The following is a 69665-nucleotide window of genomic DNA, read 5'->3' on the forward strand; positions in this document are numbered from 1 at the left end:
ACTGTTACCTTGTTAAGTTGCCGATAATTTAAGCAGAATCTCATCGATCCGTCATATTACCTTGTTTCAATTCCAGAATTCCTTTCTCTTCGGTCAATAAACCTCTCGATCGATGTACTTTTTACGAAATTCCTCCCTGAAAGAAATCCCAAGTGACCTCTCCTTTGGTACAACGATACAAGTGTCTTCCACCAGTAGTAGGTTGAGTCTCTAAGAAGTGATACTACACATTCCATACATTCCTCGGTGTACAAGATAACTCATCAAAGACTCGATAGTATTTTCTAACCAAAATTCGCTCTTTCGCATCATTATCTTTTGTTGCTCAAACTCTTCGCCCTTTGTTTCTGATTCTATCAACTGGTGGCTTTTCTCTTATCACTGCACTGTGATTGGGGAGCTTGAGCTACATGGGTAGCCCGAGAATCATGAGGGGTGGAGGTCTAAGCTGCCGGATTCGCACGAACGAACTCGGCAAACAAATCATTCAAAGCTTGGAAGAGAGCTTCTCGAGTCACTCCTCCCGATTAACTATTCATCGCCTATTCTCGATGGCGCTACCCTTCTACGGAGCAGGCGCATTACTTTCTACATCATCATCACCAGCTCACTCGGGATCCATTACAATAAAACAAAATATTTAAAAATCGCCAGAGTCGTCACACTATCAAAATACAAGTATGGCATGTATAGCTAGACTTTTCTCACACTAGCTGTTCCGAGAACCGACTAAACCTGCTCGATACCAATAAATGTAACGCCCCACGCCCAAACCGTCACCGAGTCAAGCTTGAGGTGTTACTAAACTTATCTTACCTTTTAAACAACTCTAAATCACTTATTTTAATTTTCGGAATAAACTATTTTTCTGCATCATGGTTACTTAAAAATTCATTTCTCGAGTTTCAAAACTCGAAATTAAGATCCGTAAATTTTTCATGAAACTAGACTCATATATATATCTACTAATTTTTTTCTAGAATTTTTGACTTAGCCAATTAGTACAGTTTATTAGTTAAATTTTTCCCTGTTTCAAAACTCGACTGCACTGACCTCTTCTTACTACGAACCATTTTTCTTCCTGTACAAAATTCATATGACTAAGTCGTTTGTTTCTCTCAAAACTAGATTCAACAAGCATTCTAACCATATAAATTATACCTTCTAATTAGTTTTGTAAAATTTATGGTGAATTTCCAAAGTTGAAACAGGGGATCCAGAAATCGCTCTGACCCTGTTTCACTAAAACTCAGATATATCATAAAATATAATACTTTTACCTGTTTTGCTTATTCCATAAGAAAATATACATAATAAGCTTTAATTTCTTATATTATTCATCTTCAAACTATGTTTTTACAATTTTAGTGATTTTCAAAGTTACATCATTTCTGTTACTTGAATCTGTTTTTAGGTTACTTTCACATTTTCATAATTTTCATGTGATAATCATCATTCAATCATACATATTAATAAACATGTATATCATCAGCTATTTTCTTAGCTAATCACTAGCAAGTATTTACACATCATTCATTATTCATATTATACCAAAAGTAGCTAAGTTTCTATACATGCCATACCCAAAACAAAACGACTAGTTATACCGAAGTTATTTCTTTGATAGTGTGATCGGCCTCCGACATTTCCTTCGATCCCGAGTGACTAGATAAGTACTATAAGAAGAAGAAAATAAAAGATTAAGCACTAGGCTTAGTAAGCTTACAAGCAAATAAATCACAACATTCAACATAATGGATAATTATGCATAATATCATCTAACATCATAAATTTCTTTACTTCTCAATTTCTATCTTATTCTTTATTCCCTTACCTTCTTTCTTACCCGACCTTTCCTTTTCATAAGTATAATCTACTTTTCCTTTGCTGTTAATTCACTGTAATTTAACTCGTATCCTGACCCGTTGAACCACTCGGAATACTAAGGATACTAGGCCGTTCTGTCTATCAATATCTCGCCAATGCCATGTCTTTGACATGGACTTACATGAATTATTCTGCTCCAATGCCATATATAATATGGACTTACATGGCTCAATCCTGTCTCCAAAGCCATATTTCTAATATGGACTTACATGGCTCATTTCATTACGTCTGTCAACCCTAATATCCTAACATTCCTAGGGTTCAACCGGGCTTTCTAACACTTTTCCTCATCACTTCACCTTAAATTCGACTTTAAATATTTTCATAACATAAATATATAAATGCTGAAATTGACAATAATAATGTAAAATAAAAGAATATTGCATTTATTTACTGTAAACTTACCTTGATACAAAATGTGACTAAACCTTACACTTTAGTCCTTTACTTTTTCTTTTCCTCGTTCTTCTTTGGATTCTTGATCTATAATATAAAATATTTCTACCCATTAGCATTTATTTGATTTCTATTTCACTTCACAATTTATGCTGTTCAAAATTTGAAATTGCACTTTTACCCCAAAATTTACAGCTTTTACAATTTAGTCCCTACTCAATTCACCCATCAATTGAACTAATTTTTCTAAATTAACACTTTTATTTTATCATTATAAACTATTTCACAGCCTTTGATATTCTGAATTTCAACACTAACATCTAATTCACAATTTTGCTCACAATTAGGTCCTAAATACCATTTTCTATCAAAATGACTTAATAAAACAATCTTAATATGAAATTAGAACTTCAATTTCATAATAATTCATCATAAACTACCCTTACTCAGCCAGGGTAACTTCCAATTTCACCCACCAAATCAAAAACTAATGAATTAGATGATTGGACCTAATTGTAAAAGTCACAAAAACATAAAATTACTAAGAAATAGTAAAAATTGAACTTACATGGTGCAAAATATGAAAAACCAGAATAGGAGACCTATTACGGTGTTTCGGCTGAGAAAGATGAAGAAATGTCTAGATTTTCAATCACATCATTTTTTAACTATTAACTTTTATGCTAATTCCAATTTTGTCCCTTGTTCACATTGTTTTCTTGCTTATTTCATACCCAAACCGTCCAGCCATTAACCTTTGGGTCTAATTGCTCTTTAAATCCATCTTTTAAATACTTAAGCTATTTACTCACAATTTAATAAATTTTGAGTTATTTTCGATTTAGTCCTTTTAATTAATTAGCTATCCAAACATCAAAATTTTCTAACGAAACTTTAATACTAACTCAATGACACTTCATAAATATTTATAAAAATATTTATAGCTCGATTTTCAAATTCGAGGTCTCGATACCTCGCTTTTTGACCCGTCTGACCTAATAAATTATTTTAATTCACTAATTTCACCATTTCACAAATTCTTCTAAATTCTTACTTGACTCATAAATATTAAGTTACTATCTTGTTCAATCTTATTTGTCCGATTTAGTGATCTGAAATCACCATTTTTGACACCACTGAAAATTAGGCCGTTACATTCTACCTCGGATTTGTGGTTTCGCAACCACTGTTCCATTTAGGCCCTATTTCGGGATGTTACAATTAAACCTCCAAAGAAGTATGTCGAGGCTGATCTAGTTGCTTATGCTTTAAATGTGGCTGAAGATATAGATGCGAATCAAGAGCCATCTAATTATTTTGAGGAGGTTAGTTGTGAAGACTCAGAAAAGTGGATGTTTGCAATGCAAGAACAGATGGAATCACTCCACAAAAACAGAACATGGGACCTTGTGAAACTTCCTAAAAGTAAAAAGCCTGTTCGTTGTAAATGTGTGTTTAAAAAGAAAGAATGGACTGTAGGAGTTGAAGAACCCAGATATAAAGCAAGGCTTGTTGCAAAGGGTTACAGTCAAATTCCAAGAATGGACTTCACATGTAACGTCCCCTAACCCTTTACCGTCGCCGGAACAGGGTTACGAGACATTACCAGTCAGTACAGTCCAATTTCAGTCATTAATTAAAATAAATATTCACACTCATCCTAGTTTTAAGATGTCGTCCCTTTAATGGGCCCTCGCGGTCCAATATGGACAGTAAATTCAATTTGGAACTAATTTAGAATCAATACAAATTTTTTTATAAATTTCAAAATTCATACTATATACCGTTGCCAACCATAATTTACTTGTTTCATCTATACTTTTACAACCTAAATGACTCTCATTAAACATCCTAGGTACATGCCATTATCAATACTCAACATACTTTACCTCATTAAATTCGGGATCGGCCTGAAATGCTGATTTAACAGTCTAGCCTTAACTTAACCTACGCACAGAAACAAACCGTACGCTGAGTATACACTCAGTGGTATTTCTATAATTTGAACACTTAAACAATTATAAAACATATTAATTTATATATATTGAACTATTCAAACTTAATGAGAATTCAAACATTCACTTTCCAACCAATGTTTTGGTCTACTTTAAATTTCAAATCATTTATTATTTTTCAATAGCAATTAATCAATCAGTAATGTTCATTAACACTCGAATAATTATTTATTCAAGAATGATCGATTATTTGGTAACAATCAATTATTCAATAATAACCATTATTCAAGATCGATCAATTGATCGGTTATCCAAGAATGATCAATTATTCAAGAAAATCGATATTCAAGAACTATTAAGTTATTCAAGAGATCATTCATTCAGTGACAATCAATTATTCAGTAATGATCAATTATTCAGTAATATTCAGTTATTCAGTAATAGTCTAATATCCAGTAACAGTCAATTATCCGGTAATAGTCAATTATTCAGTAATAATAAGTTATTTTCTACCTTTATTTACCCCTATTAACATGACTCGGACTCAGACGGATACACGGATCCAACCAACACACCGCAGACGACACATAGTGCCTCATTGGCGAAGCCGAACGATAAAGATATAAAGAGCAGTATAGTACACGAGTACCTCATCGAACATATCCGGAATAGTAACAATAACAATAACGATATTCAACACACAAAGTGCTGAATCGATAATATGAATAAGAATAATATTCACACACACAATCTTAGAATCAGAAACGATAATAATAATAATATTCGACACACACAAGGCGAATCGATAACTGAATAAGATAACAATACTCGACACACAAAGTGCGAATTGATAACGAGAGCGAGAATAATATTCGACACACAAAGTGCCGAATCGATAATGATAGCGATGGCGTTAAAAGAACTAGCACATAAGTGCCTAAAATACGGCACATAAAGTGACTGATCGGTAAAGTCGATAAATCTCGTACTCTTCCAATCCTATGGCATACCAATTATATCCGACTAGCCCGGCAAGTTAATAGGAAATTTAATTCTTATTCCAATTTTACTTAATATTCATATTTACCCTATTAACAAGACTCGACTTTGGCGGATATACTGATTCAACCAAACACACCAAGATGGCACTCGGTGCTGAACACTTCAAATCCTATGGCATGCCAATTATATCCGACTCAGTCCGACTAGTTAATAGGGTATTCAAATCATTTTTCTATTTCAAATTCGCTTTCAATTCAATCACAATTCCTCATATTTCAATATCCAACCAATACACATTTCAATTAATCATAATTCCATTCGATTCAATTAAATTCAATTCAATTCAATTCAACTCAATTCAAATTCACTTTTCCACTTTCTGATCAGTATACAATTCAATACTAATATATTTCAGATATTCACATATAATTATACTTCGGTTCAATTCCAACCACTTTTCAATCAATACACAACTCACATATTTACACATATTCATAATTTATTTTATTTCAAATAATTTAATCAATGCACCTACCATACATAATAAATAATAAATTCAATAATTAAATATTAAGTTCGGGTTATAGAAATACAAACCGTAACTTTCGAGCTAACTCCCGTTGACTTTGTCTTGTCCTTTCTTAGCCGAGATTTTCGGTACCACATTGACTACGAAATTAATACAATTCATAATCATTAATACATTACTAATTTATATCTTGAGTTACAGAATTCTAAATTAAGATCCGTTAATTTTTCCTGAAACTAGACTCACAAATCTTCTTACCATAAAATTTTCAGAATTTTTGGTTTAGCCATTAAGTACAGTTTATTCTTTAAATTCACCCCTATTCTGCTGTCTGACAGTTTTGACCCTTCTTCACTAAAAATTAATTATCTCACAGTACAAAACTCGGATAATATTCCCATTGATTTCTCCTAAAAATAGACTCATTAGGGATTCTAAACATATAACTTTAACCCTCTAATTATTTTTCTCCGATTTTTGGTGATTTTCCAAATTTAGAACAGGGGAACCCGAATTCATTCTGAAAATTCATTATATCTCATAATTTACAATTCAATTGCTTAAACCGTTTCTTTTATAAGAAACTAGACTCAATAAGATTTAATTACATATTTTATTCATCCTCTAATTCAATTTATACAATTTTTGGTGATTTTTCAAACTTAGACTACTGCTGCTGTCCAAAATAATCTTAGTGCAAAATGTTGATTTAGTCCTTAAAGCATAAAACTTATGAATCACTTTACAATTCAATCCTTATTTCATTTCTAACTTGAATTTCTATCAATTTAGCCCTTAATTCATCATTTTACTCAACATGAACAATATTTAGAAATCTAATAACTTTCAAAATATTAACTTAATTTCATCAAAACTTTGTTCTAAAACTTTTAAAAAATCAAAATTAAGTAAAAAAGGCTAAATTGACATACCTATTAAAGTTTAAAGCTTCAAAACCTTGATTTTCCCTTTTCTCCCTTTCTTTCTTTCTTTCCTTTCTTTCTCCCCTGTTCTTCTCTGTTTCGTTTGCTTTGTTTTTCTTTTTCATTTCTTTTATTTCATTTATTTCTTTATTTCATTTCTTTATTTTATTATTAAACTATTATAATATTTATTATTTATACATGTGTATATTTATTAATACACATGTATTAATTTATCACCTTACACTTGTCATAACTTTTATTTATTTAATTAATTAATATAAAATAATATTAATATAATATACTTTAATTATTATTATTTTACTTATATAATAAGTAAATACACATGTATAATACATGTGTACCATTTATATTTGTACACATTTAACTTATTTTAACCATACATTTGTCACCCTTTTTGGCTTATTTCCTATTTAGTCTCTTCACTTTTCTTTATTCTATAATTAAACTTTCACACTTAATTCAATTTAATCATTTCCACTAATTACTCTTAATTAAGCTAAATCTACTTAATTAAAGTCTAATTAATCACTCAATTGACTTCGTAAATATTTTTAATAAATATTTACGAATCTATTTTTTAGAAATGGAGACCCGAAAATTTACTTTCCCGATAACCGTAAAATTTGGGTCATTACATCACAGATGTGTTCTCTCCAGTTGTTAAGCATAGTTCGATTCAAGCTTTGCTTGGTATTGTGGCCATGCATTATTTGGAGCTTGAGCAGTTAGATGTAAAAACTGCATTTTTGCATGGAGAACTTGAGGAGGATATTTACATGTAACAACTAGAGGGTTTTATAGTCTCAGAAAAAGAGGGCTATGTTTGCTTGCTGAGAAAGTCTCTTTACGATTTGAAACAGTCACCAAGACAGTGGTACAAGAGGTTTGATTCCTTTATGACTTCTCATGATTTCAAAAGAAGTAGTTTAGACAGTTGTGTTTACTTTAAGAAAAACAATGATGGTTTTTTTGTGTATCTACTTCTTTATGTTGATGACATGTTGATAGCAGTAAAAGATAAAGGAGAGATAAGAAAGGTCAAAGCCCAACTAAGCGAAGAATTTGAGATGAAAGATTTAGGACCAGCAAAGAAGATACTTGGTATGGAGATTCTCAGAGATAGAAAAGCAAGTAAATTGTACCTAAGTCAGAAGGGGTACATTGAGAAAGTTCTTTGCAGGTTCAATATGCAGAGTGCTAAGCCTGTTAGTACTCCTTTAGCAGCCCATTTCAGACTTTCATCGGCTTTGTCTCCACAATCAAATGATGAGATTGAGTACATGTCACATGTTCCATACTCTAGTGTAGTGGGATCTCTCATGTATGCTATGATTTGTTCACGTCCAGATTTATCATATGCAGTCAGTGTAGTTAGCAAATACATGGCAAATCCCGGTAAAGAACATTGGAAAACAGTTCAGTGGATTTTAAGATACTTACGAGACACTAATGATGTTTGCTTACTGTTTGGAAGAACTAAAGAAGGAGTCATAGGGTATGTTGATGCTGATTTTGCTGGAGACCTTGATAAAAGAAAATCTTTCACAGGTTACGTCTTTACAATCGAAGGTTGTGCAATTAGTTGGAAAGCCACTTTGCAAACTACAGTCGCTTTGTCTACCACTGAAGCTGAGTACATGGCGATTACTGAGGCTTGTAAAGAAGCTATTTGGTTGAAGAGATTATTTAGTGAACTCAATAAAGACCTTCAAATCAGTACATTATTTTGTGACAGTTAGAGTGCCATCTTCCTTACAAAAGATCAAATGTTTCATGAGAGAACAAAACATATTGATGTTCGGTATCATTCTGTTCGTGATATTATTGCTCGTGGTGATATTGTTGTGAGCAAAATTAGTACTCATGAAAATCCTACAGATATGATGACTAAGTCACTTCCTATAACCAAGTTTGAGCATTGCTTAGACTTGGTTGGTGTTCATTGTTGAAGTTAAACCTTAAGGGGTTTTATGGAATAGGTGGAGAACTTGTTTACTGAAAGTTCGCGATGAAGAACTTGTTAATTGAGAATTTGTATCAAGGTGGAGATTGTTAGAATTAAGTGATCCAAATTCTTATTTAAATAAAATACGATGGAAAATAAATAAAAGTAAAATCCATATAAAACTAGACTTCTTTTATTTTATTTTAGAATAAGATTTTTTAAACCTTATTAAACTCCATCTATTTTATATTGATTAGGATAAGGTGTTTCAATCCTACTAGAATATGGCTTTACAAGCCTATAAATAGATATAGTCTATTCCTCTTGTATTGATTCAAATTTTTCGACATAGTGAATTTTCTTCTCCTCTGCCCGTGGTTTTTTCCCGAAAGGGTTTCCACGTAAAAATTGTGTGTTCTTTATTTTATTTTATTTTATTTTTTTACAAAGCCAATTGTCAAACTGTCATAATGTTCTATTGATGCTGAGGCTAAAGCCTTTGTTGTGTTAGTGGAGCTTGTCATTCATCATCTATGATAAGCATTTGCTATTTTTTTCTTTGAATTATATGATTCCATTCATTTAATGAATTAATAAATTTATCTTTTAAAAAAACTAAATATTATTATTGTCCTTAGTTATTCACTTTCTAAATTAATAATGATTATATTATTTAGATACTTTTGAAAATATCAATAGTGGTTAAATGTTGATTGGATTGAATTTGTTTAAAATTTAATTCATAAAATTAAAAAGCTTTACCTATTATCTAAATTAATTTTATAAAGATGTAGACGAATGTGAATTTAAAATATCCTATTTCATATTTTAAAAAATAAAATATGATTTCAAATTGAATTATAATCTTATATAGTTTTAATAAAATAATATATATTTTAAAATTAAAACAATTTTAAAATGTCATAATAGAACTTGTTGGCAAATATTATTTTATTTCTTAAAATAACACAGCACTAATATTTATTAGTCAAAAGCATTAGGAATAATTTAATAATTTATTAGTCAAAAGCATTATGCTGACGTGGCGAGTGGTAAGATTTGCAGTGGAGCTGGTCCTTCCTCTCCCCTCCGGTGACGGAGATCTTCACTCAGTGTGAGAGACACTAATCTCACGAGCTGTGACAATCAGTTAGCTAAACACCGAATCAAATATCATCAATGAGGGTAGGTACCCAATGCGAGTATAGCGTGTGCCAGGCATGGATGACTGGAGCGTGAGATAGATTTTATTTTTCCTGGGGACCAAGCTCATTTAGAGGGAGCGGTAGGCCACGTGTCATTAAGGAGAAGATGCGGCGAGTTGTTCCAAATCTCTGTAGACACCGGAATCTCTAATTTTGTTACCATCCTTATTCTCTACATTTATAATTATTATTAATTATTTCACAATTTAATTATTATTAGTATTAATAATTTTAGTTTTTTTTTAAATTAAAAAAAGGAAAATAAACTTCTTCTAATAAAGTAGTTTTAATCAGGATACTCCTATAAAACAGCGATTCTTGCCATTTTGACTCTTCCTTGCAACTGAAACTCTCCTGTTTATCTCTGGTCTTTCGCTCTTTACTCTCCAACAAGCTTTTAATTTGCTTTGAAAATATCGTTTCTTTTACATATTCCTCTCTATTTTTAAAAAACCCATCTTTGATGATACAGTTTTGGAGATGAATCCAGCGAGTCCCTTCCCAGTGAAATACACAGAACACAGAACTGTTACTAACAAGCTAGTGAAGCCATCCAGCAAGTGGTTTCCAATGGAGTCCAAAGCCAAAGCCCCTAAAGTTGTCAGGGTTTGTATCACCGATGGAGACGCCACCGATTCTTCAAGCGACGAATGTGATCGGGTGAGATACCAGAGAGTGAAAAGGCATGTGAACGAAATCAGGATCCAAGATTGTTCCACTGCCAATTTCTCCAAGCCACCCAACAAGCAAAACAGGCAAGTAAGTAATAAAAGCAACCATGTGAATATCCGATCAAAGAAGCAGCAACAACAACAGCAACAATGTTTGTCCAACGGTGTGAAGTATCGCGGGGTTCGACAAAGGCCGTGGGGGAGATGGGCGGCTGAGATCAGAGACCCCACAAGTCGAACCAGGGTCTGGCTTGGGACTTATGACACGGCGGAAGAAGCGGCCTTGGTGTACGACCGAGCCGCGATTCGAATCAAAGGCCCGGATGCTCTCACAAATTTTTCGAAACCTCCTGTGAGGCCTCCGCCGGAGATTGAACTCGAAATGATTTCCGGGTATGATTCGGGTCAAGAATCTCAGTCTCTCTGTTCACCTACATCTGTTCTCACGTTCCAGTCCAATGAAGAAGCTGAACTTCAAACCGAATCCAACGATGACTCTTTAGACGACATGGAAAGAGGGTGGAGACCTGTTGAAGAACTGACAGGCGAACCAAGTAAGTTATCAGATGAGTATTTATTAACGGATCCGGGAGCTTTATGTGATTACTTCAATTCTGATAACCCTGTCCCTGAGCCAATATTTTTCGATGAAATGAGGTTACCAGAAGACAGCAATTTGGAACTTGATATCTCTGTAAAATTAGACGTTGATTTTGGGTCTTCCACATGGGATGTAGATAACTACTATTAATATCAGTTTAATATCACTTCCCTGGAGTTGCTGCTTGTTCCCACTTCCCATTTGCTGGTAAATACTTTACCCTTCGTAATTTACTTCAATGTCATGGTAAATTTCCGAGTGGAATTTTGGTCACATATTTTCCAGTTTTCTTTCAGTACTTTTTTACTAGAGTGTGTTAACAAATGCCAAGTTAATATGTAAATTCTTGCTTCTTTTCCGTGTATGGCTTTTCCTTTCTTTTGAATTGAATTGGTTCGGTGTGCGTTTCATTTGGCGTGGTCATTGTGTGTGCTTGAAAGTGTGCTTAGCGGTTATGGCTTTTGTTCAAAAGAGAGAGAGAGAGAGAGAGAAAAAAAAAAGGATTATGATCTGAATTTTTTTACTTTAGATCCTTTTCTTGTCTGAGTATTTGATGGGAGTCGGTGGGATATTTTTTTTTTTTTGGTCATTTTAATCTTTGATGTGGGCATTGTAAAAGGCTGCCAAGTTAAGGGTAAAGTAGCCCCTTCCCATGTTCGACGGTTCGCCACCTTAGCCACTTGTTAGCCATAAATTCTTTTCTGGGTTTTAATTAGAAACATAGAGCCATTCTTTTTAAGCAAGGACTTTCAACCTCATGTCACATGTTCCCTTGTTTGGTTTTCCTTGGGTCAATGTTTTAAAAGCCTAGCAATCAAATAAGGAAAAAATATAATGAAGATGTTGGGAATGTTACAACTTGATACTCTAAAACAGTGCTTGTACTTCAAGTTCTCGTGCTCTCTACTTAACTGTCACGGTTAAAATTATTATGCTACTATAAATGATCTTTTATGAAATTATTGAAGAGTGCAAGCGACACGTTTTGTTCCATATTAAGAGGGATTTTGACTGTTATTGTACCATTTTACTCCCTTGTACAAATCACCTCAATCGGTGACTTCGACATATCTTGAGAAGCGTTATAGGAAAAATCTTAAGCTAATTTTTTCAGGCGGCGTGCTTGAATCTTCGGCAGCCTGAAGGTATCTTTTTTCCAAAACACCCAGTCAAAAGCCTTACTAAGAAAGGTGGTTCGTGATTTATAATATCACAGGCTTTTGGGATATAGCAGCATAAGACGTTCTTGAATCTTGATCTGCAGTTCTTTTCCTTCTGGTTTAAATTAAATGCATTGTGACAGGACAAACCACTTTTTCTAAAACTAGGCAATTTTCTGCGGGGAAATAACAAAAGCATTTGAAAATTGGTCAAACTCCTGAGGCACTCACGCAACTTTCCATTATATGTAATACCAAATTAAGACATATTTTGGCATTTGTAGGCTTCATATTTGTCAGGTATGCTGAATTAGGAGAACTATTCCAATCCAACTCCGTTTATTGTGATGCACATGTTTTGATTATGATCATGACTGGAAAAGGGATTGTGAACTGAAAACCCAAAAACCGCACTGCAAAATGAGGAGGAAACTTATGACATGACACTTTTAATATAAGACACACAGTAAAAGCAAAACATAATTATGAATTCCCACATCACTTCCACATGCAAAGGTTGTTGGGTTTTATCCAGTGATTCGTCACTATTTTGGAATTGTTTCAAAAATCAAAATATAGCCAATACCTTCTATTGCCGCGGAATTAGAGCACATTAGCGGTTAACGTTTAAGCATTCTTTATTATGTAAAGTTGAAGTACTAATTATCATGTTTTGGATTGCAAAGCCAAACGAGACAAGGAAGCCGAATCCATATATTAAATTGCAAATAAAAAGGAAGCAGAAACAAAAACAAAAAACCCCAAAAGAAAAAGGGTTTGGTCATTGGTCTTATAGGCTACAACAAGTTGTAGCTTTTTGTCGGCTTCAGCTGACCTACCTCTGATATTGTCTGTCTATGTTTCATGCGACGACCCGTAGCATAGCACAAGCAGTCGTCAGAATTCAATACGGCAATAACTAACAATAAAGAGATCAGTGAGAATACTGTACTATGGTGGAGCCAATGCAGGTAACATATAGCTGCATGCAATGATTCAAAGCCAAGGCAAAGCTATAGTTTGGATCCAACTTCTTGGTCATCCCTGTTAAATATGCTCTGACTTATCCTCAATCTTTAATATATAAATATGTATAATTGGTCTTTTATTTACAACTTAAATTGGGTTCGGTGCAGTAAATTCAGACTTGCTGTTTAAATACATGGTCTTCATGCAACGTACGACGACGCAGTTTTGAGAGGCACTGTCTTTGCATTCAAAAGAAAACAAACAGCTCTCGAAAAAATAAAAAAAAGGAAAAAGGTGGGATGGGAACGTAAAATGCAAAAAATAATATTAAAGTGACAAAAATAAAAGAAAAGAAGAAATTGTAGTATATCGAAATTAAAACTTGGAGGAAGAGAGAGACTGAACTGACTGCCTTTTTTGACTCGGCTGATCACGTGAAAGGCACGTGGTGTCAGCCATTTCAGTCTGAAGCTTACTGGGCTTAAGCCCACCTGAACATTTACTGTAATTTAAGGGTACAGTGTTGTTTAGAAAAACAGAATGGCCCACAAAATCTCTGTTGCATCACATGAGGAGGAAGGAAAAAAAGAATGCAGTGAGATCAACGGAAATCTAGTCTGATATTATACCCCGTAAAAAGTGGAGGTCGGGTTAAATCTCATCCACTCATCACGTTGAAAGTTGAATCCAAACAAGTAGGACCCATTTCATCTACTGTTTTCATTTTTTCAATATCAAATTAGGGCCTTTTAAGCGGAAAGGAACTATCATTGGGTCCTGGAATTATTTTCCCATAAGATTAATTATTAGGAAATTTGATTGGGAAAATTTAAGGTTAAGGGAACTCGAGTGTATTGATAAGCTCTTGATCTTGAGCCCATGTTATGGTTGTGCATTGTGGCCAATGGACCCACATTGCATTCAATTTTCCCCGTCTTCCAAGTACTACTCTTACCTCATTATTTTCCTCTTTAAATGATAGTTGCTTTCCGCTAATTTTGATGGCTGACCAATGAAATCACATATTTTGGTCCAATGTTAAAAAAAGTAAATGAGAAGAAAGAGTCAAGTGTAAATTGGATATGCGATTTCAAAATCTAAGCTGTAACAGGTTTTTAGATTTGTGGATTGTGGATGATGTGCTTTAGGGCCAGTTGAATAGTGAAACTGATGATTATCATATAAAGGCGGCTCCTCCACAGTGATTGCATGTCCTTTTACGTCTACAAAGAGCCAAATTACTTGATGATTTATTTTTGTTAATTTTTAAGCTTGAAAAATCAATTGATTTGCAACAAGTTTTTGGATGGGATTCAAACATTTCCTGGTTGATATGTCTTTATAGAGTTCAAAGATGTATCTCTTGGTTTTGAAATACATTTTAAATCACTTGATTTCGAGTTTAAGAGCTCAAGTTATGATCTTTTTAACGAAGACTGAACGAGTAGAATTTCTGGACGGGATTGTTATAAAAATTACGTTTCAAGATTTTAATTCGAGTTTAAATCATATTGGGTTTGATGTTTAGGTTTAATTTTTACTATATATTAGCCAATTATTGTATTTGTTAGGTTTTATTATTTTATTATTTATTTATTTATTTCAAATTTTAGATTTTTTAAATATTTTAAATTATTTAGGAATTTTATGTTTCTCAGTTAAAAAGAAAGTTTAGTTTAAGATTACTTATTATTTAGATTAATTAGAGTTTGTATACTTGAGAGTTTTATTTGGATAAGCGATACACAATAGGTTAATTTCTTTAAAAACATTTATTTTTATAACCTTTAGAAATAATTTTCTTCTCATTTTTCTTCAAGGAGTTATGAGAAGTCATTCTTCATCTTCCATATCTATCGCGATATTTGATCCATCTTCCACATTTAGTTTTTTTCCTGTTTATTTATTGATTATTTTGAATATTTACTATTTGTTCTTACCGTTCTTATTTTTGTTTTTGTTGTTTTTAAAATTTATTAGATGTTTGTTTTTAAGTCAAATCTAAATCTTTGTTTGTTTTTAGATTAAATCCAAATCTTTCTTTTTTAAATTAAAAAATTTGAATACGATATTGGTGCTCAATATCTTATCTTGTCCAAATCAACAATAGAGTTTCATGGTTTTCCTATTTTGTGGGAGACGAGACGACCCAGTGAAAATGGTTTCCTTCTAACCATGTCTGAGGATTAGTAGTAGCCCATTAGACCCTGGCCCATGATCATCATGTCTCTACTTCGAGAACCACCAAAGGGGCTGGCCCTGACTTTTTGAACACCACAAATTAAGCTGCTACAACTGATGTGTATGACGGGACCTTGTGATGGATGGTTAACAATTAACATCTTGTATAATGAGTGATAATGGCATGCTATTTCGTGCAATGGAATGCTATTATTGCTCATATACATGGTCCATTGGGGGATTCTGGATCCATGAGAGGGTTGATTGATGAGATTGAGCAGCATAATGATGCTAATATATGAAATGAAAAGAAGGGCATATATACATGATTGCATGTGACTGCGATGAGAGTGGGGGACTGTGGCGGTACAAACAGCTAAGCTTCTTACTGGTTCCAAACAAAACTTTCCCTTTAAACAATAAACGATGCCCAATAGAAAAAGCAAAATAAAATAATTAGCAATCAAAAATGATTTTGTCCAAACACCTGATGGCAAAAACCATTATAAAGTAGAGCCTCACTAAAGCCCTACCCTTCCATTCTTTAATATTCCATATTGTTCCTCAAGCTTTCCACCACAGCCAAGGGATAAAAAACGCTGGAGCCTAAAAATGTTAAAATAATTGATAGTAACTTGTTAAAAAAAAGATAAAGCCATGCATGGAGTTTAAAAGTAGTAATACAGTAGTATTTTGATGTGTGGGCTATGTTTTCCATCGATGGAGTGGAATGAAAACGAACTGCAAACTCTCATGGAACGATAAAATCAAAAACAGTATCAGCTTCTGCATGAATTGTTGAGAACAATATGGTCGTCATAGCGGCATTTGAGGAGAGGGAGCCACCAGAAGAGTAATTGATGAGAGTTTGCTTTAGCATTTGTAGGTAAATTAATGTCGCCACTTCTATTAGCTATTATTCAGTCCTGGAAAATCCTGGGAAACTGCAAGTTTTCCACAAATACAGTATCAGATATGCCATTTACCATAGGTTGAAATGCTGAATCGTCATTGTAGTAGTCACCTAATCCTTTAATCTCTTATATATATATTATTATAATATGGTTCTCAATCTTTGGTTGGTTTCTGTAATCCAAAGATGATAAATAAATCAGATTACATGTTTCAAAGGCTCTCATTTTTGGCCTATGTTCTTAGTGGACTGAACTAATATTTATGCTAAGAATAACAAATGACTCCCAAGTTATTTATTCATTGTTTTCTTTTTAATGGATGATTAGAAATAGAAGATTATAGGTATTATTGGTTTTGGCCTTAATTTGGTCTGCTTATGTCGTTTAATCCATGCAGACCAAACTGAGGGTTGTACTAAGCATGGCATTGAAATGAATGAGGAAGAAACTGTGAAGAAAATTGAAGGAGTTTCCAGGTTTCTCGTTTGATGCACTAGAATTTTTTATTCAACCACTTGAAATGGCATAATGCTGTTGGAAAATTATGCAGTAAAATTATTTATGATTTTATCATGCCAAGCAACCTGCTTAGTAATTCACCAAGAAATTCAGTTACGTATTCAAAAGAAGCAGAAAAAGCAAACTCACAGATGCATTTGCATGCCATTTTTCGCTGGTGATGACTCTTATTAATTTTTTATCATACATACGTACATACATATTCAACTCATGCATCATGGAAGTACTTGTTTGATGGGACTACAAATCAAACTCGGCTGTATTTATACTGCAAACAGAAGTAGCTCAACCTCATTTCTCGATACATGCATAGAATCATAATCAATATTCAGCTAATTTATGTGACCATGAACTTTTCATTGTTTCAATATCATACTTTTTTTCAACTTTGGTTATATATTATGATTTTTTAATGTATGCTGTCCATTATATACATACGTGTTTTATTTACGCTAAATAAAATCATCAATTGTAAGGAGATAACTCAAGTTCGAAAATTAAAAACAAAATTATTAAAAAGAATATTAAACTTTGAAAAAAATTAATCCCTATAAAATAAAAGTAAACATGAAGAATAACTCTATCAAAATAAAATAAAATCATACAGTATACAGTAATCCAGACTTCTATGGGGCTTAATTTGATGATTAGCCCAATCTTAGAAATCTTTCGATAAAGAAAAATCTGACAGTTTAATAGGGCTAAAGTAGCAGCTCTATATTGGGCCAACGAGAGTTTTGGGTTTCCTGAAATTGGAAGAAAAAGGAAAAAGGAAAGTGGAAGGACCGATTGGCCTTTGCCTATGTCACGCTGAGTCGCTTGGCGCCCTTAATTCCACGCCGCGAATCACATTCCTTCGCCTCCTCTACAGTTTTCCCTTCCGCATGCAAAAATCTGCCTCTTTCTGTTATTTTAATAATACTAATAAAAGAAGGAAAGCCCTGGAAGAAACTTTTGTAGCTAAATAATCTAAAATCTTCCAATAATTTGTTCAACTTGAACTTCTCGGTTCTCACTCTCCATTTGACGTTTCTCTTTATTTCTTTCGATGAAAATTTGATTTGCTGCAAGAACGAGAGAGAGATGGTAAGCTCGAGGCAGGGGTTTCCTTCATGGATAAGTGCTGCCTCCGCCACCAGAGTTGATTTTGAAGGAAACGCTGATAACATGTTGAAAACTGCCCACGACGATTCTACAACCCAAAAGCCTAAAGCTGTAGCCGACGTCAATTTGAGCTTCGAAGAGAGGGCTTTCTCTGCCGCAGGTGCCGCTTTTATTTCCGCCATCATCGTTAATCCTCTCGATGTCGCCAAGGTATCTAATTTTCCTTTCTTCTAAATAATTAGCCTTTTTTTTGTTTTTTCAACGTAAAAAAGAAACCCAATTCCTAGAATTAATCAAAATTCTCTCAGAAAATGTGTTCAAAATCGTAAAATGATTTGTTTTTCAATCCAGACACGGTTGCAAGCACAGGCTGCTGGAGTTCCTTACAAGACCTGCTTTGAAACAAATACGGTACTTATCAATTTCATTAGTTTCCTTGTTTTCAGCATCTCAATTTACTCCCTTGGTGAATATTTTGGTGTTTTCCTCCGTTGCTCTTCCTTTTTAGATGTTCCCAGATATGAGAAGCTCTCAATCATGTTCGCGTTTGGTTGTTGGCTCTGAACCACTATGTCCCCCTGAGTGTCATAGGTACACTGGAACACTTGATGTTTTCTACGAAGTCATTCGTCAGGTTGGTTGTTTTCTGCACTTGCTAATTACTATATTAGGCCTGTTCTTCTAGTGTTTGATGCTGTAATGGCACTTCTGTTTAATAAATAAGTTATTTTCTTTCTTTTCTTTTTTTGTTAAATAAATGGGATGTTGTATTTCTTCGGTATACACAGGTAAAAGAATCTCTGTTAAACACAGCTGATAGCTAACTTAGTGGTAGATGTTTTACACTTTTGTGAAAGCAATTTTTAATACATCTAAGCATAATCATCCAAACATTCATTATATATGCATTAGAATCTCTTTATATATACACATTTGTATTATCACCTTCATATTTCGATGCACAGATTATTGCTTATTTTTGGAGGTTCACGGGAGTGAATTTTTGCAGGAAGGTTTTGCCAGACTGTGGAGAGGAACAAATGCAAGTTTAGCATTGGCTGTGCCTACTGTAAGTCTTTCATTTTAATGACTTCCCTCCAGGCCTCCATTGCATGTTTTTATCCCTTGCATTAGTGCGAGGAAGCATTGTTATGTGCTTATATTTTTTTGGTTCCTCGTGGACTCTGTTCTTTTCTTGTCATTCAGGTTGGCATTTACATGCCCTGCTATGACATTTTCCGCGATTCAATGGAGGAATTCACGACTAATAATGCTCCAACCTTGACCCCATATGTCCCATTGGTAGCAGGTGTATTTGCACGTTCTTTAGCCTGCATATCTTGTTATCCTATTGAACTGGCCAGGACCCGCATGCAGGTATAAAATCATCTGTGCTTCATCTAATGTAACCAAGAATTACTATAATAATCCTCAATTTGCTATTCTGCAGAAATGAATGAAGTTCAACTTTATGAATATTTAATTTATTACCAGGCATTTAAAGAAACTAAAAGCGGTATCAAGCCTGCAGGCGTATGGAAGACATTAGTTGGAGTAATCAACCCAGTGACAAGCACAAATTGCATTCAAAACTGTAAGTTAACTATTGGAGTGAGTTACTCTCTGCCTGAAAAAGTATTAACTTTGGCATTGAATGAGAAATTTTATTGCAAATGAGAAAGTTTGATTAAACAAAGCAAGATGGTCATTATTGCTGACATATTCTTCATAACAGTACAAAACTACCGCATCCTATGGACTGGCCTTAGTTCACAACTTGCTCGTGATGTTCCTTTCTCTGCAATCTGTTGGGCAACACTTGAGCCGGTGAGATAAGGCTAAGTGTCCCCCCCTCCGCCCCCCCAAAAAAATGTTTAATGCTACCTTATGCATTCAACATAATTCTTGTTTCTTTCGACCTTTTCAGATCAGGAGAAAACTGCTTGTGTCAGTGGGTGATGAAGCTGGCGCAGGTAGCATCCTTGGGGCAAACTTTGCTGCTGGTTTTGTGGCAGGAAGCATTGCAGCAGCTGTTACCTGTCCCCTAGATGTTGCAAAGACCCGATGGCAGATAGAGGTCTTTAGTTTCTTCATATGAATTTCATTTCGGTTTAGATAGGATGAAAGCAGGCACCTACGCACACAGTCACACACACAAACACAGTAAAGTGATCTAACTGATTACCTAAGGATTACATTCGGAGCATCACTTGCTCTACACATATGTGACCATAAGAGAGCAACTATTTCTGAGGAAAAGATTTAACTAGTTTTTTATTCAGATATATGCTATTGATTGGTGCATTTCGTTCTGAAACTTTCTTTCATGATTTTCAGAAAGATCCTGTCAAGTCATTAAAGATGACTACAAGACAAACTCTACGTGAAATTTGGAGGTACGCAATATTCCTTTTCCTTGAGATAATATTGCATCTTTGTTCTAGTTGCAGTCAAGTGCGTAGTAGCAGATCTTCTAGTAAATGACTAAATGAATGCATCTCTTATGTCCTAACTAGAACAACATAGTTTTAAACACTCCAATGGGGTAACACAAAAGACAAGGAGCAGCAATAGAAGGTGAATGCTGACTTTTATTTTATAGAAGTGTGTGTGCTTGAGGCCAATTTTAGGAAATACAATTGCTCTATCTTGTAGTCAAGCTGCCTAATATATTAGGTTAGCTCATTCAAGGTTATATGCATATTCACTTTAATTAACTTATTGTACCAAGCTGTTATTTGGAGCAGGGATGGAGGGATGAAGGGGCTGCTTGCTGGACTTGGTCCTCGTGTTGGTCGCACTGGTCCGTCCGTGGGGATTGTTGTTTCATTTTATGAAGTTGTCAAGTTCGCTTTACATTACAGACATGAAGATCATGAGTGAAAGACTTGGATTTGTGCCACAACTATGGTTGATTTAATGATTCAAGTATAGTCACCCGACTCAATGATGTAAATAAAAGAATTAACACACTTCTGGTCCCCCATAAAAAATTCCATCATGTCGCTTCAAACCACTTTGGCAAAGCTTTTCAGTGGATACCCATGCTCATGACTCAAATGATTCCAGGATCTGGAAATTCCAGGCTGTATCTTTCCTATTCTTTTTTTCTTTTTTCACATAATGCAAGCATAATGTTGCAAGTTGAAACAGAATTATGGAAACCTTTTTTTTTTTTTTTCTGTTAAGAATATATTTGGAATAAAGTTTGTTTTTGATGGTTTAATTGTTTCAAGTACTTGAATAGATAGAAAGCGCAAAATGTGCTCAAAACCTGCCCTATTGTTTGAGATTGGAGAGAAACATTAGTCTTCATTTGCAGTTGTTGTTACTTTTTAGTTATCCTCCTTTAGAAAGAAGCAAGCTAAAAGATTAGCAGGGACAAAAGGAGGATTCCAAATGTTATTGAAAGCAAAAGAATCAAGTAGTAGAGGCAACACAGTAGGCTATCATTTCAGGAATCACATTAATCAATCAATCTCTCAAAACCAATGCAAACCATTAACCACTACATCCATCACCCAAAAAGAAAGGGAAAAAGAAAGGAACTTGATAGATTTATCCATATAGTACTCTGTTACCAAAATGAATAATATGATTTAAAAGGTGTAGGAGGATGCGTCTAGAGGGTGGATAAGGTATGTAAGCACCAGTGCCACAAGCATCAGAACGTAAGCAATCCCTTGGTCAATTGAAGTTCCTGCCCAAAATCAAATGGATATAAGTAATTAATTATTTAATGCATTTGATTTTGTGGGAAAAAGCCTACTGTATTGATTTTAACTGTGAGAAAAACAATGCCTTTAAGGAAAAATGAGAACCGTTTCAGAGTGAAAAGAAAAAAAAAAGAAAAAAGAGAGTAGATTTTGGCAATGCCTGAATAGTGTTATAAGGAAGGCAGTATTGAAAAGAGCTAAAGGTCCAAAAACAGCATGTTAAAGAAATGGATTAGTTACCATCACTTGTAGGAGAAGGAGCAGGTGCAGCAGACTGAGCTTCAACTTTGGGTGAGACAATAGCAAAAATAAGAGCAAAGATGGTCACAACTCTCATAAGACCCCTGAAAGAAATGACTGCCATGTTTTCAAAACTAATAAATTCCTACAGAAACCCTTTCTAAAATTATCAGCAGGGAGCAATATGGGAGAGAGCGCTGAAAAAAAACACAAAGTTGAAAACGTCAAGGACTAATGCAGAAGAGAGAAAACTTGGGTTTAAATAAAGAGGTTGAGATTGTATTATAGGGAGTTAAAAATGAGTTTGTATTTTAATTTTGTAATTTGTAAGCAGTAAAAATGGGGGGAAATGAGACTTGGGGGAATGTAGGTGTGGGTCAAGCCTTTTTTTCTGTATTGTTGTTGAGACAGACTGTTCATGGGTTGTTGCTTAGTTGTTGTTTTCTCTTTTCATACCAAACTCTTGTTTTCCTAACGTTATTCTCGATATTGGATTAAACCGTTATTAGTTCCTTTACTAAGTTGACAATTAAGTGTTGCTGCTATCATTTCAATTAATAATATTCTTTTATCCAAAATTAATTTGAATTTAAATTCAAACAAGAATATACTTTCCCCATATTAAATTAGATTGTCAAATGCAAATTCGGTGGTTATTTAGTAGATATATTTCATATGAATTTAACATCAACTTCTTATTTTCAGTTTAGATTTACAACTTAGGATGAGAGATACCTGCGCTTCACCCACAACTATAATTTGTTTTGGATTTGGATACTATGTGTAATTGCACCCATGTAATACATTTGAGTAATTATGGTAATTAATTAATCTCTTGAGTGTAATTCAAATATGTATAGCTAGTCATGATTATATTCGAATTTTTATTTTTATTTTATTTTTAGATGTACTTGCATTCTGCCTTAAGAAAAATTCTTTGTAATTACAAATATATAATTACTATATTAATAATTACACTTTCTTACTATAATTACCCATATCCAAGCGCACCCTTTAAAAATATATCAATTAATTTCGTATAAGGAAAAGTTCAAGTACGATGGCCGAACCTTAATCAGTAATTTTTGTGTTCGTTTAATTTTAACTTCCAATAGATTTTAAACTTAATATAATTCAACCCTAAACGAGGTTAGATGTCAATCGCCATTTGCAGATACAACTTGCAGCCTCTCTCATTCGGTCTTTGTTTTCTTGTTCTGGGCCACTGTCGCCCGACCATCATTATCAACTTTGGTCAAATAGACTGCAGACTGAGTGATTGTTGACTCAAATTCTTCGAATTGGCCCACGACTGCATTTGAGTTACCATTCAATTAACAGCCCTTTCAACATTTTTCTATCAAAGGTTTCTATATTATCAGTTAATTCCAGGAACTGAATGAGATAAGCGATGCCGATAATCTAAATTAACACAGTCTAGAGTTTCACATCAGCTCCCATCCAGCCCAAGCATCCAAATAATATAATTTAATGATTGATGCATGGTTTTTTTAACTTTGAAATGAAAAAGAAATTCAAATACTCTTTTAAGTCTTAACGAATATAAAAAACACGGAGCTGGATGTAGAACACAAAAACTAACCACCCTATGGCCTCGGATACCCTCCAGCTGCCAACGTTATTTGGCAGTAGCCATCGCTACATAAGTTCTGCATGATATTATTATTTTACACATGTATAGTTGTATTTATCCTACTGGTTATTGCTTTGAGAAATTCAAATAAACAATTAAAAATTGCAGCATGGGTGAGAAAAAACCTCATTCAAATTATATACGGTACGGGATGGGACCAGACCATGATATAAGCATATATTCACACAAATGATATGACAGCACATGCTACGTCGATCCCGTGCACGATGATAACTTTTGTTTTGAATTAGAATGATATTCCCACTCAAACCATTTTAAATGGTTACCAATTCCAATCCTTTTAGCTCCACTCCAAAAACAGATCTGTTAGGATAAAACTTTAACTGCCACACAACACCTAACAAATACTACGCAAAAATATACATCCAACTCAAACCAGGCGCAGGTCTTTCTCAAGTAGTATCAGAAAAATCCTAAAATCAAACTCAAAACAATTGCCCAATTACAAGCCATGATGCTATTCTCCTAAAATCAACTTTTCTTCTGTTAAATACACAAAACCAGACACACAAGGATATTAAAAAGAAAAACTAAAATTGCATTCCACTCCCCACAATGGTCCTAATATTTATGCGGTATCCTGTAAGAAACAAATTCCAATTCAAGCCAAGTGACCTTCATAATTTTAGTAAAAAAATTAACAAAATTGCACGGGACAGTGCACACACATAAGAGTAGTAACAGACGCATGAAGAAACTAATGCATATAAGGACATTAATGGCCTTACTAAAAGACAATGTATATGTCAGTTGCCAAGGGAAAATACCAAATTAATAAGAAAAAAAAAAGTGATATTTTCTTCAATTTTCATTTCAGAACCACATCAAAACCTAAGGCAACTTTAGTGTCTCAATAACTCCACCACACATATACCGTAGAGTTGAATAACTTAATAGTAGTAGTACTTTTGCAAAAAATGAAACAACGTACAGTTACTTACCTGAGAAGAACTCGCAATTGAGCCTTATTCTCTTCACACAGCCAATTTCGGATCCAGTGTTCCTGAGGCATTTCCTTCTCCAGTTAAATTGTCAGGATCCTGCATATAACATTATTATCAATGAAAGCCAAGAGGTTCTCAAAATTGGAGAAGTTAGGGCCAGCTAGGCATATACCTCCATTCCCCATTTGATATAATCTGGTGACTCACAAGCCTTGTATTCGTCAACCAAACTTTCAATTATGTCCCTTGATTCATCAAACTCAGAAAGGTCATTGTCCTGTTAATGTTGAAAAAGATTAGGATAAAAATACCAATGTGATGTACACTTTTTAGGTACCCAATCGAAAAATATTATATGATTTGGAAGCAAATGACATGTAGCAGAATTAACAAACAAATCACACTAATGATTTCAGTCATGGATTCGAATCTCTTAACCGATCTAAAGAAGTAACATGCCCTTTGGACAGGTTTACAAATATGTGTGGTTGCATATAAATACATGTTACAACTTCCATCTATTCGCATAAAATTCATGCACGCAGATCTTTGCAATTCATATGAACACACACAAAAAGCATAGTGACATCAATCGTAAATTAGAAAGTGGGCAGAAAGCTGGCAACTCACAGCAAACATTGGGAACTTCCGATAATTGTCAAGAAATGCTTGCTTCTTTCTCAACTTCTCATACTGGCTCAAACATTTGCTGAAGAGGTGTCGGATACTGGTATGACTTGCTAGCATAAGACCACTCACCTGAAGAATGCAATATGCCCTTGTTTATTTTTTCTCCAGCAAAAGGGTCACTTTTAAGGAGAGCAAAATCATGCTCAAAGTTGTTACCCTTGTTTATTCAGACCAAATATTGTGAATTGTTCTATAATGCAGGCAAAATAAGAGATCTAAAGTCCAAAAGACAAGAACTAGAGTTGTACCCTATGGGCAGTCTGGACATATGGGGACTTTCTAGAAAGAGCAACCTACAAAAACGCAAAAAGAACAAAAAGAGATGATGTAAGTCCAGGTATCATAAGAAAAAATAATTACCCAAAGTGACGACAACTGCTTCAACTATCAAGAGACCTGAATACTTGCAGGACCCCATTCAATAAAATTTACTAGCTTTCTTTCACGAATCCTTTGTAAACTTTCATGCACCTGATAAAACAGGGGAAATTATTCAGCAAACATTAAAAACTCAAACCAGTAAAAATAGACAATACAAAAACGATGCCATGAAATTATTTAAGTTGATTTTCAAACACACATAACCATTAACAACTAACAAGCAATCGATTTAAAGTTACTCTTCCATTCAATAAATACTAACAAAGTGTACATTAGTAATATAGTTGATCTCACCTAGTTGGATTAGGCTTTGTTAAACTTTCAAATGATTTCAAATTGCAACACGCCAAATACTTTCTTCTCTTTCAAGGGAGAAAATATATAGTTACTAGCCACAAGAAATCAAGGTTGGATTTCTCTGAAATGTACCCCTTTCTCATGGTTTAAACTAGAAGATTTTAAGTTGACGTGTGCCTAGGAGCATCATTGCAACCATCTTATCAATATCAATGCTCTAAATTTTCAAGAGGAGAGAAGCACTGGCTATGACCACAAAACTCAACTATCTTCTGTGAAGAAAATTAACACAATAAATCTAAAGAAAAGAGATGTTTCTGAAAAGAGAAAGGAAAAAATAGAGGTAGAGAAAAAAAAGGACATGAGAATCTATCAAATGTCCAATATCATTTTAAAGAAAAGATAAAGCAAACCGTTGTAAACTTTTGGCAGAACAGTCAACAGAAGGAAGAATAAGATGTTCAATAACCTAGACAATATATATATTTGCCTGCATTCACATGAAAAATCTTAGACCAATTACCACCCTTAAGATAGAAATAACTAAAACTGCTAAAGAATGCACATGTTATTCTACCGGCCAAAGTCAACAGAAAGGTAATCAACGACTTGCCCAAGAATAAAGAATGATGCATATAATTTTCCTATCCATAATATAAATGTGAGACTTTGGAGATACATTTCCTGTAAAAGCTATAGCATTTCCAAAAAAAAAAAAAAAGTTTACCATACCTGAGTAGGATCTACTTCCCCTTGAATGATATTCAGTATGGAGATATACTTTGCTTGGCTAGCTTCTTTTGTGCGCGCATAAGAGGAAACCATAATATTTTTTGTCTGCCAGGAAGCATAGGGTTAGAAAAATGCAACCCATCTTGAAATAAGTACAACCTACATATCTCACCTGGAGAAGTCTTCTCATAACATCAAGGACAGTAGTTTTGCGAATCACATTGGCCTGCCAGGAAGAGAAACACAGGCATCACACTACACCAAAAAGATCTTTACATGAATAACAAGACTAAAAACAATAATTTAGGACTGATGAGACATACTGAGATGATCAATTTAATAAAAATAAAATATATGGAATTTTAAACCTTCAGATCCATTTTTCACCCCAACCTCTTTTTTACCCCCAATCATGGAATGAGTAAGTGAATCGATTATAGACAAATTGTATAAAGGCTCTACTTAACTCTAAAAATCACACAAGGAGCAATTGATCGGGAACCACAATCAACTACAAAGTCATAAATATAAAAAACGAGTATTTGAAGTACCTGGCGCTCCACTGTAAGTGGTGTGTAACCTGTCATAAGAAAATGACATCTTGGGGTTGGAATTAAAGAGGCAAGAAGACCAACCAAATCGTTGTTCATATACCCTGGATACCGCAATGTAGTTGTGCTTGCAGACATCACAGTGGAAACCAAAGAATTTGTTTGAGCAAATGTAGGATTACTTAGATGTAAACGTTCTACAGCAATTCTATTGAGTGCAGTATTGTCAAGAACAACAACACAATCAGCATTTAACGTTAGTCGTTTGAGTGTCAAAAGTGAGTTGTACGGCTGGACCACCACATCACTTGTCTCCATCTGGTTAGGAAATACACTATAAGTCTGAACCAGCTTCTTGCTGTAGCGGTCATTCAGAGCCTCCAACAGATAGGAACCCATACCTTCATTGTAGAAGAAAGCAATCAAGTTGTAACCAAAACAAAGTCTTCAAGAAAATTCAGTATCTTAGTGGAAGACACTACTACTGCTGGGGTCCGAATTTTTGCAGCCAAAAGAAACAAACACATGTGGACATATAAACCAAAAGAGAAAAATAAGCCTAAAATAAATAATTACAAATATTACATAGGCCACAACAGAGAGTTAAAAACACAAATAAGAAGACAAGAGAAGAAACCTGAGCCTGTCCCTCCAGCAATCGAATGACAGAGAACAAAACCCTCAAGACTATCACTTCCATCAGCTTCTCTGTCAATCATGTCCATTATATCCTCTTCAACACCCTTTCCCTGTTTGAAAATCACGTATTATTCATGATCAAGGAGCTGGATTTTGATAAAAGATTATTAATACATAACAAGTACAAGTCATGAAACTCATGTCAGATTTTTTCATAAAAAAGTTGCAATATGCTCAATGATTTCTATAGACAAGGAAAAATGATTCTAAGATTAAAAAAGAAAAACTGATAACCTCAACATTTCATGAAAGCATATATCTATTGATTCTATTCTGCCATCAATAAAAAATTACTGTTACTTGAAATTCTGATCATCTTTTTCCTAATCAACAAGATGATCTGAACATGTTAACTTAAAATACTGTGCAGAAGGCCATAATTGTTTCTGACTGTTACTTGAAACATACTATAATGATGGAGAAGGGAGATAAAAGTGAGAAGAAACAAAAGTTGAAACATTACTCGAATAGGATCCGCCAAAACTTACTACCTGATGATATCCACTGGCCCAGTTGTTTCCAGCACCTCCACCATGATCAGAAACAAAGATGTTTTCGTGATTGTATAGATTTTTGTATTCACTATTTTGAATTCCATTAATTACTCTAGGTTCCAAATCTATGAGTAAAGCACGTGGTATATAGTGCTGATCGTCAGCTTGGTAGAAAAATACATCTTTCCTGTCACCTCCCTGCATCATCCGTGCCGAGAAAATCAAGACATAGAGATACCGATGTTTAAATCGCAAGAACTAACTCACTCCTTATTCTTTAATATCTCCCATAAAATCATCTCAATATCAACAAATTACGGGCTATGCTATGCCTAATGGGGACCTAATCTGACAGCTTAATTATCAAGTATTTTTTTTAAATCATCAAAGACATTTAATTATTAGTAAAACTGCAAATAAATAGAAAAAAAATGAATTCCCATAATTAACTGGAAAGTGAAGCTTTAAAGTACAAAAACTAATAATACGAAGAGAAAACCTCAAAAGAAAAAGAGAACCTGAGTAGCGAAATCTTCAAGAATGCCTTCTTTACTGATGCCGTGTTCGAGGCAGAGCTGTTTCCAAAACTCCATTCCGATCTGGTTCCCGCATTGTCCCACCTGCAGTGTTATGATTTCTCTCGGCATTTCTTCTTTCTTTTCTCCTTTCGCTTGAAACTAGGGTTTAGACTTGCCAGACTCTTTTTGAAGGGGGAAAAGAAACAGAAATGATGAGAAGAGCTTTTCGGCTTTTTTATATGCCAGTGACACTGACCGGTACTAACAGTGTATAATTTATATTATGCGCCGGCTTGCTTTTGCCTGATAATAAATGCTAACGTGCGCTTTAGCTTAACCCGACCTTTCCATCCTAATCCTCCATCCCTCCCTCTCTCACGGGTTTGTTTATGAAATTGGGCTTCATTTAACGCGTTCCCATCCAAGGTCTACCCAGGTTACTCTTACTCTGTACTTTTTGCTTGATTATTTGGGCTCAACACGCTCCCAAGACTAACCACTAACTAGTTCTTAGACGGACCTGAACAAATTCAGAACTGGAAGCCGATGTCAGAAAATATTCATTTCTGTATAAACAGGGAAACTATAGTCTATAGAATGTATTACTACAGTATTAACTAACTAAAATAGATAGCTCCAGTTACCATATTCTTAATCATTTAGCGTTGTCCTATTTATTGTTTGCATTTCATATAAATTTATTTCCTTTGATTATTTTTTATCGTTCTTCAAAATGTTTGTTTCAGGTCATTCCTTGATCACGTAAACAAAACCAGATCAAATTGGAACTATCGAAAGCATACCAAGAAAATAACAGTCTTGTAGCTTCAATAATTTATAATATTGAGGGATCAAGAGAAATACAAATCTAGCGAGCCCAGAGAAAAGCTCCCATGGCGAACTTTCTCTTGTGCTCAACATCTCCGGAAATGGGTAAGCTTTCATTCTAGCATGACCTCGTAGTCAGTTTTGTTGCACCTTGCTAGTGCAGTGACATCTAGAAGTGGCTGCACCAGTTCCTAGCTTGCTGACCATTTGGCCCACTGCACTGGCTGCTGGTTTGACACCCATTTCTGAAACACCTGAACCGTGTGGTTATTTGGTTGTGGCCTACTGGCCTTTTTATAGATGAACTAATGTAGGGGTATGTATTGGAGCAAGCATTGTCGAGGTGGTGATGCAATATTCCAAATTAGACGTAACTTAGAAAGCAAAACTTCTCAAAATCGAGATGGTTTCCTACCTTTTACCCATTTATAATTTCATACTAATAAATGGTAGTAACCATAATAATTTGATTTGCCATAGCAGGCCAGCATTTTGCCAGACCTGCCGGCTTCTAAATTAGGGTCAGCCATATCCTTGGTTTTGGCTTCTTCGGGGCATCAAAACCTTCAGGCATTGGCAACAATGCGGCATAATTGGATCTACGTATTTAGACTTTTCATTTAATTTCATCTAAACAAAAGTAATGACTGACTTAGAACATCAATAGCAGGCATTTGTCCCACCAATCCAACAGAATAACCTTTAAGCAATTCATTGTAGCTGTCTGTGGTCACTGCATTGTTAACAAAGCTGCAGCTAAAATCTTGCAAAGGAAAAACATCAGCCACTTATGATGGTTTGATTTGTACCATAGTTATCGATATCTATAATAGCAAAACAATATAAGCCAGACTCAGTCAAGAAACAGTTGCTTTGAGTACTGCTCGCTTTCATTAATCCATTGCAATAATGCATAGTTCTCTTTCCAACTATCTGTTAACGTCTCATCAAGAAACAGAAGACAACTCCATAAAACAAAGGGAATTAACCTTCATTTGTATGAATATGTAGGAAACAAGGTTTTTTCTCATAACTCAAATGAGAAAATGACCATTCCAAGTAATCAAACATGACCACGTTACCTTGTTTTCATGTCCTATGTTCAGCTGTAAAAAATAAAAATTCTAACTAAATACCTAATTGATGAATTTCAATTGGTAGGCGGTGAAACTTTTAATAAATTTAATTTCCTTTAATAGGAGAATTGCAAAAGAATTACATACTTCAGAAAAGATGTTGATTCATGACTCTGCTTTATGGTCATCTGAAACAATGACAAGGCTCTCTGGATCTGATCTAACTGTTGGAGACAGGCCTACAAACATACTTGGAGGAGCAAAATACATATGTAGAGACATCATGCAAATAATGATTCCCAAGAAAAGCTGCAAAAATGCCAAGAAAAGCAAAATAAGCAATCCAATGTTCAACAATTGCTAAAGAAAACTGGCGGCGTTACTGTCAGAGGAGCCCCAAAAAGTTTCTGTATTTTTCAAGAACTATATTCACATAAAATGACCAAAACAGACAGGATAACTCATAGATCACCTGACAAGTGGATAAAAAATTCCGGACCATATGTTTGTATATGTGCCTCTTTGTGTGAGAATTTCTTGTTAACCATGAAACTGAAACTAAAAGCCCAACGAAATATAAATTTAACACCATCATCCAGGTTTGGAACACAACTACGATAACACACTTAGAGACTTAGTGTGTGCTTGGTTAAGTGAAAATTCTGAAGGACGAAAAGAGAGAGTGGAAAAGTGGAAAGAAAATAAATTTTAAGTGCATTTGATAAGAAAGAAAAAGTGAAAAGAAAAAAAATAGGAAGGATAAACAATTCCTCATCATGCATAAAAACAAGTCATTCTGAATTGGAATGCTAAGATGGGAGAAATGAGAGAGATATAAGTTAAATGTGCATATTTACAAGACTATGTATCTTCTAAAATTTTTATTTTCCTTCGTCTTATGTTTTAACTCTACAAAGCGGAAATTACTTTTCTTTTCATTTTTCATACCCAGTTAAACCAATGGAAAGAAAAATATATTTTTTATACTTCTCTTTTTCTCCTCCTTTATCCATCTTTCCGATTTTCTTTTCAACATACCAAGCAAAACCTTAAGAGACTGAACTTGGGAATGGATATCTAGTTCAGACCACAGTTGATAACATATTCAGGACTATCAGTGTGTGCGAGAGCTTTTTTCATTAACCATGAAACTCAACCCTGAAAAGAAAATGAATTGAATAGCTATATCCAGGTAGACTTGCCATGGGCTGTGCAGAATTGGAGCAGATATTTTTTACTTCCCTTACCCAGGCCCAGCCCAAAAGTCCATATTACTATTGTTAAATAGTAGAGTATTAAACACGGCTTTTATATATTAATATTATTTATACATTAATAACTAAATTTAAATAAAATATGTTTCTAATTATTAACTAGTAATTTGGGCTGGGACAGCTTGAATTGAAAAAAACCTATCCAAGTATAGCCTGACATTTAAGTTGGATATCTCGTTTAGACCACAGCAATGAAGCCTACCTGAAGTGTTGGCTTGAAACCGAAGAGGAACACAGCAAGAACCATTGTCAATAGCATGGCCATCGATGTGGAATATACCTGAATGAATAAGCATAAACAACTAGTTGTTAAAGAACTTGAAAAAAAAAAAGAACAGACGAATTCTACCCAAAATTTTAGATTGTCACAAAGAAGTTAAGAAGTTTAGTAGCATGAAACAAATCAAGGGGAAATCTCCAGGTTCGAACATGAAAACATGAAAACATGAAAAAAATCTATGACAATATAACATTCACCGGCCTACGGATAGAAACCACACACAGAATCAAGAATAGCTACAAAGAAGATACCTTGACTATATTGTCAGCATATTTCATTAACCATGAAACCAAAAGCCCAGTAGAGCCTAGATTTAACACAACCATCCAAGTGGTGATGCTGTACCCATTAAACAGCCGTTGCCACCAAGGTCCTTTCTCAAATCCAGCTCTAAAATCATCAACTACAAGCCGTGCCATGTTGAAAATTGCACCAAACCTGGAAGAACATAAATGAGAATAAATCAACCAACAATCATGTTAATTACTTTGAATGGCTTGAACTTGACAATATAGTAATACACATTGGTTGGTTACATATAAGATTAGAGAAACAAAATATACTTTAAATGCATAGTAATATTCCTCAAATAATGAGGCAATGAACACTTTACAATAAAAAAAGATAAAGAAAGGAACCTACGTGTACAACTGTACATTCTGCCAGAATAAGCTATCATTGTTTTGCTTCATCAAGAACTCCGTATACACGCCAGCCAATGCGGAAAGACAAGCAGATAAAATTCCTAACATGTATCCTTGAATTGGTGCTGAGAAGAGGGAATCACATGAAGCCTCTCCACAACCTTTGACCTTAATAAAGAGAAGACAGAAGGATGATTTGAATTGTGAAACCTATACTTATACTTCACTAAATTATAAATAGAAAAGAGATGCAGCAAAAGTAAAACAAATTCTAAAATTTTATAGCAGATAGCCTACTTCAAGAGCATAAGTGATAGGTCCTAATGAGATACAACAGCTTTCTATGCGGAGATGTTACACTCTTAACTAAGCTGTTGCTCCTTGCCACTCCTCCTAATCCTCACTCTCCTTTTATCTGTCCTATCTTAAATTTTCAGAATGTAATTAAATTATTAAAGCGTTTATTCCAATTATTACTTGCAGAGAAAATTATCAAGTAGTTCTTCCAACTGATTTTTTATTGGATCTCTCTAAACTTGTTTCATAAAAAGTAAAATCATTGCTTGATTTCTCATTTCTCACGTGAGAATCAAGTTTGACCAGCCAAAAATATATTAAATTTTTCCGACAGTCAAAACATATTGATCTGGCCTCAAAGTGCATGTAACTTCAAGCATTCATAAACTTTTCTTGTACCACAAGTCAATGTAACATAAATAACAGCAGAGAACATAAATAGTTCAGTTAGACATCTCAAATACCTGGCTCGTGGTTGTTCCAACCGCCAATAGAATGATCGCCATCCACTGCAGATTAGATAGCTTCTTCTTAAGAAATAACCTAAATCATGCAACAAACTCATCTATTCATTCGTGAGAACAATATCGAAATAGTACACTTTTGAGGACATAAAAAGATAGTTCATATACAGAATACTGAGAGAATCACCTGAATAGAATTCCAGTAGTGACAATCTTCAAATTGCCCATAATCTGATACGTCGAAATATCGACATACATAAGAGTAGCAAACTGGACATTATTATGTATTAAGTAAATGACAGACGGAATGGGGAACAATCGAACAGTTTTCCAATCCGTTGTAATTTTTGGAGGAGGCAGTTTCTTACACTCTCTCCATAGAAAAACACTCGATACAATAAGCTGTAAACAAAATCAAATTACTCAAAAATAAACAATCCGTTTTCAGATATAAAATTAAGAAAGTACAATGGAAATTTGAAAAAGTACCTTAAAAACCTCTGCAAAGAAAGGAACGGTGGCGTAATCATATTTATATTTGCCATTGCTTTGCGATAGAGTTGTTAATATCCCCTGCCAAACATTAAAATGAATTTAGATCTAATAGTTATATTAAGTTATTAGCGTTAAGGATTTGAGGGAGGAGAGGAAGGAAATTCATGGGAGTGGGAAAAGCGGAATGAAGAAGGAGAATTAGAGTTTGAAGTAAAAGAGAAGAAAACAGTGACCTGAGAACTGGTGAGGACGGTGAGGAGAGCTGCTATGTACCACTTCATTTTTCATTTCTTACAATCCGCGTACTGAAGTAGAAGCATTGTCATCTACTGCAAGAGAGCAACTAGTACTGCGACAGTGAAAGAGCTACCACCATTGGAAGCACCGATCAGTTGATACAACATACACGTCGTCGTATTTACGCCGCCCCGTTTTCGCGTAGTTTCCTTTTTGTGAGTTAAACACTTGATTGAGGCTGAGCTCATATGTCATTTCTTGTGGGGCCATGGCCCCTTTTTTAATGGAAAAAAATTAATATAAATCAAATAAAATTTATTTAATAATCACATTATTTAAAATTTTGAATTCTTCGGTTAATCTTTGTACGACGCTTAAAATGTGTGTTTAGATTTTGTTATATTTAAATTTATCAAATTTAAATATAAGTATAAAATATAACTTACATGTTACATAGTGAATAGGGATTAATAAATAATATTTAAGCTATAAAAATAATTAAACTCTTTACTCCCAATTAAAGGTGTTTATAGGATGGACTGAGTTTGGGCCTATCATAGTCTAAAAGATGGTCAAGCTCAACTAATTTAATAAAGATAAAATCGGGTTTAGCCTCGCCTATTCATATTTAATTTTTAAAATTAGTTTTTATTTAAAATTAATTTTTAAATATAATACACTAAATGTATTAAAATTACTAAAATAAAAGTTTTCTAACACATTAAAAATATTTATATTAAAAATACTACCATAAATATAATAAAATTTTATTATATTAAAAACACAAATAAGTATAATAAATATTTTATTGTATTAAATACCATTTTAAAAATTTATATTTTGGTTGGATTATTTAGTTGAGTAGGTTTTCTTTTTAGGTTTTAGATAAATAATTTAATTATTATTGGGTTAATGATTTAATATAAATATATAATTTTTATTTAACATATATAATTAATATAATTTTTATTATAATATAATATATTCGAACCAAATTAAGTTTGGGCTAAAAAATCTTGCCCAATGCCCCACCCTTTGTAAGTCTTTAAGTCGAGTTTGGGAAAACTTTTAAACCTATTTTTTGGTAAAATCTAAAATTTTACTTTGGACGGACTCATGATAAGTCTAATTACAAAAGCTCAAAGACTTACAAAGAGTCAAAACTCAACTACAAGATAAGCATGTATTTAAAATACTATTAAACATGTATTTGATTCTTGAAGTTGTTGTTTTTAATTATTTTATTTAAAGATGATATAAAAGTATGAAAAATAAAAGTGTGATAGTAATATTAATTATAATTTAAAAGAATGTATACTTTCGTAATTTTATAATTGGGTTAGTGTATCGAGTAAGGATGACATCAATTCAATAAAATGTTTAAATATAAGTATTATATTAAAATTTCAAACCACATAAGTAGGATTTAAAAATCGATATATACTCTTTTCTTTTTCTTTTTCTTTTTTTTTTTATTACAAGAGGAGTGCAAAATCCTAATAGCAATACAATTAGCACAACTCAAACACAATTCATACCTGGGACAGTGAATACTCTAATCATCAAGCCAATTCATAAGACAAATTAAATATAAAAAATAAAACATGCCTATTTATAGGAATAATTTTTTCAATTATAATTTATCAAATACTAATCCAAAATAATCATTTCATAAAACAACAATATATAATATAAACTTACATTTTAAATTAAAATGATTTACTAAATATAAATATTAAAATATTTTTAATAATTACCAAACTCGATTTAATGTGGAATGAATTCTTTTATGTTACAATATACACCAACACATAGTTTATTCGCATCTCGAAATTCTAAGGTTTTAATTTGAACTTTACAATTAAGCCAATGATTGATGATTAGTGTGTAATTAGATAATAAACATTAAATTTAGATGTATTAAAAAAGAAGAAGGAATAATTCAATCAAATATAATAATTGAAGCTAACCGAGATTAAGTAACAAGGTAAAAAGATTGACATATAATGTCAGGATCCGAGTGTAATCAATTTATTTTACCCCTAGGATTAAGCCTTCACAGCCCTGGAAATACGTAGTCAATCTACGGGAGCGGAAATTGGAGAAGTATGAAAAATACAGGAAAATAATGCATTAGAAATGGCCGAACAATGCGATCTAAAAGCCATGAACATCGAAACTCGCGGGAACACCATGCCATTGCCACCCAATCTGACAAGTGTCTGGTCACGTCAGTGCCTCGTCAAAAACAAACTTTGCCTTCAATCACACACACCAATCACCGCCATTACACACACAATTTCCCCGCCCAACACATTACTCCTTGTAATACTAAATTCCATTCACTTCTTTGACATCCCTTTTCATTATCATGTACACGGTTTCGATTCTTGAGTTCTGATTTTTCCTGTTTTTTGCTGAAATTCGATTCATAAATGGCGGAAACTATCGATTCTTAGTTTTGCTGCTATATTCCCGATTTTTGAAGAAAGCTTTGAATTCTTTTATATTGGGATCGGGGAGGAATTAAAAAAGCTTCTGTAAGTTCCTATCACCTTCATTGATCTCAGAGGAAGCAAGTTTGGCCTGTTTTTCTATGGTAAGCAATGTCATGTTTTTGTAATATTCACTTGTTTTTCATTTGATTCCTCTCCTTTTTAATTCGTATATACGATGAGCATTATTATTTACAAATGCCGTTTTGATAGAGCCTCCTTGTTCTAGCCTTAGACCAAAATGGAGCAATTTCGGCAGATAGGGGAGGCTTTAGGAAGTTTGAAGGCATTAATGGTTTTTCGTGACAACATCCAAATTAACCAGAGGCAATGCATTTTGTTACTAGATATTTTTTATTCTGCATACAAATCGATAGCAGATGAAATGAAAGATAACCTGAAATTCGAAGAGAGGAACTTGAAATGGAAAGTTCTTGAAATGCCATTGAGAGAGCTCCACAGGATTTTCAAAGAAGGGGAAGCCTACATCAAGGAAAGCTTGGAATCTAAAGACTGGTGGGTTAAAGCCATAACTCTCTATCAGAATACTGACTGCGTTGAGTTGCATATCAGTAACTTGCTTTCCTGCATTCCGGTTGTCATTGAAGCAATCGAATCTGCAGCCGAAGTGTCCGGTTGGGAACAAGATGAAATGCAAAAGAAAAAACGGGTATACTCCAATAAGTACCATAAAGAATGGATTGATCCTGAACTTTTCCAATGGAAATTTGCAAAGCAGTATCTTATTACTCAAGATTTTTGCAATAGGATCGACAATGTCTGGAAAGAAGATAGATGGATCCTTAAAAACAAAATCCAGGAAAAGGAAAACTCAAGGTTGAGAAAGCAGGAGAGAAAACTTGCTGATTTGCTTTTGAGAAACTTAGATAGTTCAAAATCTTTAAAAGATAAGCTTTTACCGAGTTCAATTCTATTGGGGTGGAAGGACTATCAGGTTAGACGGCGGCTCGGTAATGGGAGTCAATACAAGGAGGTTTACTGGTTAGGTGAAAGCTTTATTCTGAAACACATAATTGGAGATGTAGAAGCAGTAGCTTCTGATATTTCTTCATTATTATCTCTTTCCCACCCAAACATACTGCATTTCCTTTGTGGATTCACTGATGAAGAAAAGAAGGAATGCCTTTTGCTCATGGAACTAGCACATAAAAGCCTCTGCGACTGCATAAAAGAAACTTGCGGCCCAAGAAAGCGAACGTCGTTTTGTCTTCCGGTCACTGTTGATCTAATGCTTCAGATTGCAAGGGGAATGGAATATCTACACTCAAATAAAATCTACCATGGTGACTTAAATCCTTCCAGCATTTATGTTAAGCTGAGAGGAACATCTTCGGAAGGGTACATGCAGGCGAAAGTTTCGGGATTTGGCTTGTCTTCAATACCTCAGAGGGGAGCAGCGAACCAGAATGAAACACAGTCATTCATTTGGCATGCACCAGAGGTTCTAGAGGAGCAAGAACGGCCAGGAAGTAAAGTGAAATTAAAGTTCACTGGAAAAGCAGATGTGTATAGCTTTGGAATGATTTGCTTTCAGCTTCTAACTGGAAAAGTCCCATTCGAAGATGGCCATCTTCAAGGGGACAAAATGAGCCGAAACATAAGAGCAGGGGAGAGGCCATTGTTTCCTTTCAAGCCACCAAAATCTATAACAAGCTTGATCAAGAGATGTTGGCATGCGGATCCGGATCTAAGGCCTAACTTCCTATCCATCTGCAGAATTCTTCGGTATATAAAACGGTCACTTCTAATGAACCCTGATTATAACAGTCAGTCGGAGTTACCGGAGCCGCTTGTGGATTACTGTGACATTGATATGAGGCTTCAACGGATATTCCCCACATGGGAAACTCCCAATCCATTATCCACATCACAAATCCCTTTTCAGATGTTTGTTTATAGAGTATTGGAAAAGGACAAAACAGGAGTTCCTCTCAAAGACACTTCGGAATCGGGAAGCGACAGAAATTCGGCTAGTGGCGATGAAAATGTCACTACTGATGAGCTATACACATCAGCAACTGACAGGTCCATGCCTTCACCTGAACCACTGCCTAGGATAAATACTACAATGAAAAAATCTGCAGATATTAGAACAAAACATCCAGGTAATCAACCACATTCTCGAATTTTCTTTTCATTCATGCATTTCCTCTTGAAACAACAAGGCACAACACCAAATTATCGTTTCATGTCAAAATTTAAACATTGGAATTCATGCTGACAGCCTGTCTTCTTTTCCAGTGACACCTAAAGCAAGATCAACAAGACCTCCAATGAATCAGCGTGTCCGCAGTTTCAGAATGAGTTCAGAAAGCCAGCTGCTCCTAGTGAGCCCCAGACTACGGAGATCATCATCCGGCCATGTCTCAGACTCTGAGCTCTCCTAGCCTTTCTCAACATGTTGATTGCTTAGACACAGAAACCATGTTTGATCTAGTTTGCGGTGATGAAATGCTTTGCCAGATCAATAATTACAGGAAAAAAAAAAAAAGGGGTTCAACTGAAGATGAAACAGAGTGGAAAAGATAGTATTCAAACAGACAATCCTCGGAACAAGTGCTCAGAGCTCATCGAGTTTTCAAAGTTTTAAGGGCGGGAACATGTCAGCTTAAACTGGCAGCACCTTAAATCTGTAAATTTGGTAATTGTACTGAACAATCATAATCTTTGATTTATGAAAGACAGAGACATTTTTTGCTACAACTTTAGCGGAAACAATTCATTAATGCTCAAAACATAGCATACAAATTCTTTAAGCCAGTTCAATAAGCAGTTCAATTTTGTTTTTTACCTTCTCCTTTGGATACCTTTAATTATATAATAATTGTACTCAATTCATCTATATGGGTATTCTTGTTTCCATACAATAAGAAGGAACCATGTAAGTAAGATGATCAAATCCTAATGACGCTATTAAATACATACAAACTGTATATAGGTGCTGTCTAAGGGCCTTTACAACAATACTAGTCAGCAAATAGAGACATATATAACAGTTAAAATCTCAAGGGATTTCCATTTTGTAATGGTGGGAAGGTCCCTCACGTCCATAGAGATATACAAACTACTTCTCAATCAGAAAGGCTAGTTTTCTATTTGTTCGCAATAGCGAGAAACTTTATGGAATTAATCATAAAGGAACAAATATCTACAAATCACTAAGCAAAATGCTCCGGAAAATACCTTGCCAAAAACTGACAGCTGCATGCCTCCTAACTCTTTAAGAACTAAGAAGCATTGTTGAATGTTTCTTAAACACAAAAGTCTTCCGGGGGCACATACTTCTTGTGCTACTAAGTCTATCAGTAATGTTTTTGCTCATGAACTATTGCAACCCAAGAAAATTTTTGGTGCCACCCCTCATCAAGGTTGCCATTAAAGTTAAATGCAACGCTGTTCACAAGGAGCAGTCGGTAAATCTGCAGGGCGCCAGCAACTTATAAGAGTATTGTCATCTTTAACTTCCAATTCCAAGTGGTTATGGTCATGCACTTGTAAAGATGCCATACTCCAACGGCCATAGCAGTTTTAGTAGGAAACCAGAGAGTAATATGACTGCGAGCATGGGCACACTCTATTGAAGGCAGACTCAAAGTTGGTGAACAAGTTTTTGCCCTCATTTTTACCCTTCAGCCTCTGCAATCGAACCAAATCATGGGTTTCTCAAAGTAAATGTAATCTATCTTTAGGACGACCAAGCTAATTACAGGTTATTGAGCAGAACTGATTTTGGGGAAAGGTTTTCATCACACTAGTTTCAGTAATTCTATACTTCCAGTTGAGTTGGCAGCAACAAGCATGTTTGACTTTTGTCTCCAACAGACACTTGAAACGAACTGTCCATTTTCATCACTGGTTTGATGCCCAGAAATAGGATCAATAGACCCGAACTTATAAGAAGTGATGGGCATTGGCAGAGATCTATAATAACAATAGACCTACAAAAGTGAAAAAAAAAGAAGATTTGGATATCAGTTGTGTTGGCTCAGTTATATATGCATGCAAACCATGTGTAATGTCAAAGATCATAAACAAAAAGGACAGAGAAAATCCAGAATTGAGCCATGGATTTCAGCACCTGTTTTTTGTGATTAAACATATTTACCTCATTCGTTTCTGACCCACATGCTATATATCCATCCAAGACAGTTAAACCCACAAAGTTCTGATGAAGCAAAAAACAAATAGTTAACACAGAAATATTGCAGATGCTCAAAATTTGAAGGATGTAGATAAAATATCTAACCTTCTCATTTTTATGGCCACTAAAGGTTAAGCAGCAAGTATTGGTGGTCGATCCATCCGAGCAAGTTTTCTTGAGATCCCACGACTTCAGGGTGTTGTCAGTGGATGCAGAGAGAAGGGTGTTGGAATCCAAGAATTTGACATAGCTAACAGCCTTTTCGTGGGCAGCCAGTGTGCACAAGGGGATTCTAGAATGACGGAGATCGTAGCAATAGACTTTGTAATCAGCCGATCCAAATGCCAACAGATGCGGAGAGAAACCAGAGAACTGAACACAACAGACATTTGCAGGGCTCCACAAGGTTCCAAGCGAACTTTTCTGCTATCAAAATTTTCTTCATAAGCTTCACTGAAAACATACGAGCTGCAGTTCCAAAACTCTTACATGTGCATGCAAGCATGTAGGTGTTTGTCAAAACACCAAAACTTTCACATGCTACGTGATAAGTGAGGCAGGAAAGCATACCTTGTTAATGCTCCAAAGCTTCACAGAGCAGTCATCACTTCCACTAGCAAACTTTGTTGGGTCAGCTTGAGAAAAGTCGACAGACCATGCCCTCTTTTGGTGTTCATTGTATTGACAGAGTCCTTGACCAGTTCCCGCATCCCATGTCTGTACACATAAGACATCGTTTTATCAATTAAATACATGGCAACAACCTTCATTCAATAATAAAAATACGATATTCCAACACAAACCAGAAGGAAAATTGAATGCTTAGACAGAAGTTCAGTAGTTGCAATTACTCTTCGATGCAATAGAGCCAAACATAATCCAACGTTGAGGCAAACGGTATAGATGTCAATAAAATGCATAAAAAATAACTACAACATTGATCATGAAAAGAATTTACCAGTCTACTGGAACAGTACCAAACCGATGATGGATCATATACATCTAACAAATATATTGCTATATATAATGTTGTTGGGATAAAACCTGAATGCCTTATTTGATCAACATGCACATCAAGGTATCTTTCAAGTATTTACCTGGACAACACCATCATAATCAGTTGAAGCCAAATAATTCTTTACGTAGTTGTTCCAGCACACACAGCTAATCTTTGACTTGTTTGACATCTCAACAACGGGATAGTGGATATCAATAGAATCATTCATGAATGCATCGAACTCGAAAATCTTGATTCTCTTTGATACGCCAGCAGTAGCAATATAATCCTCATTACGGTCAAAACTAAGAGTGCATATCACATTTGCAGAGTTTAGAAGGTCTCTATTTCTTATTGTTCCACAGACTTCAAACTTGCTATAGCAAGCAAACTTGCACAAACCTTTGAAAAAGCTCCCAAGGGGATCAATAGATTTCTGATTCATTCTCAGCTTTCCATTCCCACTTTGTGACTCAGGCAACTTGCCTCGTTTCTTCAGTAAGTCTTTGTCAGAGACTGCTGCAGCAGCAGTTTCAGAAGAGTGGATTTGGGATCTCATGGAGAAGTAGGCATGCTCGAGTTGCCAGATATTTTTTGACAACCATCCATCATTTACATCTGACTTCAAATTTGGTACACAATGAGCAACTGAAGTTCCAGGATTTTCAGAATGCATCCACTTTTTTCCTGCATCAGGAAATCCATTTTGTATTTGAGGGAAAACTGAGGATGTCCTTAATGCTTGCCTTCTCTTAGCTTCCTTAATATCTTCTTCTAAGAACCTAATCTCTTCCATCAATTTGGAGGCACGCTTCTGCTTTTGTTCTTCTAGTTTAGTTAGAAAATGTAGTAATATCTCTGATAAAACAATATCATTACCAGGAGATTCTGATAAATTATTCCCGCTAATCTTTTCTTGGGATCCACAAAATAAATCAGAGCGCAAGATTTCCCTGTTTTTGTACAGAATTTAAATGTACTTAAAGGACTAAAACAAAAAGAATCTACATTAAATATTAATGCATTGTAGTAGAGTACATAATCTACATACCAACAAAATGAAGTACAAGCACTTGGAATTGTAATGACGTCATTTTATTTAGGGAGTCAGGAAATGACAGTAAAGTAAAAAAACAATTACTAATGTGCAGGCTAGAAAAGGATAGACCCGAGTAGTGAATTTTACAACATATACTAACTTCTATCTGAATTGTTTTTCTTGCAATTCAAAATATAAAATGAGAGCTTATAGTAAACAAAACTGCTATATAACTAGTAGTTATTGCAGCTGATGACCGGTAATAAAAGATTCATGGATACCTAGTTGTTGGACGAGAAAGAGGTCCAGGATGAAGAAGCCAAAGACAAAAGGCAGCTTCCTTGGGACTTTCTGAAAGGAAATTTGGTGGAAGATTCCGCTGGCTCAAGTCTGCCATCACTGCAGAATGCTGCTCCATTGATTCAAAACAACATAGCAACTGATAGAAACAGCCCGCATTAGTAGAAACGATAGCCTATCAACTCTACGGTGAAAAGTATAGCAACTGAGATATATTCGAACCAGATGCTTAATAACAAACCAGATGTGTTCAATGGAAAACCTTTTCAGATGCATTCTAGAGAAGTTATGGGTTGAAAGCATGCTCAAGGTACTGGGGAAATACACAACATCGGGTTGTAATAGACATAACTTTTAGATTATAAAGATTCAAGTATTGGACCCTATCTCAAAGGAAGCATCAGTACTAGGAAGCATTAATTTGTTCCAACTTACTCTATACTGTAAAAGTCAAGATTCATGTGATTAGCGGTTTTAAGGTTACTCTCTCAATGACACGTGCAAAGAGACAAATACACAAAAAGGGAACCAGATCCTGTGAGGAAGAATGTCTCGCCCTTTAGTGAGAGAGTACAATCTATATTGTCCCAAATTTTTGTGAATCACATTTTTCCTTTCCCCCTTTTCCCTAATAGGCACAAATTGTAGTAATATATTCAGTGCCCTTTTTATTGGTTCAGTTTCAATCATCAATTAATAGAACAATGGATAAGCCATTACAACATAATACCTACCCCTGAAGTGATGAAAAATCGAGATGTGCAAGGATTCAGGGATTGGAGTTTTTTCACATATTTTAATGTTACGGTCTTAAATGATTCATCCTAATATCTCAGATCAATAAAATGTATGGTTCAAAGACACAAAAACAAGATTTATACTCTTAGTATGGTTGACCTAATAGCTAATACAGGGTTAAAATGCATCATATTCTATGCAGAGAAAAGCAAAGAAGGAAACCGAAAGTATTAACAAATATGAAAGACTAATAAAGCTCCTCACCTCAAAAAGGAAAACCCCAAGGCTATATATATTTGACGAAAATGTAAGGCTTCTTCCATTGAGCTCCCCGGGGCAAGCATACCACCTCTCCTCCATTTGTGTAGCTGCAGAAGTAGACTGCACAACAGATGGTGTAGCATAGTGGAAAGTTGGAGGCTGGTTGAGAAATGAGGTAGAATGTTGCTTAATAGATGTATGAAAGCCAATATTTTTTTGCATCTCGGTCTTGGATCCATGAGGAGAGGCGAATTCTGTTTTGTTTCCAGAAGGTTGCATGTTCTCATTGTGCTTTAGCTTCTTTGTACCTCGTCTGCAATTGGAAGCATTAATACCCTGTTCCAGGTCCCTTTTTCTCTTCAAATCATTACTTACTGCAGACTCTAGTCCTTGCTTGACAGACAGACCAGTATAGATTACCCTATTAGGTGGTAATAAACAGAAACAGGATGGTCGTATGTCTTGCAAGACAACTCCTTGCAAATGTGCTGAATCCACCAGCTCCACAATCTGCCTGAATATAATCAGGCTTTCAACTTTATCCTCTTGTCGACTCCCTGGTTTTAGCCATTCCCTCAAACTAATCGCATTGGGGCAAGGGTCAGTAGTAGACCTATCAATCCCAAGTAAACAAGGTTGGTCATGTGGATCTCTTCTGATAATGTCCTTTCCTTTCATACCTTTCTTGACAAATAACTGAGAAAAGCTAGGCCTAGATGACATTTTCAACCGAGCAGCTGCAACTGACAATGAATTGCTCGAGATACCCAAGTGGTCATCAGTAGCCTTCAAATGCAAAGCCATTCCCCCTGTCGTCTGGTCAATATCCTTGCTCTTATGGTTCTCATAAGACATTCTTGCAAGTTGCTCTTTTGCTCTCAACAAGACATGGTTTGCGTTTTCATCATCTAAAACCTCGTGTTCCAGCCTTTGATTATGATACATTCGTTCCCACTGACCCTGCCTTAAGTTGTTCGAGTTCTTGGCTAAAGTTAAAGTTGAGCTCTTATAGTTTTCCACAGTCAATTCTTCGACTATTATACCAGTCTCAGTCTCGGTCTCATTCATAGAAGTCCCAGGATATTGAGGTGCAAAGCGACTCAAACCATTCATTGGCGATTCCATCAAAATATGACCTTCGGATTTCAAAGGAAAAATTAAGTCCTTTCTTTTGAATTCAGCAGTCTCTGGTAATTCATTTGCTGCCATTTCTTGCCCATCTCGTTCCATACTATCCAATTCCAAATAAAACCCAATTCAATCATTTTGTTTTTGTTTTTGTTTTTACTCTACACATTATTATAAGAACTACAAACAACACATATAATGAAAGATAAAGGGCTGCCAAAAGCTAGAAATTTATTGTATCTACACAAAAAGAAAAAACAATTGGATGTTGAATCATATATTAAAACAAAGTTATCTTCTATTCAATGCATCGTTTCAAATCTCAATACTGAAGCAAATAAATTCAATTTCAACTTCAACAAACAAACAAACAAAAAAGGAAATTCGGTGTCTAAAAAATTAAAATAAAAACCACCTTTATCACATGAAAATCTCTTCCCAAACTATCAAAGTCGAAATTGAAAAACCAGAAGAAATAACTTACACATCTAGGACCAAGGGCAATTTAGCTTTTTAGCAGAGAGCAGTTAACAGTTACTCTCAAATCCAACCAAGAAAAGAAAAGAAAAGAAGAAAGTAACTAAAGAAAAACTTGCCAGAAATGGAAACAAGAAATACCATTAAAAAATTATAATTTGGGGTATGTAAAAGAATAATTATATTAATAATATCTTCTCAGTTATTAGACATGCCAAAACTGAGTCGGAAACAGAACAACGTCTTTTCGGTGTCTCCTAGATATTCTTTATTTTTTTTCCTTTTTAAGTTTTTTTTTTAATTTTGAAGTTAATCAAAATTAAAATGATTCAATTTTGTTTGGTCCACGAATTTTCAAGATTTATTATTTTAATTATTCTTTTTAGAAAGAAAGAAAAAAAGGTGAAACTTATTGGATCGATTCTCTTTTTCTATGGGAAAAATTAAAGACAACTGGGTTGCTTCAACAACTTTGCTCAGCTCAGAGCCGTCTCAAATGTAAGGATGAAACAGCAGCCACGATATTTTTCCCTGCAAAAATCTGTTAGTCAAAATAAAAGATAATAAATAATAAAGGGTTTGGAATCTCTTATAAATGTAAATGCCACTGGTTTTGCTAACTATTAGCAAACCTGCCATCAAAGGCTCCCCCATTGTCGGCGCAGTTAAAGCCTCTCACAGTGTAGATATGGGGTCCAACAGTGACGAGAGAAGACGGAACACGTGGCGAACATGCAGGCGTTTAACACACATCCGAACAAAGGCCGATTGAGACACTGCCAGTTTGTGGATAGCCTCACAAGGCGTTGGATACTTTAAGCTGCAAAACCGTTGTAGGGGTGCTTCTGTAATTCTGTTATAATCCAATGGCGGTTGTTTATTTGCGAATTTCGCGATGCACTGTCGGGCAACACAGAAACGAGTTGTTCTTAACGAACCACGTAGATTGTAGGCCCTCCTCTGGCGGCTGGCACGTGTAGCAATACAACTTGACTATACCATTGGGCCTAAAGTTTTATGGACAACCATGGGCCAATCATCTTCTTTTTGGAAAAAGTCCCGCCAATCATATTTAGTTAGTTTATGTTTCTTATGGGTTGGTTAGGAATAGAATTTTTATGGGTCGAGCTATCCATCGCATGAAGGTCCGTCAAAAATTTAAAAGAGTTTGGATAAAAATATTAGACTTTAAAATTTAAATTTGGGTAAAAAATTAGATTTGTTTAAAATTTATTTTTAAGTTTATAATATTTTATATTATATTATTTTTATATATTATGTAGTTTAGAACACACTAAAAAATAAATTTATACAAAATATATAATACTACTCTAATATAAACATTAAAAATAATTTTAAGATGATTATATAAAAATTTTCAATAAATAAAAAATGTATAAAATTATTAGATAATAATATAATATAAAAATCTTTTAAAAATTTTAAAAATAAAATGAGGGCCTAAAATGAGCTTGAGTTAGTCTTTTGCAAATATGGGCAAATTTAAGCAAAATTTTAAGCACATATTGTAACGGCCCAAATTTCAGTGGTGTCGAAATAGTGATGTGCGTTCACTAAATCCGACATGTGAGTTTAGTAATTTAGAAATTTATAAGTAAAGGTTAGGTGTGATTTTAGATTTTTTTTTTTAATTAGTGAATCTTGTGTTTAAAAAGAAGACTGTTAGATAATTGGGTCAAGAACGAGGTATCGAGACCTCGAATTCATAAACTGAGCCATAAATATTTTTAGAAGTATTTATGGAGTGTTAATAAGTTAATATTAAAGTTTCGTTAAGAAATTTTAACATTTCGGTTATTAATTGAAGAAAAAAGACTGAATTAAATAAAGTACAAAACTGTAAAATATGATTAAATAGCTTAAAAGATTATCAAGGAAGGAGTTAAAAGGCAAATAGACCCAAATTAGATGGATTGACAGCATGATTGTGCAGAAAAAAAAATCAAGTGTGAACAAGGGCAAAATTGGAAATAGGTAAAAATTTAATTGTAAAATATGATATATTTGGAAAATCTAGAGTTTTCTTCATTTTTCTTCATCTTCTCCAGTAAAAACATCATTGAAGGGTTCTTTTAAGCTGGTCTCTCATATTTTTATTACATGTAAGCTCAATTCTTGATTATTTCTTGTAATTTTTGTGTTTTGAGACTTTTACAACTAGGTCCACTTGTTTAATTCATTAGTTTTTTATTTCATGGGTAATTTCGAAAGTTGCCATGAATATGTGTTGAATGTTTATGATGATTTATCATGGAATTGGGGTTTTAATTTTATTATATGATGATTTTATGAAGAGATTTTTATAGAAATTGATTTTTAAGATCTAATTGTGAAAGTTGTTGGAATTAGGGTTTTTTGTTGAAATTTTGACTTTTAAAGTCTTGATAAAGTGTTATTTGAGAGGAATTAGCTCAATTGATGAATAAATTGAGCAGAGACTAAATTGTAAAAATTGAAAAGTTTAGGGTAATAGTTTAATTTCGAAAATTAAAGGGCATAAATTGTGAAATAAAATAGAATTGAAATAGATGCTATTGGAGAAATAATTTTATAATTATAGATCAAGAAAACGAAGTGAATTGTGAAAGGAGAAATTGCAAGAATAGTCCTTGAAATTTTACGACTTTTGCAAATTAGCCCAGGTAAGTTCATATGGCAAAGTTCATGTTTTATTATGAAAATCTTATGATTGCTAAGGTATCTTATTATAGATGAGTACTATTAAATTGTATTAATTACTAAATAATGTTTAACTAAAAGTACAAATTAGTTGGAACAATGGATTTGAGTGCTTTCATTTTATGACCATGATGAATTGATGGAAAAGATGTGATATGTGCTTCTGTATAAGACCATAGCTGAGCTATGGCATCGGTGCAATGTGATATGTGTTTTCGTATAAGACCATAGCTGGGCTATGGCATCGGTGTGATGTGATAATGTGATTCCGTATAAGACCATATCTGGGATATGGCATCGGTATGATATGTGATCCGTGTAAGACCATGACAGGGCTATGGCTTCGGTGTGTGATATGTGACTATATGCAAGTCCATGGTTTACTATGGCAATGTGTTAATAAAGTACTCAATTCTATTAGTGTTCCCTAATTTGACTATGGAAGTAAATTAGAAATGGGCTCAAGAAAGTTAAAATTTGTGAATTGCAACATGGAAATTATTCATATGAGCTTATTAATGATTTTGTGATTTACAGGAAGATTTAGTTAAATTATAAGATATATGATTGTGCACAATGTTCAGTAAGATTTATTCTTCTATGCCTATAAGCTTACTAAGCTTTTATAAGCTTACTTGTGTATGTTATTTGTTTTGTAGATTGACTTATATATATACGGAGGATCGGATCTACATCAAGGATCACATTATCCAGATTTACTCCGGTAGATTTTGTTAAACAACTTTTTGATTTATATGGCATGTATAAGGGTTGATTTGATAATGTAATTGTATGAATGATTAAGTATGCATAGTAAGTTGAATGTGATGTTTTGTGTTGGAAAATGAAATATACATGTTATGGCTTGAAATAATTGATTAGTTGGACTCTATTAGTGTATAATTGTGTTTAAGTGCAAGAAATGGATGAAAGGGTAAGAAAAGTGGCCTAAAACGGCTTATTTTCGTCCATATGGCTAGACACACGGGCGTGTGTCTAGGCCGTGTGTGATACACGGTAAACCCATGGTAGTATGATATGACCGTGTGTCCCCTGCATCCTTAAATGTGAAGTCAGGATAGTACACGGGTAAAAGACATGGCCGTGTATCTTGGTCGTTTGAAGGACATGGGTTTCAAGCATGGTCATGTGTTATAATCGTGTGAAAATGGCTTAAAAATGATGAAAAATCAGTTTACCACATGGCCTAGCCACATGGGCGTGTGCCCAGGCCGTGTGCCCCTTTGATACTTAAAAAATTGCAAGTCAGAATTCCACACGGGTTGGCCACACGGCCATGGGAGCCCCATGGGCTGGCCACACGGGCGTGTGCCCTTATCTTTAAGATAAAATTTCCAAAGTTGTCGGTTTAGTCCCAAACCACTTCCAAAGCATGTATTGAGCCCCGTAGGCCCATATTAGGGACTTTATCATAAATTTTGAAAAGTTTTAATTTAGAATGCAATTTTTTGACTTGGTTTTATACGAATGCTAATGCATAAGTCGAGTAATGTCTTGTAACCCTTTTCCGATAACGAATACGGGTTTGGGGTGTTACACATATTTTAGGCCGAGTCGAGCTTAGGCAAACATAAATTATGTTAATATCATGCTTAGGCCTGGTCCCAACTCGACTCAATCCATGAACACCTCTAGTTAGGAATTTGAAAATAATTAGTTTTCATGATTTTTAAAAGGATAATTCTTGAAAATATATATGAATTTTGATTTTAGTATAATTTGATAAATTAACTTTAAATTGGTACAATTACGTACATGAATTTTTTATGGTGATTCAAATATACCCGTGAAACTTTAATTTTGATTCAATTGAACACATTTAAATAAATAAACACATAATATTATTTTTATATTAAATAAATATAACTATTTGTATATATAATGTATAAACTTAAAATGATGTTATATCAATAAATGTATTAGTAATTTGTGAAAATTAAATTAAATTAAAATTTCATATATAAAAATATACATAATTATTTTTTATATAATATTACACATTAAAATAAAATTCACATATAATTTTAAAATTTAACCATTTTAAAATCAATATAAAAAACATTTTGAATTAAAAAATAGTTGGAATCCCCATTCATATTACCAAGATTAATTGTGATACTTCCTCAATTAGGTGTGGTGGTGAATATTGTGGACAGCCTTGTGGCTAATAATCGAAGAATGTGGAATACGACATTCTCCTCCGAGTGACCAAGTTGTAAGTGTTGTATTCTCCTTCATTCTTTAATGGTAACAGTATTAAGAGCTTAAATAATATTGAAGTATCGTGTGGTGGTTTTTTACATTATCTTTAATCATATGATTAAGGGTTTAATCTCCACTCATAAAAATGGAATATATTTCATGGTTAATTGTTTATCTCAGTATAATAAGATTTTGAGATGTTATTGGATATTATTTATATGATTATAATATTTTAATATAGTCTTTCTTAGTGGTAATATTGTGATTAGTTTTTTTTATCAAGAAATAGACGTGAAGGCTGGGGTAGTTCATTCAAAAGGGGTGGAGAGCCAGAACGTGGAGATAATGGTGATGAAGGAAAAGATTGGTCAAGTAGGAAGGAAAAAGGGGTACTAAGGAAAGCCCAGATTGAAGGAGTAAGTTGATATCTTGAGTGGCAGAGAGTCCCCTTGCTAAGGGGTAGGAGAGCTGAGTTGACTTTTCATGTCACGTGACACTTTTTTGATAAGTTAGTTTGTCATTGATTTATTGTTAAGTTGGTAATACAAAGTGAAATGATTAAATATAGATGACAAGTAATAGGTGTCTTGTTGGAGTAGTTAGATTATTAGAAATAGCTTATTTACATATTCTTGATAACTTGATAGAACAATTCTCATGACGAATAAAGGGAGCACTAATAAACAAGATTAAAGAACAAGAATAATAATTTAAGAGAATCATATGTTGAAAGTATCCCAAATGAAAATATCTCTGGTCCATAATTTTAATAGTAGCTAGCTTGCAACCAAAACTCTATTAATATATGCAAAACATGATATGAACCTCGTTAATTTTACACAATTTTTTAACCATAAGATGAAACTAAATTAATGGCTAAAATGAAAACAAACCTTTTTAATCTTTCCCAATTTTCTTTAATAATAAAACACTAAAAATTTCCCTTTTTTTCAGCACATCTAACCTTCTTTGAAATCCAACTATTTTAAGTTTATAACATCATTCATAAAGATCTGATGAATTGCATAAGAATATTCTCCTCATTTTTCATTCATGCTCCCAACTAGTTTGGCAAGTGGATTGTTGCCTCTTTCTCATATCTCTTTACATGTTGGATAATACATATTGAGAATTTCACTGTCATCTAGTATTGGATAGTATATCCTGCAACTTTCCTATTATATATAGTATTGTAAATCTCCTCCCAAAATAATAGACCGATAAGAGAATTTTAAAACTTTGTGCTCTGTTTTGGCAAAGCTTCAGCTATATTAAAAAGAAGTAAAAATAAGAAATAAACATTATTTCATAGTATTTGGCAATATTTAACAATTCTTTAATGTTTATCTCTTGATTAAAAAATAAAAATAAAAAAAATTAAATTTGGTAAACTTAAATTAGCACTTTTCTCATTGGAATAGAAATCACAAACAAGAATATTTTTATTTGATGAAGATAACTTTTTAAAAAAATTGTATCCATGTTGGAATTGCTAAAGACTTTACAAATAAGGTCAAAGGTTGACACGTGTCTTACTAAAAGTATTGTAAAATACTAAAAAACAAATATTTTAAAAAATACACATAACAATATTTTAAAATTATTTGTGAAATTATATAGTTACATATTCATTTTCAAAATAAATATTATTTTATCTATATAATTACATATTTATTACTAATTTTGCCATTAACTCCAATTTGATTCTTGTGGCTTTTAGGTTTGGTGAACAAAAAGGAGGTACGGGTTTGGCAGGTCACATGAATACTTCTTAACTCGTACTCAAATATTTCCTCTAAAAAAGAAAAATCAATGATTTTCTTTATCCCATTAAACATTCTTTTTTAAGAAGACGTCTCTGTTTTCTAAGTACATAGCACGATAAGAGTAATCATTTAGTATAGTGTTAGTAGAATGTTCAATCATTCAGAATGTTTTCTTAAATACAGAACACGATATTGTTTATGTTTTCAGAATTAATATTTAAAAAAAGAAGTTATTTAGTATATTCTTTTTTCAGAAATGATTTAATATACTATTAGTACAATGTTTTATTAAATGATAATTAGTCCCTTAGGATGTATAATAAAAATTAATCAAAAATTATAGATAGTTATTTAACATGTTGACGTGACCTTTTAACAGCCTACAAAAACAAACCCTGTTTTGTTTTATTTTAATTTTTGGTTAGTATTTTACATGCGACTGAAATTTTTTCTATACTACAGAGTTAGAAAGCAGAAAAAAACTAGATTTTTTTTTTACTGCATTCTAGAAAGTATGCGACTTTTTCAACTCGACTTGTATAAAATGACTCCAATGAATAGTGTACTAAATATAAATATATATATGTTCTGAAGTAGCAAATATATTATCAATTTGACATTGTCCAAATATTATCAACCAAGTTAAACCTAAAGACACTCAAAACCAAACCCATTACATTATCATATCTAATTGTCAATATCTAATCATCGATAAAAAGAAAATATTGGGGTGTGAGATTCCATTTTAACACCTTTTGTTACCATAGCACTATAACCACCAGTGCAAGACAAATTTTAAGGGAATGAAATAAGAGACAATGACACCATTACTAAAAGCGGGGAAAGATTATAGATATAGACTAGACTAGAAGAAGCACATACATCATCCCAAACATCAAATGCAAACAAGTTGAATTGGAGCGACAGATGAACAACCAGATGCATGCTGATCCATAACGTAGTAGGAAATCTATCAACTAACGTGACCCTTTCTTTAACTAGTAAAGCTGAATTTCATTTCATGCTAAAGCTCAATCAAACAACTTATTGAGATCAAAATGTTCTACTACACCACAGAAACAACACAATCAATACTGCAGAGAAGGCTTAGAAATTGCTTCTCGACTTTTATGCAGAAGTACACAAATCATGTTATTTGGACCGTTCCTTCATCTTTATTGACACAGAACATGAATGAGTTTAAAGCTACAGCGTTACCTAGGATAACATGGGAAGGAACTATGGACAGGCTTGTGTGAGTTTCTAAGCCCGTTTCCCAGACAAAAAGGTTAAGAAGATCATCCCTACTTTACCTTTCTCTCTATCCCCTTGCCTACAAAAATACCACACACCTCATAAACATTAAGTTGAGTTGGCACCATTTCAGTCTGATATTCTAATCTCAACTCCTAAAATGTCCTTCACCACCTCGTATGACACAAATGCAATAGCTATTGATGGTACAACCTGGAAAAAAAGAAAAAACAAAATATTAAACGACCATTTTAAGACAAGATATCCTTGTATATTCAATTCTACAATATTCTTTATAAGGTATGTTCATTGCAATACATAAAACAACTTGTAGTCAAGTAGTGCAGGTGTACAACCGAGAAAGGATAGAGATGTAACTGATTATAAGATTCAAAAGCCACTCACAGGAAGACAGAGGTGTTAGTATCAGTTATGCAAAAAGTTCAATGAGGCAAACTTTTAAGCGAATAAGCAAAATAACAATTCCATGCATTCAGCTAACACAGATTTAATACTCTTACTTTAAAGTAGAAGTCAATCTTGCCTACATTCATGCCCAAATCTAAACTAAGGATCCTTATTTCTCTGATAGCTCAAGAAAACAAAAGATTAGAGATGAAAATATTCCCCATGCAACCTTGTCTAACTTTGTCCAGAGTCTAAACCTAAACTAAAATTTCATTTTAGAGAGTACCAACTAAATGGAAAAATTGCATTCCTGCATTTATCAACAATTCAATGTCAATGAATCAAAAGACACTGACCTTCACGGAATTAGGGACCAGACCCTTGTACAATGCTCCAAAGCCTTCATGCCTAACAGTTTTCCTGAAAGCATCAATCATGCCAGTATATTCAAGAGAGGCCTTGTTCCTCCCATCACCAGATACAACTGACGCTGCATCTTTCCATCCTACCATTTGCATTCTTCTGCGAATCACATCAAGAGGGTAAGCAACAGTTTGGCCTACAGTTCCAGCAGCAGCACCACAAGCAAGCCTGGTCGTCACACTCAACTCAGAGTCTTCAACCAATCCAAATGGTCTACTTTTGATTAACCAATCTTTTAGAGATTCATACACAGAAAAGTTCAGACCCACGTATGGTATCTGCAAATGTAAAATGAGTTCAAATCAACATACAGAATACAAAGCATAGTATTCTCTTTGTCAGGTTAGATTATAAATTCACCAACAATAAGCTAGCAACCACTTTTGAACATCGAAAATGGGATGCAAGCACTATGCAAAATTCATATAACACATTAGCACAGAGTAAAGATCAAGTAAGTAAAATTATAAATGGAAAAAACAACAGCAGAAAGGTCCATAATAAATTTCCCAGCAAATATAGAGGGGGAGAAGCTGATTTTTTTACGAGTTGTGGATCTTAAAATTATTGACCCTTAGGAAGAAATCATCCCTCTCCATTTCTTTCTCTTCTAAGCCCTTATCTTTGGCCAAGGCATGCACTATCACATCCACAACATTCAAAACTATTTCACAATGAAACTCCAAAGAAAAGAAACTAAATGACTCACAACTCCAATGACTGAAGGAAGCCAACCCTTATACAATGCTCGTGGACCTTCTTCCCGCAACACAGTGGATAGAGCATGGAACATTCCTCTATACTGATAAGGAGAACTCTCTGTCTGCAATATACACAACTAAATGATTAAATGCTCATGTAGCAAACCTATGAAGAACAATTCGTGACATCAAATAAGGAAAATGTTGCAGTTTAAAATGAAATCAATATTTGCTGTGGAGAATCATATAACAGAGATTATTATTAAAATGAAATAAATAGTAAAGCTATGTCAAAGATTATTATTAAAAAATAGCATATTCCAAAGCTCCATCTTGATAACAGAGAGATGAATTAAACCAGGAAGTAAATGATCATACATCTGCCAAGTAAACGATATTTAAGAGACAATACCTGTACGGTGATCCTGCCTCGTACCATGTCCATAGGGTAAGTTGCAGACATGGCAATTATTCCAGCACATGCTCCAGCTCCAAGGCGTAAAAGAGGAGTGAGTTGAGCATCTTCTGCAGAATTAATAGCAATAACAGAAAAGAATAATATGAGCTATTTTAAGGACATCTTAACATAAGTTTCATGACAGGCATGATAATATCTGAGCTAGAGCATTCCCATGTCTGCAGGCATCAATTGATGAACCTAAAAGATAACTGAATTCCATATGTTATCAGTGTAAAGCAAACAGCAAAATGACGATGGCAATATTGATCATACCATTGCCAGTTTGCTGTTGATACAGATATAGGATTCCCCTGTCACAAACAATAACAAGGAACAATCAGTCAGAGAAATAGACACGTTTTCTTTAGTTCACAACTTGAAAATGTGAGGTAGGAGCAGTGCAAAGGAAAGAAAACTTTGCACCCTCGAGGAACCTAAAGCATAGTATTAGCAGATATGCTTTTTTCCCAAAGGTCATGCATGCACTGATCATTAACATTGCTGGGAATAAGTAACATTGTTCTTAAAAACAATAACCTATTAACAGACTGATTCGAAATAAAATCAAATTAGTCGACCAACAACAACAACAAATAAAGTTAAATTGAACAGTTTTCAGGAGCCCTACTTTGAAGCTTGCTCGTAGCTGAAGAACTTGACCGCCGAGTTTGGAACAATGCGCGCACAATTAGTACCATTGCCTTTGAATAATCCGCGAAAACCTTCTGTTCTCCAAATGTACTTCAAGCCTTGAATTGTTCCATTGTATTTAATACTATGAGGATTTTGAACCTGAATTTTTTTTTTCAAAAAAAAAAGAAGTTAATCAATTAAGAAATTCAAAATTTTAGTTTCATTGATCCAAATAAAATGAAAATAATTTTTTTTTTTTAAAAAACCTGAAGTAAGATTTTTAAACGTTCCAAAGGAGCAACAGCAGTTCGTGACCTGCATGTAAAAAGACAAATTAAACAAGCGATCCATTTCCATTCCCCATTTTCACTTTCCTCCAAAAGTTGTGAAATCAGTGTTTTGGGAGACATTTTCCACCGACACAAACCAAAAGTCCAAAGAGTCAAAGAAATAGAGAGAGCTCACACTCCACCGGCGACGCCGCCAGCAGCGAGAGACTTGCAGATGCTAAGAATAGCATAGCTAGGGGCCTTAACACCCTCTCTCGCGAGCTTTGCTTCCTCGGCCAGATTCACGATCGTCGACACAGCCGATTCGCTAGTCTTCACATCCTCTGAAGCCATGGAAAAACAAAAACAGGGAAAGAAAACTTTGAAAGTCCGTCTCTCGCCACAAAAACCCAACGAAGTATGTCGGAAAGTCGAGAAGGATTATCCGGCGGTCAAGAAAATCAGATCTGTGAAGCGATTTACAGTAAAAAGAGGCTCCGCATTCAACAGTTGCCCTTGTGTCCTAGTGTTTGTGTTGGTTAGTTTGTGAGAGAGGTGTGGTGGTGACGGCTGGAGAAAGTGAGACCACAACTATTAGAGAGCGTGTGGTAATGTTGCATTAACAGCGCGTGGGTTTGGTGAAGTTTTATTATGCGGAAGGAGAAAGGCATTTGGTGTGTCACGTGGAGGCATCTCATACATAGTGCTTTTTGTTCGGTGAGATTCGTGCGACTAATGGGGTGCGTTTGGGTTAATTAGAAACGGGTTAACTGTGTTAAAGTCACATTATTATGATGGTCGCAACGTTTGGATTGACTGTATATACGATATGATACGATGAGATTAAATATTATAATGTGAAATAAAAAAAAGTTAAATGTACTATATTAAAGATAAATATCTCTCTGATACGAGCTGAGTGTTTTAAAATGTATATCCACTAAATTGTTGGTTTTGGTTATTGGTAATTTAGGAGTCTCAAAATGGTTTATTGTTTTATTATATTTCAGCGTCATTCCGTGAAAATATTCAAAATAAAAATTATTTTTAATGTATTAGATCTATTAGTTGAATTGATTGAATTGATATTTAGTCGTTAATTTAAATTGAGACATTTTAAGTTTAAATAATTTTAGATTTGGATCATTTAAGCTTTGAGGTTGAATTTTTCGGTTGAATCATTTTTGTTACAATCATTTCAGTATTTAATTATTCTTTTGAGTTTAATTTAATATTATGTTGAACAGACCATTTTAAATTTTAAATTATTTGTATATTTTAGGTTTCACTACTAAGCTCAATAAAATTTAATTTATTAATTTTAAAATAAAATTAGATAAAATTAAATAAATTATCTAAATTTATTATAAGATAATAACTATGAAAAGATGAAATAAAATGTATTGTATAAATTTAAATTAATTAACTCATAATATATAAAATCAAAAATAAACTTACTTTGTATTTATTTTTAAATTGTCATTATAAATATTTTATTGCTAATAATATTTAATTTAAAATACTATTGGGTACTGCTTGGTGCTTGAAGCTTGGTTTGCGTCTTGCATGGAATCTCGTATTAACGAAGGTTATTTTGGATGTTGACAACCTTACCAAAAGGCGATGACGGGGAACTGCACCATAATGCAGTAGTGGTGCGCGAACTACAGCAAATGCTTAGCCAACATTGGAAGGTTTTAGTGCAGCATTTCTACAGAGAAGGGAATGCGATTGCAGACTTTATGGCGTCATTGGCACGAGGAAGAGGATTAGGAGAGCAGTTGCACCAAATGCCACCAAGTTACTGTTTAGCATCTATGATTTCATCTTGGATTTTTTTTTTCTTACAAAAAAAAAAACTTAAATTGCATTAATTTTAAATTTGCTTTATTATGTGGTCACTGTTTTTGGATATATATATTATGAAACAAACATAAATATATTAAGTGTCAATATTATACCACAACACATGAAACTTATGATACGACTATATGTTTATTTGATGTGATTGAATTCAATGAAGTATTAATTAAAAACCTTTGAATAAATATTATTTTTTATTAAAATGATACGACTTTTAAAATGTTCTTTTATTAATCGTAAACAAAGGGTATATAATAATCTTAGATTATAAAATGTGGATAAAATATATATATATATATATATATATATATATATATATATATATATCAGAATAGACTATGGTTAAAATGATTGAGTTGAAACTTATATTTTTAAATTTAAAGCTCGTTTGTTTTTTGAAAATGACTTTTGAAAAATAATTTCGAAAAATGATTTATTTTTCTAGAAAAGCTAATATTTTTGGTGTTTGGAAGAATCTTTGGTAGATTTCTTAAAATATTTTATAAAAGTTGTTTTGAATTAAACAAATATATATTTGAGATTTTCTTATTTTTTTCATTGTTTAATTGAATTTATTTTTATCTATAATTTTATATTTTACAATATTTTTACATATATTAAAAATATTATGTTAAATTCAGGAGTTCATTATAACGTTATTTTTAATTATATGACTACTAAGTAAGTATTTTTATTTAAAATGTAACATCAACAAAATTGACAAAAAATTAACGATGTCAACAATTGGACTTGATTTCCAAATTTGAAATGTAAAGAAACTAAATTCTTGAAAATAAAAGTACAAAAACTAAATTACAAATCTTGAAGTGTACATAGACTTATTACATATTTTAACCTTTATACTACAAAATATTTATTATTAAAATATTAATATTGCATATTTTTGAATAATATTATTTAAAATTATTATTTTTAAATTTTATTATTAAAATAAAATTAAAATATTAAATAATTTATTAAAATAATAAATTATATTTATTATATTAATAATTTATTATATGACAAAATATAAATAATTAAATATTCACTTTTAATAATATTGAAAAATATAATATTTTAAATATTTTTAAAAACAAAAAAATTATCAATATAATAATATTAAGCTTAATTTAAGTTAATTTTTATATAAAAATAAAATTATCTATAGATGAACTCTTTTAGGAAAATGACTTATACTTTTCCAAATAGTAAGCCATTTTACGGAAAATTGACTTATTTTATCTTGACCTGTAAGTTATTTTTTGTTGAGCAAACTATTTTCTGTGAAACAAATACAGAAAAATACAGAAAATATTTTTCGTAAAACTTTTTACATGTAAACAAATGAACCTTAAATGTTATTAGGTAATATTTATTTAAAATTTATATATATATATATATATATATATATATATATATTTCCAAATACTTTGATGTAGGATAAGGGTAGCGTTCACCAATATAAAGGCATTTATGGAATAGACAAGGAATTGAGTCACACATGTGGATGCTAACACACCAAATGAACCATCATTTTCGTCTCCATCTTCAACATCATTCCATCCACTTGCCCACCTCCATTTTCATTCTTGGATTCCCATAACACATCAACCATTTCGTGTCACCACTCAATCCAAATACCCTCTAATTCCATCCCAAACCCATGACTGTTGGTGTTATTATTATGAACAACTTTCATAGGCTTTTTCGAATCAAACGAAAAGTAGATTAAGGTTGTCAGGTCAGCCCAAAACAAACAACAACATTGGGCCTTGTGAGTAACTTCAAATTTTCAAACAACAACCTTAAAGCTTAAAGGGTTTTTTCATTTTTATTTCTTCAATCCATGAAAAACCATTTCTCAAAGCCCAAAAAAGAAAGTTGGCAATACACGTCCACTTGCATGTAATTTTTAGTTTAGGATGTGTTTATAATTTATTGAAAATAATTTAATATTTTAATTGTGTTTGATAAATATTTTTATTTTTTATGTTTCCAACCATAAGTAGATAGGCAGGTAAAAAATATTAAATCGATTTTATTTTATTAAAATATTAAAATAAATTATATATTTTAAAAAAATGATATATTCAAATCATCATATTAAAATTTCAAATTTTCAAATACACCCTTAATTAGTTTGCCTTCACTGCACCGCTTAAGAAACCAAACCCTAACCTTAAAATATTTCTTAACATTGAAGTTTGGTTGTATTGGAAAGTCCCCCAGCACAGGAGAAGCTTGGAATTTGTTAATTCAATTCAAGACATAAAAACCTACACTCCAGGGAGGAGTAACGTAGATGTTCAGTTTCTCTAACCTTTATTTGCAATCCACATTTTTACCCCAAATAAATTTCTTAATAGGCAATTTAGTCCACTAGGCACTAACCCTTATATTAATAAGGAAAAGCAAAAGCAAAACAGATCAATCAAGACAAATGAGATTTAATAATTTCTATGTACAATCAATTAAATCTTTAGAGTTCGTTAGGGTTGGAGCTAGCCTTTAATTTATTAGGGTTTGGGTTTAGGTAAAACTAGGGTTTAGAGATCTATCTAAAAATACTATATATTTGGGCCTAAAGCTCCGTCCCAATAAAAAATGGATGTAAGTTTTTCCTCTAGGTCACTTTTAGGTTTTGTATTCCTCTTGAAGTTATCTTGTACTTTGGGCAACCCTTCCATTTTAATTTCTCTAATCAAGAGTAGCTTTTAATTTTGCTAAAATTACTCTCAGCATTCGCCCAGTGTTTTAAGAAATCTTAATTTCTCTTGGCCCATGAAATTTTATGTTGAAAAAATATTTAATATTTTTTATATTTTAATAATATTAATATTACTTATAATTAAAATTTATTAACTATAATATTTCAAGGTTAATTTTTAAATCGATTCCTAACCTTTTCTTTATAGAAGTGAAATTACAATGGGAAGGGAGAAAATGTTTACAAACACAGTGATCGAATCTTGAATATCAGTCCAATCAACTTGATGTTGAGAAGAAAGTAGATAGTTAGCTGGGTAGTTAGACTCAGTTAGTATAGTTAGTTTGTTAGTCAGTTAGCAGGTAATCTATAATACTAATGAGTTTGTATTGAATGTACTATTAGTTTTTTCCATCTACCAATAAATTCTTGATCAGTTTCTCAACAGGGTATTAGAGCTCCGGAGATCGTTGTCTTTTCTGTTGTTCATGATTTTCATCTTTCCAGTAATTCATGGTTGTTAGGTATTGCTTCCGGTCATTCGAATTTGCTCAGTATTGTTGGTTGGTCTTGTTTTTGTTTTTGGGTTCTATAGGTTGATAGACAAGCCCGTTTTCTATTGGTTTCTATTGGCCCAAATACGTTTGTGGGGCAAAGTCTAGCTGTTAATCTAAGGCTCTTTTCATTTGTGGTGTTTTCTTCCTGTTCTTGCTCGTCGACATTTTTTTTGTTTTCAACATCCGGGTTTTTTTGAATCATGGTGAATCCCTCTGAATCAGTTATTGATTTTAATCATCCCCTTTACCTGCATCCATCTGATACTCCAAGGTGCCTTGTTGGTGTCTCACCAGTTGCTTGGAGTTGAGAATTATAATGAGATGGGCTATCAATGAAAGCAGTGTAATGCCATTGTCTTGTCTTAGATTTTGAATACAGTCAGCAAAGAGCTCTCGGCAGGGATTGTTTTTACATCTAGCATAGCAGAGGTGTGGAATGATCTTGATGAACTGTTCTACAAAGTTGATGGTTCTAGAATTTATTTTTTGCATCGTGAAATCACCTCGCATCTTCAAGGTATTGCTCCCATCTCTGTGTATTTTACTAAGTTACGATAGTTTTGGGATGAATATAATGCTCTTGTGCCCTTTTCTTCATATGGATGTGTTCAGTCAAGGCAAAATGTTGAGCATGTTTTACAATAGCGTTTATTCCAATTTCTAATGGGATTGAATGAAACATATAATGCAGTGCATTGTCAAATCTTCTTAATGAATCTATTACCATCTGTCAATCAAGCGTACTCTATACTCGTGCAAGAGAAATCACAGAGGCAACATAGTTCTAGTGTTGTTGGGTCTGATCCAATCTCTTTTCACTCAGCACACATGGTACAAAAGAAACATTTTATTAGAACCTATGATCATTGCAAGATTAAAGGGCATAAAAAAGAAAGTTGTTATAGGATAATTAGTTACCCTACAAATTTTAAGTTCACTAAGAAGAAGGCAAACAAAGTTTTTGGATCCGTAGTGAACAATATTTCTGTTAATGATCCTGTAAGTGGCAATGAAATGACTAGTGATGTTGATGTGTCTAGTTCACAAGCATCTGTGTTTAGTCAAGCACAGTATCAGTAAATCTTGAGTTTATTGAATAAGGAGCCTACAGTTGAAGCTGTTGCAAGCCTAGCAGGTATGGTTAATGTAGGTCAAAATTGGATTATGGATACTGGAGCTACTGACCACATACTCTCTGATTTCCAATTCTTAGAATCTCCTGTTGTATATGCATCACATTCACCTTTTGTTCGACTCCCAAATGGCTCTTTTGTTTGAATTACTCATGTTGGCACCTGTACAGTTCAACCTGATCTTTAGCTTACCAAAGTTCTCTATGTTCCAAATTTCCATTATAACCTTCTTTCCATTTTTAAACTTACTAATGATCTCAATTGTGTTGTTTCGTTTTATCCTCATCTTTGCCTCATATAGGATCTATCAAGTGAAAAGATGAGGGGATTGGTAGGGAGCGAGGTGATTTTTACATCCTAGAACCTTCTCGACAGACTAGTGTGGCTGTGACTCTGTCTGTTGCATCTGTTACATCCGTTGAACCATCATTTCTTTGGCATACTAGACTTGGCCATGCTTCTGTTTCAAGATTGAATAAGGTGCTTAATCTTCATTGCACAATTTTGAATAGTGATAGCATACAACAATGTCCTGCGTGTCCTCTTGCTAAACAAACTATACTTCCATTTTCCATAAGTACATCTCGTGTCGATACTATTTTTTCTCTTATTCATATAGATTTGTGAGGGCCCTATCGAGTTTTTACTCATAATGGCCATAGGTATTTTTTAACCATTGTTGATGATTACTCAAGAATGACATGAATGTATTTGTTACGATATAAAAGTGATGCTCTTGTATATCTCAAATAGTTCTTTACATTGGTTAAGAATCAATTTTCCAATAGCATCAAATTCGTTCGTAGTGATAATAGGTATGAATTTTTTAAGACTGAGTATAACAAATTTTTTACTATGTTAGGCGTTGTACATCAAAGCTCGTGTATTCACAGTATAATGAAGTTGCTGAGTGTAAACATAGACATTTGCTTGATGTTGTTAGGCAGGGGCGAAGCCAGAAAAATTTTTTAGGAGGGGCCTGATGAAATTTTAATTTTTTATAGTGTATATCTTTATAATTTATAAATGATTAAATTGAATTTTTATAATTTTAGGGGGGCCAAAGTAAAATTTTACCTTTATTAATTTAAAATTTTTAAAAAAATTTAAGGGCCTAAAATGTAATTTTACATTTTAGGGGGGGTTGGGGCCCATGCTAGCCCCCTGGCTACGCCCCTGTTGTTAGGTCTCCCAAATTTCAATCTCATATGCCTAGTAAATTTTGGGGTAAGAGTGTATTAACTGTATGTTTTTTGATAAATTAACTACCTACTCCTCTCTTGCATTAGAAGAGTCTTTTTGAACTTTTATATCGTAAACCTCCAGATCTTTCTCGTTTAAAAGTGTTTGGTTGTCTTTGCTATGCTACCACACCCAATTATCATGATAAATTTTCTCCTAAAGCTATTCCTTCTGTGTTTATGGGATATTCTACTGTTCAGAAAGGTTACTTGTTATTCAATCTTGAAACAATTTTTTTTTTGTTAATTGCGATGTTGTATTTCATGATATCGTGTTTCCTTTTGCCTTTCTTACAAAACATTTTTTTACTTTTTCCTACAGTTGATAGCTCTACTTTTCTTAATCTGGAGCCTTTGTCTTCCATTCCTATCCTTTATCTATCACCTATTTTGCTAGCAACTTCTTCTTCTCAAACCTACCTTATCAACTAATACCGCTTTACCTACTCAGTCTTGCATCATTCCTAAGACAATTTTTTTCCCGTCAAACCCCTTACGACGCACCACACGGTCTGCTAAGACACCTACCTGGATGAGAGATTACGTCTATTCCAACCAATCTTTCGCTTCCCTTACTATAAGTTCATATTCTATTTCTCATGTTTATTCCTCGTTGCATTTACCTGTACACACTCAGTTGTTTGCAGCCCATATTTCTTCCTTGACTGAACCTCAGACATATGCTGGGGCCATATTGGATCCAAGATGGGTTAATGCTATACAATAAGAAATTCGAGCTCTAGAAGACAATGGTACTTGAGAGGTCATTTCTTTACCTGCTGGTGTTGTTCCTATTGGGTGCAAATGGGTCTATAAGATCAAGTGTAACTCTGATGGCTCTATTGAACGGTTTAAAGCTAGAGTGGTAGGGAAAGGGTACAATCAGCAGGTTGGTATTGATTTTCAAGAGACTTTTTCCCCTATGGTTAAGCATGTTAAGCATGTTATTGTTCAGACTGTTGTTAGTATGGATACCATACATGACTGGCCCCTTTTCCAAATGGATGTTTACAATGCCTTTCTGCAATGAGATTTGTGTGAAGAGGCTTATATGGACATTCTAGACGGTTTTCGCACATAGAAGGAGCATAAGGTGTGTTGTCTACTCAAATCATTGTACGGTTTGAAACAAGCTTCTCGACAATGGAATTTAAAGCTTATTGAGGCATTGTTGTAATGAGGCTACACACAAAGCAAATATGACTATTCCTTGTTTTCCAAAAGACAATAGGGTAACATAGTCATTCTACTTTGTCTATGTTGATGATCTGCTAATCATAGGAAATGACATTGGTATGATAAATGAGTTTAAAAAGGTCTTGCACTAAAATTTTAAAATGAAAGACTTGGGTGCATTGTAACGCCCCCACGCCCGAGACCGTCGCCGGAGTCGAGCACGAGGCATTACTAAACTTATTTGAGCACTTAAACAAATTCGGACAAGCTGTCCAACTACGTCACAGTTACTTAAAAATTCATATCTCGAGTTCCGAACCTAAAAATTCAATTCCCTAAATTTTTCCTTAAACTAGACTCATATATATATCTACTAATTTTTTTATAGAATTTTTGGTCGGTCCAATTAGTACAGTTTATTAGTTAAAGTCTCCCTGTTTGAGGTTTGACCGCTCGACCTCTGTGTATTACAAATCATATATCTCCTGTACAGAGTTTCAATAACTATGCCGTTTGTTTCTCCTAAAACTAAACTCAATAAGGATTCTAAGAATATAAAATAAACCATCTAATTATTTTGGTACAATTTATGGTGAATTTCTAAATTCAGAACAGGGGATTCAGAAATCACTCTGGCCCTGTTTCACAAAAATTCAAATATCTCATAAAATATAATTCATATACCTGTTTTGTTCAATCCATATGAAAATAGACTCATTAAGATTAAACTTCATAACTTATTCATCATTTAATTCCATTTCTACCATTTTTAGTGATTTTTCAAATTTACATCACTCTTCTTTGTCGATTCATTTTATGGCGATTTCACTTTACTAAGGATTTTCATGGACCAAATAGCATTTTAAACATACATAACATCAAATATGACTTAGATTGGCCATTCCAATGGCTAATCATTTACAAACCCTTTTCTTTCCAAACCATAGCCATATCATAAGATCATTTACACAAAGTGAGTATTTTGCCATACATGCCACATTCAAAACACACAAGCCATTTTACCAATTTAGGCCTTGGATAGTGTGAGCAGTCTTGACCTATCCCAATTCTCAAGCCGGCTTGTTAAAACTACAATGAACGAAAAGGAGGAGTAAGCATAAATGCTTAGTAAGTTCATATGCAAATAACAAGTAACATAACCATACAATTATACCAAACAACCTTAGTATGGTATCACCAAAACATATATCACATTTTTAAACATCATTCATCATCTTACCACCTTATCGTTGTTGTATCTATTTTCAACCCGAGGGTTAAGTACATACTTGTCCAAAGTGTCCACAAAGTGTCCATTTCACAACACTTACCAAAACGTCACTTGCATCTTAAGTATTCTTCCATTTCACTAGAAATTTTACCCGTTGAACACATCGGAATATAATTCGGATACATGGATAATTTGCACATAAGTGCCACATTTGTAGCCAAGCTATCCTGTAACCCGCCCATAAGTGAACTCGGACTCAACTCAACGAGCTCGGGCGTTCGCATCCATAAGTGAACTCGGACTCAACTCAACGAGTTCGGATGCCTAGTTAAATCTCACGAACTCGGACTCAACTCAACGAGTTCGGACATTCCACATCCATAAATGAACTCAGACTCAACTCAACGAGTTCGGATGCTCAACCATCCTAGTGACATGTCACTTATATCCTAATCTATTCCTAAGGTTCAAACGGGATTTTCCTCGAACACGTCTCCTTGCCATCTTCCTTAAAATACCGAAACCAATACTCGGTAGCACTTTATATTTAACAAATAATACACTTAATTTGTATTTTATTCGAAAATAACCACAAAGCATATATTTCATGATAAGAATCAGCATATCCTATATTTAACATCAATAACTTAAAAATAACAATTATGCTACATTATTTACACATGAACCTACCTCGGTACAAAATTTTTAACAATCGAGCCTATTCCTCGTAAACTTTGTTTTTCCCCCGATCACGACTTGAATCTCGTTTCTCTTGATCTATAATACCAAATTAATCTTATTTAATACATACATTCATTAAAACAGTCCTTAATACGAACTTTGGAAAAATTACCATTTTACCCCTAAACTTTTGCATAATTACACTTTTGCCCCTAGGCTCGGGAATTAAACTTCATCCCTTATTATTATGTTTTATGACATGCTGATCATTTTCCCCTTCTATGGCAACATCAAATTCTCACTCTAACATGTATTTATAACTACTAAATATTTTTTTACTGATTAAGCCTTTTTACTCGTTTTCACTCAAAACCGAGTAGCACAAGTTGTCAAACAAAATTTAAAACCTCATATTCTGTCATAAAACACCAAAATACACAAATTTCACCTATGGGTATTTTTCCAAATATGAACCATAGGTTGAATTATTGTTAACATAAGCTAAATCGAGCTACCGTGATTTCAAAAACATAAAAATCATTAAAAACGGGGCTTGAAATCACTTACTATGAAGTTTGAAAGTTGAAGAAACCCCAGCTATGGAGGAGAGCAAAAATCGGCAGAACAATATGGAGAAGATGATCATTTTGGGTTATTTTTCTTATTTTTATTTCATTTAATATCGAAATGACCAAAATGCCCTTACTACTAAACTTTTCAAAAATTCTTTCCATGTCCTAATTTTGTCCATAAACTTAAAATTGGTCAAATTACCATTTAAGACCTCCTAATTAATATTTCAAAGCAATTTCATACTAAAAACTTCTAGAATGCAAGTTTTACAACTTATTCGATTTAGTCCCTAATCTCAACTTAAGCACTTTATGCATAAAATTTCATCACGAAATTTTTACACAATCATGCAATCATATCATAAACCTCAAAATAATTTTAAAATAATTATTTTTATCTTGGATTTGTGGTCACGAAACCACTATTCCGATTAGGCCTTAATTCGGGATATTACATGCATTGAAATATTTTCTTGGAATAAAGGTTATGAGATCAAGTGAAGGAATTGTTTTGAATAAAAAGAAATATGCATTGGAGTTGATAGATGATGTTGGGTTAGGAGAAGTAAAACCAACGAATGCGCCTCTTGAACAAAATCAGAAACTTACTTCGATTAAATATGATGAATCTGTACAAATGAGGGCTTCTGGCGATGAATTGATTATTGATGTTGCAGTATATCAACGAGTTCTGGAAAGGTTGCTATATTTGACCAATACATGACCAAACGTATCGTTTTCAGTTCAACACTTAAGCCAGTTCATGCACAAACCAAAAAAATCTCATTTGGATGCTGCTTTTCGGGTGGTTCGATATATAAAAAAAAAATCCTGGTCAAGGTATCCTATCGACTGCATCTAGTAAACCACAACTTATTGCATTTTGTGATTCCGATTGGGCTTCATGTCTCATGTCCAGACTATCCATTACTGGTTTTTGTGTTAAGCTTGGAGATTCTCTCGTTTCATGGAAATAAAAAAAAACTACCGTTTCTCGATCATCAGCAGAGGCTGAATATAGAAGCATGGTAGCAGTAGTAGTAGAGGTTATTTCGTTGGATGGCTTGTTGAAAGAGGTCTGTCTTAGTCAGCTTGACAAGTCTTTACTTTTTTTAGATAGCCGGGCAACACTACAGATTGCAACAAACCCTGCTTTTCATGAACGCACTAAACATATAGAAATTGATTGTCATTTTGTACGAGATAAAATTGGAGAAGGTTTGATTCAAATGCAACATATTGGGACAACTGAAAAGCTTGCAGATTTGATGACTAAAGCTATTGGAATCAAGCAGCATGAATATTTGGTGTCCAAGTTGGGGGTTAAAGATTTGTATCACCCCTCAACTTGAGGGGGTGTGTTGAAAAGAAAGTAGACAATTAGCTGGGTAGTTAGACTCAGTTAGTATAGTTAGTTTGTTAGTCAGTTAGCAGGTAATCTATAAAACTAATGAGTTTGTAATTATAGATAAACTGATAGTTTTCTTACTGAATGTACTATTAGTTTTTTCCATCCATCAATAAATTCTTGATTAGTTTTTCAACACTTGAAA

The 69665-nt window shown here is 33.7% G+C and overlaps 8 protein-coding genes and 1 long non-coding RNA gene across 20 annotated transcripts; 4 read left to right on the forward strand and 5 right to left on the reverse strand.

Moving 5' to 3' along the window:
- Positions 1–10116: 10116 nt before the first annotated feature.
- LOC108472939 (ethylene-responsive transcription factor CRF5-like) lies at positions 10117–11548 on the forward strand. Its single transcript, XM_053022112.1, has 2 exons — positions 10117–11091; positions 11203–11548. The coding sequence occupies exons 1-2, from the start codon at positions 10347–10349 to the stop codon at positions 11286–11288; spliced, it is 831 nt and encodes a 276-aa protein (XP_052878072.1). The 5' UTR covers positions 10117–10346; the 3' UTR covers positions 11289–11548.
- Positions 11549–17607: 6059 nt separating this feature from the next.
- LOC108470623 (mitochondrial carrier protein MTM1) lies at positions 17608–21211 on the forward strand. 2 transcript variants are annotated; one of them, XR_008274615.1, is made up of 11 exons: positions 17608–18195; positions 18337–18396; positions 18494–18619; positions 18995–19054; positions 19192–19362; positions 19480–19579; positions 19721–19812; positions 19913–20062; positions 20323–20381; positions 20502–20562; positions 20733–20863. XR_008274615.1 is itself a non-coding variant. In XM_017771986.2 (10 exons), the coding sequence occupies exons 1-10, from the start codon at positions 17965–17967 to the stop codon at positions 20866–20868; spliced, it is 1185 nt and encodes a 394-aa protein (XP_017627475.1). In that variant the 5' UTR covers positions 17608–17964; the 3' UTR covers positions 20869–21211. The 2 variants fall into 2 exon arrangements, 1 of the variants encoding a protein (XP_017627475.1); XM_017771986.2 differs by lacking the exon at positions 20502–20562 and having other exon boundaries at positions 20733–21211.
- Positions 21212–21413: 202 nt separating this feature from the next.
- On the reverse strand, positions 21414–22232 carry LOC108470624 (arabinogalactan protein 20). Its single transcript, XM_017771988.2, has 2 exons — positions 21942–22232; positions 21414–21685 (listed from the first exon to the last, which is right to left on the reverse strand). The coding sequence occupies exons 1-2, from the start codon at positions 22063–22065 to the stop codon at positions 21585–21587; spliced, it is 225 nt and encodes a 74-aa protein (XP_017627477.1). The 5' UTR covers positions 22066–22232; the 3' UTR covers positions 21414–21584.
- A 1598-nt stretch (positions 22233–23830) lies between these two features.
- Positions 23831–31135, reverse strand: LOC108474132 (tubulin gamma-1 chain). Of its 3 annotated transcripts, XM_017776052.2 has the most exons (12): positions 28923–30034; positions 28402–28602; positions 27849–27960; positions 27212–27612; positions 26833–26886; positions 26661–26765; positions 25647–25721; positions 25499–25543; positions 25191–25319; positions 24733–24837; positions 24558–24656; positions 23831–24196 (listed from the first exon to the last, which is right to left on the reverse strand). In XM_017776052.2, the coding sequence occupies exons 1-11, from the start codon at positions 29049–29051 to the stop codon at positions 24591–24593; spliced, it is 1422 nt and encodes a 473-aa protein (XP_017631541.1). In that variant the 5' UTR covers positions 29052–30034; the 3' UTR covers positions 23831–24196; positions 24558–24590. The 3 variants fall into 3 exon arrangements, with proteins under 3 accessions (XP_017631541.1, XP_052877650.1, XP_017631542.1); XM_053021690.1 differs by having other exon boundaries at positions 23831–24656; positions 28923–31135; XM_017776053.2 differs by lacking the exon at positions 28402–28602 and having other exon boundaries at positions 28923–30035.
- On the reverse strand, positions 30424–34787 carry LOC108472756 (CMP-sialic acid transporter 1-like). Of its 2 annotated transcripts, XM_017774314.2 has the most exons (9): positions 34514–34787; positions 34275–34358; positions 33973–34187; positions 33786–33864; positions 33023–33192; positions 32632–32818; positions 32303–32380; positions 30974–31135; positions 30424–30856 (listed from the first exon to the last, which is right to left on the reverse strand). In XM_017774314.2, exons 1-8 carry the CDS (start codon positions 34559–34561, stop codon positions 30992–30994), a joined length of 1005 nt encoding a protein of 334 aa, XP_017629803.1. In that variant the 5' UTR covers positions 34562–34787; the 3' UTR covers positions 30424–30856; positions 30974–30991. The 2 variants fall into 2 exon arrangements, with proteins under 2 accessions (XP_017629803.1, XP_017629801.1); XM_017774312.2 differs by having other exon boundaries at positions 30424–31135.
- A 1979-nt stretch (positions 34788–36766) lies between these two features.
- LOC108473690 (cytokinesis protein sepH-like) lies at positions 36767–39736 on the forward strand. 3 transcript variants are annotated; one of them, XM_053021141.1, is made up of 3 exons: positions 36767–37116; positions 37248–39138; positions 39275–39736. In XM_053021141.1, the coding sequence occupies exons 1-3, from the start codon at positions 37114–37116 to the stop codon at positions 39418–39420; spliced, it is 2040 nt and encodes a 679-aa protein (XP_052877101.1). In that variant the 5' UTR covers positions 36767–37113; the 3' UTR covers positions 39421–39736. The 3 variants fall into 3 exon arrangements, with proteins under 3 accessions (XP_052877101.1, XP_017630884.1, XP_017630885.1); XM_017775395.2 differs by having other exon boundaries at positions 36768–37116; positions 37226–39138; XM_017775396.2 differs by having other exon boundaries at positions 36772–37116; positions 37242–39138.
- Positions 39737–39841: 105 nt separating this feature from the next.
- LOC108473689 (protein SUPPRESSOR OF PHYA-105 1) lies at positions 39842–46979 on the reverse strand. 6 transcript variants are annotated; one of them, XM_053021138.1, is made up of 9 exons: positions 46747–46979; positions 46122–46645; positions 44513–45740; positions 43492–43649; positions 42272–43124; positions 41745–41891; positions 41280–41600; positions 41139–41198; positions 39842–40971 (listed from the first exon to the last, which is right to left on the reverse strand). In XM_053021138.1, exons 3-9 carry the CDS (start codon positions 45737–45739, stop codon positions 40780–40782), a joined length of 2958 nt encoding a protein of 985 aa, XP_052877098.1. In that variant the 5' UTR covers position 45740; positions 46122–46645; positions 46747–46979; the 3' UTR covers positions 39842–40779. The 6 variants fall into 6 exon arrangements, with proteins under 6 accessions (XP_052877098.1, XP_052877097.1, XP_052877100.1 ...); XM_053021137.1 differs by having other exon boundaries at positions 46122–46655; XM_053021140.1 differs by lacking the exon at positions 46747–46979 and having other exon boundaries at positions 41280–41597; positions 46053–46695.
- Positions 46980–48132: 1153 nt separating this feature from the next.
- LOC128284281 (uncharacterized) lies at positions 48133–49717 on the forward strand. Its single transcript, XR_008274669.1, has 2 exons — positions 48133–48237; positions 49474–49717. It is a non-coding gene; the product is annotated as an uncharacterized LOC128284281 (long non-coding RNA).
- Positions 49718–53792: 4075 nt separating this feature from the next.
- On the reverse strand, positions 53793–57655 carry LOC108474209 (mitochondrial adenine nucleotide transporter ADNT1). The gene is made up of 8 exons (XM_017776138.2): positions 57148–57655; positions 56949–56997; positions 56678–56841; positions 56323–56360; positions 56002–56114; positions 55598–55711; positions 54822–55166; positions 53793–54270 (listed from the first exon to the last, which is right to left on the reverse strand). Exons 1-8 carry the CDS (start codon positions 57303–57305, stop codon positions 54187–54189), a joined length of 1065 nt encoding a protein of 354 aa, XP_017631627.1. The 5' UTR covers positions 57306–57655; the 3' UTR covers positions 53793–54186.
- Between the last annotated feature and the right edge of the window lie 12010 nt (positions 57656–69665).

This window comes from Gossypium arboreum, chromosome 11 (assembly GCF_025698485.1).
Source record: "Gossypium arboreum isolate Shixiya-1 chromosome 11, ASM2569848v2, whole genome shotgun sequence".
Taxonomy (NCBI): domain Eukaryota; kingdom Viridiplantae; phylum Streptophyta; class Magnoliopsida; order Malvales; family Malvaceae; genus Gossypium; species Gossypium arboreum.

What these genes read in the sequence shown, in the direction of transcription:
- LOC108472939 (XM_053022112.1), top strand. Translation starts at nt 10,347, where the DNA reads ATGAATCCAGCGAGTCCCTTCCCAGTGAAATACACAGAACACAGAACT. An exon ending in AGAACTGACAGGCGAACCAA is followed by an intron (nt 11,092 to 11,202) that starts GTAAGTTATCAG and finishes TGAGGTTACCAG; the next exon opens with AAGACAGCAATTTGGAACTT.
- LOC108470623 (XM_017771986.2), top strand. Translation starts at nt 17,965, where the DNA reads ATGGTAAGCTCGAGGCAGGGGTTTCCTTCATGGATAAGTGCTGCCTCC. An exon ending in TAGCATTGGCTGTGCCTACT is followed by an intron (nt 19,055 to 19,191) that starts GTAAGTCTTTCA and finishes CTTGTCATTCAG; the next exon opens with GTTGGCATTTACATGCCCTG. An exon ending in CACAAATTGCATTCAAAACT is followed by an intron (nt 19,580 to 19,720) that starts GTAAGTTAACTA and finishes TCTTCATAACAG; the next exon opens with TACAAAACTACCGCATCCTA.
- LOC108470624 (XM_017771988.2), bottom strand. Translation starts at nt 22,065, where the DNA reads ATGGCAGTCATTTCTTTCAGGGGTCTTATGAGAGTTGTGACCATCTTT. An exon ending in TCCTTCTCCTACAAGTGATG is followed by an intron (nt 21,686 to 21,941) that starts GTAACTAATCCA and finishes GATTTTGGGCAG; the next exon opens with GAACTTCAATTGACCAAGGG.
- LOC108474132 (XM_053021690.1), bottom strand. Translation starts at nt 29,051, where the DNA reads ATGCCGAGAGAAATCATAACACTGCAGGTGGGACAATGCGGGAACCAG. An exon ending in GGAAGTTCCCAATGTTTGCT is followed by an intron (nt 24,838 to 25,190) that starts GTGAGTTGCCAG and finishes CAACATTAACAG; the next exon opens with GACAATGACCTTTCTGAGTT. An exon ending in ATATCAAATGGGGAATGGAG is followed by an intron (nt 24,657 to 24,732) that starts GTATATGCCTAG and finishes TGTTATATGCAG; the next exon opens with GATCCTGACAATTTAACTGG.
- LOC108472756 (XM_017774314.2), bottom strand. Translation starts at nt 34,561, where the DNA reads ATGAAGTGGTACATAGCAGCTCTCCTCACCGTCCTCACCAGTTCTCAG. An exon ending in TCTTTGCAGAGGTTTTTAAG is followed by an intron (nt 34,188 to 34,274) that starts GTACTTTTTCAA and finishes TTTTGTTTACAG; the next exon opens with CTTATTGTATCGAGTGTTTT. An exon ending in ATGCTGACAATATAGTCAAG is followed by an intron (nt 32,381 to 32,631) that starts GTATCTTCTTTG and finishes TTATTCATTCAG; the next exon opens with GTATATTCCACATCGATGGC.
- LOC108473690 (XM_053021141.1), top strand. An exon ending in TATTAGAACAAAACATCCAG is followed by an intron (nt 39,139 to 39,274) that starts GTAATCAACCAC and finishes CTTCTTTTCCAG; the next exon opens with TGACACCTAAAGCAAGATCA.
- LOC108473689 (XM_053021138.1), bottom strand. Translation starts at nt 45,739, where the DNA reads ATGGAACGAGATGGGCAAGAAATGGCAGCAAATGAATTACCAGAGACT. An exon ending in AGCTTTGGAGCATTAACAAG is followed by an intron (nt 41,601 to 41,744) that starts GTATGCTTTCCT and finishes AAATTTTGATAG; the next exon opens with CAGAAAAGTTCGCTTGGAAC. An exon ending in GTGGGTCAGAAACGAATGAG is followed by an intron (nt 40,972 to 41,138) that starts GTAAATATGTTT and finishes TCACTTTTGTAG; the next exon opens with GTCTATTGTTATTATAGATC.
- LOC108474209 (XM_017776138.2), bottom strand. Translation starts at nt 57,305, where the DNA reads ATGGCTTCAGAGGATGTGAAGACTAGCGAATCGGCTGTGTCGACGATC. An exon ending in GGCGGCGTCGCCGGTGGAGT is followed by an intron (nt 56,998 to 57,147) that starts GTGAGCTCTCTC and finishes TTTTACATGCAG; the next exon opens with GTCACGAACTGCTGTTGCTC. An exon ending in TTCCTTCAGTCATTGGAGTT is followed by an intron (nt 55,167 to 55,597) that starts GTGAGTCATTTA and finishes TTACATTTGCAG; the next exon opens with ATACCATACGTGGGTCTGAA.